General features: G+C 36.2%; 2 pseudogenes; both read left to right on the forward strand.

The window, feature by feature from the left end:
- The first annotated feature begins 18,595 nt into the window (after positions 1-18,595).
- Positions 18,596-37,459, forward strand: LOC127154557 (NACHT, LRR and PYD domains-containing protein 12-like; annotated as a pseudogene).
- Positions 37,460-39,415: 1,956 nt separating this feature from the next.
- Positions 39,416-48,524, forward strand: LOC127154951 (NACHT, LRR and PYD domains-containing protein 3-like; annotated as a pseudogene).
- The last annotated feature ends 4,318 nt before the right edge of the window (positions 48,525-52,842 follow it).

Here is a 52,842-nt window from a genome sequence, read left to right on the forward strand (position 1 = left end):
TATCAACATCCCTCTCTGTCTAAAATGTTTGAATTGATTTGTCATTAAGTGTCTGATTATTTCAAATGTGGCACATCATTATTAACTTAAGTGCTTTTTCTGTTTCTGTAGATTTCCAGCGTCTCTGTGCTTCAGCTTTCAGTGCAGTGTGTAGCATTCACATACACTAAACAATCTCTCTTAGTGTATTGAGATATTTCTGTCTTCCAAACACCTTTGGAAAACTAACAGTTACAATAGTCTAAACTGTAAAGACATTTTCTGTAGATGGTAGAAATGGAAATATTATTCGTACGATCAAAAATAACTTCATTCACTGCATGGAAGTAAAAAAAAAACATTTGTTGGTGTTTTGCATGACTTTACTTGAAATTTTTCACAAGTGCAACATCATCAAGATCACAGACTGTTTATTTTGTATTATTTAATTAGATTTTATTTAAGGGTCATTGTTGCAGTACTTGTACTGTTGATGAGTATTGCCTGTGATCAGAATGAGAGTATGGTAAATATTGACCTGATTTTACTAATTGTATTGATTGTTTTTAGCTGTGTAGTTGGTACTGAATTTACTTGTATTTCTGTGTGCAGTTATATCTAATTATTTGTCTAGTACGACGAATGTTTCATTACACATGAAGGTGTCAGACAGTGTGGTTGATCTTTTCTCAAGAACCGAATGATTGGTCTGCTCATCTATAGTTACTGTTTTGCGACATATTCGTAAGAAACAGAAATACCCTTTACATACATGCTAATTACATTTTTCTCTTAGAGTTTCAGAAAAGTCTCAAATTGCGCTCAAATTCTTCAGATACCAAAGTTTTTAATCAAAAGTCAAAGATTTCAATATGAATTTTGAGTCCATATATTACTGACAAAGAAGTATCTGTATTTCATCAAAGAGATTTTTAGAGACAGTTCTTAAATAAAAGCATTTCTTTGCAGTAAATATGGTTTTTAGATGCACACCTGATACAGTTTTCATTTTCATGTGTCTTATACAGAATAATATATGTGGGTTGTCTCGGAGGAGAATGTTTTGCGCAGCAGATGCAGTGTAAGATTGTATGATTATCAGGTTGTAAATTGTTGAGTTGTGGTTGGTTATTCATTCAATGTCCCTCTGACCTGCTATGGATGAAATTCAGTAGTTTAGTTTGACCTCTGATCACTTCATTATGGTATTCTAATGTAAATTCACATTTCTATCACACCATTAAAGTCCTGGAACAAAACGCTAAAACAAAACTGATATTTTGTTGGTTCTGTGAACCATAACTGTGTGAAAATGTCAAGACCAATGATGATCAATAAAATGTTTCTTAAAGTTAAGCTTTGTCAGTCTTCTGTCAGTTACTCTCTCTAATGTCAATACATTCATTCAGCTAAGAAATGACCAACAGATTAATGAAGTGGGACATTCACATTGACTCCATTGTGAAAAAAGCCCAACAGAGGTTGTACTTCCTTCGTCAACTGAAAAAGTTGAATCTACCACAAGCACTGATGACACAGTATTACTGAGCTGTCATTGAGTCAGTTCTGTGCTCTTCTATAACTGTCTGGTTTGGGGCAGCCAGCAAATCAGATATAAGAAGACTGCAATGGACTGTTAGGACAGCAGAAAGGATCATTGGTGTGCACCTGACCAACCTTCAGGACTTGTACATTTCCAGAGTAATGAAACGGGCAGGAAACATCATCAAAGACCCCTTTCACCCCGGACACAACCTGTTTGCACTTCTCCCCTCAGGCAGACACTACAGATCCCTGAGCACTAGAACATCTACACTGTAAAAAAAAAAAAACACAATTTGTTGAGTCAGCTTAAAATAATTTGTTACCCTGCTGCCTTAAAATTTTAAGTTCAGTCAACTAAAATAAGTTTAGTCAACTTGAAATGTTAAGTTGTACTAAGTAACAACTTAGATATTTGTGTTTGCTGAACTGCAACTTTGCAGATGGGTAAATAACCCAGCTGCCTTAAAATTTTAAGTTGATTCAACTCAAATATCTAAGTTGTCACTTTGAGTCAAATTGAATAAACTTTTTTTTGAGTTGACCGAACTTAAAATTTTAAGGCAACCAGGTTACAAATTATTTTAAGTTGACTCAACAAATTGTTTTTTACAGTGTAGGCATTAAAACAGTTTTTCCCAAATGCCATCTCCAGCTTAAACAGCTAAAACATAAGTCACTCCCTGTGTTCTACAATTCATTTCTGTATTTTTTTCTCCATTTCTAATTATCTCTTTCTGTAGTATCATTATGTAAATACATATGCACATCTCTTTATTTATACAGCTGTATATAGAGTAAATAATGCACAAATCTGTACATAAATCTTCTGTTCCAGATTCATACACATTATTATTTATTTTAAGTTATTTTATTTAGATGTTTTCTCTGTTCTCATGACAGATATGCATGTACCCAGTGTTGGGCAGTAACGCATTACTTTGTAACGCATTACTGTAATTTGATTCATTTTTAGTAACGGAGTAATTTAACACGTCATAATTTCCAAATGAATAATTAGAGTATAGTTGCAAGCATGCGTTACATCATTGCCGACAGAATGTGTTTTATCATTTAGATTGCAGAAAGGGTATTGGCTAGCACACGTGACGTCCTGTACCTGAGACCTACTTTGACTGGAAAGCGCCTGTGAGGAGGATTCAACCAATGAAAACAAAGTCAGCATGGAGAGAGGAAAGTACGCGTTCTGTACATACAATCATTATTTTGAGTTTATTTCTGTCAAAGGCAAGAACATTATCGTGCGTTGTCAATTAGAAGAGAAGAAAACCTTTTCAACCGTGAAAAACTTCTTGAGAACGTACCGGGTGCGGAGGGCAACGCATCAACTTCTATTGTCTTCACGTGAGTCTCTGCCCGCCCACGCCCACACTCGCCCATCAAGTCTTGTCCCGCGCTGCTCTCTGTTGCGTCGGGTCCAGCGGGAGTGCGGGTCTCCAATCCACTGGCACTGGACTCGACGCAACAGAGAGTGGCGCAGGACAAGACTTGATAGGCGAGTGCAGGTGTGGGCGGGCAGCAATAGAAAAAAATATTTTTTTCTATTTATAAAACGTGTTTGCAGCATTAAACAATGTTGATTTCTGAAATGCAGTGGACAATCAGAAAATCCACTCACCGCTCGAAATGCCGTGCATTCTGCAACCACACGCAGCAGCCTAATAGCAGTGGTTTGTGAATGTTGATACTTTAATAACAAATATTTTATCGGGAGCGTTTATGCTGGGATGTTAGGCAACACACAAACTTAATATTTCACGTAAATTTCCTGGATGTACAGAAAAAAGTAGTGTAACCAGTAATGTAACTAATTACTTTTGAAATAAAGTAATCAGAAGAGTAATTTGATTACTTTTAAAAGGAGTAATCAGTAATTTAATTACATTTTCAGAATAACTTGCCCAACACTGCATGGATCTATGTATGCATGTATGTACCAGGAGCACCTTCAAAAAGCAACAACAAATTCCTTGTGTGTTTGTGCACACCTGGCGAATAAAGCTAATTCTGTTTCTATTAGCTAGTTTTAAAATAATTGTTAATGTCCATATCAATAATTCTGTAGAGAAATGGTACATAGGCTGCATACACGTACTGCATTCATCTGCATTGCGGATGAGGTAGCAGACCAGGAACTCGGTCTGTTGGACAGGACAGGAGAGGGCAGACGAAAGACTAAAACAATAAACAAAGAGGCAGGGAATACTCTGTATCACAACAAATATGAAGACGAACTAGCAACACATCAAAGTAGAACAACAAACTGGCAAAACAAGAGGGAAAGGGAGAACAATATAAAGGAGCGGAGAACACAAGGAACAGGTGAGAACACAGACAAGAGAGCTAAATGAGGGGGCGTGGCAACGGGTAACAAGGAGGCAGGACAAGGGGAGCACATGGCAAACACAAACAAAGACAAAGACGTGCTCAAACACAACACAAACAAGGAAACATTGAACAAAGACAAAACAGACAAGACCGTCAGGGGTGATCCCTGACAACACTAGGATACCACTAGGCTTGTTACTATTTTTGCCACATAACAATATGGTAAAAATAGTGCACAGTTTTCTACGTTAACAAGCCTCGAATCGAGGCTTCATCTGGCATGCCCTTTAACATAAGCTCTGATGTCTCGGTTCAAATGTCATTTCACTAGTTGACAGTCATTCAAGATTTAGCGATCCAAACTTGCTAATGATGTGGGAACACAAATTCGAAAAGCATATGTTGTCCATAAGAACGTAATGACATCTCTCATAAAGGTGTGCATCATTACAAAGTAAACAATGGTCTAAAAACACTTAGCCTCTTTGCTAATTAGCACACAAAATACCATTGGTATACTACATCCGCCACCTCAACGGAAGTTGTGCCCACATTCTTTTTTACAGTAGTGCCCTTGGAAACTTGTGGGTAGGACCAGTGACAACACTCTTTCTGATTTTTCTGTAGGTTACATCATTACAAGAAGTTTGTGTGTGTGCAGGGTCTCTTGATACTCGCTTTTGTTTCGTGCAGGAGCCACATGCAGATTCTGGTGATTTTTGGTTTTGGAAATCACGGTGGGGTGGAGGGTTTTTTTTTTCCTTCATGTGGTTCTGGTTTGTCAGAAGGTGTTTTTGCTCTAAAGCATGGGTTTGAGGGTGGGATGATAGAGATGGTTTCTGACCATTTTGTCTTTTATTGGCATTTGTAAACTTAGTGCCACAGAAAATAACCAAATAATGATTTGGTTCAATGGAAACACATTTGGAGTATTTTTGAATCTAGGTGTTCTGGTTTGTTTGTTTGCTTGGGTGGAGACTTTGGTCAGGCTATATGATTGTCTGGGCGGATCGCTACCTAGACTGGTGGATCGTCTGGCCTTTGTGGTTTGATCTCCTGGTTTGGCTTGGTTGACATTTGGTGGGAGGGGTGTCCTTGTGATTTGCAGTTTGCGTGGTCTAGAGGTGCTGGTTCACTTGGGGTTGACTTCTGGTTTGTGTCATGCACCTTGTCCAGTTGCACCACTGGAATTGGAATCTTGCACTCTCCATCGTCTGATCATGATTCCATTGTTATGGTCTTACGATGGCCCATCTTCTTGCTCTAGAACATATGACTTATTCTGAAGGGTGGAGTTTATTGGAGGATTGGGACATCTGTCGGTCTGTGATGTGTAGGATTATTTTTTTCTTAACAAAGCTAAAGCTGAAGATAACTTTGGTTCTAACTGGGAGCTGTTAAAATATAATATTAGATTAATTTTAGTCAAAGCTGGAACTCAAAAAGCCAAGCAATATACATCAGAGGAACTTAACATTGTTAAAATAATTGTTCTCCTCTCCTGAAAACCTTTTGAGAATTTATCAGTTGACCAGAAATCAAAATTTGTTGATCTTCAGAATTCATTAAATAACTTGATATATACATAAAAAGTAAAAGGTGCTTTTGTTGGCTCAAGGAGGTGGTTGGATCTCGGATTTCCGTACTTGTTTTTGGAGTGACATGTTTGCTGATCTAGTGGGGGGATTTTTGGCTTCTTTGACAAAAAATTCTGTCTAGTGGGGTTGTTGGAGTCTCTCGTAAAGTTGTCCATGGTTGCTGTCCAGTAAATTGTGGGCTTGCTGTGTTTGGTAATGGTGTTTTCCAATATTGTCGAAAGGTGTCTGTATTGAAACTTCTGTATTGACTTAAGGGTTATGTTTTTTGGTTGCTTTTTCTATCTGGACTCTTCTCACTTTAAGTTTACTGCTAATCTGTTGCTGTTTCTTGACATGTTTTGCATTCTTACATGTGGATTATCAAGGAAAACTCCTTTTTTTATTTTTGGTAAAGATTTTGCTATGTATTTAGACTCGTTAAGAAATTCAAAAAATTGTATTGCATGTAAGACTCTTACATGGTGTGATTCTTAGAAGTTATAGTATGCTTTGAATTAATGTATGTAACCCTCATTGTCTTTTGATCTTATTTCTCTTCTGTATTTGTAATTGTTATTCTTTTACTGCATATTAAAATGTTATTAGATTTTTAACAAAAACTTATATTCTGGCTAGCAAATAGCTACCTGATGCTAATTTGAGGTAATTTTTAAATAAAAAGTCCAAATATTTTTATTTAACCAACTAGTTAGAACTCAGCTGATGGAAAAACAAAGGATTTGATGTTCACAACAGAGTAACTGCCCATTGCCCCCTGGGGGCGTTTTACTCCATAACTATGTTTGAGAAAACAATTATGTCATTCTGAAAATATAATAATATTTTTATGAAATAACATATACTCCCCATCTAGAAGCCCTACTTTTCTCATATCATATATAACTCTGATGTTCTACAAAACAACAAACCTTAAAACACTTTTTTTTCTCTTACTGCTGAAAATGAGATAATTTACTGTGAAATCTGTTTTCTCTCTGGCATATCATACCAGTGTAAGCTTCATGGTGAATACTTCTACATCACTTGTTTCAAGAAACATTTATGATTATTATCAATGTTGAAAACAGTTGCGCAGCTTATGAAAAAAGTTCAATCTAGCACAGGCACTGATGACACAGTTTTACTCTGCTGTCATTGAGTCAGTTCTGTGCTCTTCTATAACTGTCTGGTTTGGGGCAGCCAGTAAATCAGATATAAGAAGACTGCAACACACTGTTAGGACAGCAGAAAGGATCATTGGTGTGCACCTGACCAACCTTCAGGACTTATACATCTCCAGAGTGAAGAAACGGGCAGGAAACATCATCCAAGACCCTTCTCACCCCGGACACAACCTGTTTGCACTTCTCCCCTCAGGCAGACGCTACAGATCCCTGAGCACTTAAACATCTAGACATAAAAACAGCGTTTTTCCCAAATGCCATCTCCAGTTTAAACAGATAAAGATTCAAATACAGATACATTTCTGTATTTCTTCTCCATTTCTAATTATTGTCTCTTTTTGTAGTATTATTATGTAAATACTCATGCACATCTCTTATTTATATAGCTGTATATAGAGAAAATAATGCACAAATCTGTACATAAATCATCTGTTCCAGATTCATACATTATTATTTATTTTTAAGTTTTTTATTTTTATTTAAATGTTGTATGTATGTATGTATGTACCAGGAGCACCTTAAAAAACCACAACAAATTCCTCGTGTGTTTGCGCACACTTGGCGAATAAAGCTAATTCTGATTCTGATTCTGATTTGTGTGGAAGTTATGATACATTTGACATCCATGATTCTTTGAATAGAAATAGAAATTTCTATATTTATAGAATTTTAATGTAACAATGTAACAGTCTTTAGTGTCATATGATCAGTTAAACATAATATACTTCATTTTATATAAACAAACATCTCACAAGAAATACAACATATCCTGTCATCAGTTAATAATTTTACTTTAAGTTCATAAATTATTTGCTGACATTTGCCAAAGATTACTCAACAAGTTTTAAAGCTGACATTCTTACTTATTTTCTTACTTATTTACATTGCTTATAGACCTATACATGGATCTTGTTATTTGCAGCCAAATAATAGATTAAAAGACCTACGACTACTCTGTTGGTTTAGCAAAAAATGAGAAGACTTGAACTTTCGAGGATGTCGTGGTGTAACTTGGGTGAAAAAGATCGGTTTCAAAAAGCTTTGAAGAGCGGAACTTTTTCTTTTTATTTGTCATTTAAAAAACTATTTAGTATGCTCTTAATACATTTAACAAACACTGTTTATCCACACAAGGATGCAACAACTACATCAACTAAATAAAATTAAATGAAAATGAAAGGGCAACATAAATACAGGCTATATTCAGTAAATTTTGCAAGTACTGCTCACTGCAGAGCCGAATGGCCTCCAGCTCCTCCTCTCTGGATGTCCAGCTCCACCTCTGTGTGAACTAATTGGTGGAGTTCTGTTTAGGATAGGGTAAGGGCAGAGCCATATAGAGAGAGTTGCGACAACGGAAGTTCAAAACGCTCGATCGTCACGTGATTCGTGTAGACTTCAAATAGTTCCAGGAAGTTCACAGCGGGCAATTGGAATACATGGAGCGTGAAGTGAAGTTATGAAGTGAATTATAAAATTAAATTAAGGGAAGTTCATCTTGTTTAATGTTTTTGATTCTTGTTCACCCCATAATTATTAATATATAGATATTTTCATAGTATATTCAACTTAAAACATTGTTTTTACACATTTAATCATATATTTTATGCATGTTGACTTTTGTTATACACTTATTTACAGCAACTGATTTATTCATTTACAATAAACGGAAAAGCATGTTGTCCTTGTAGTTTGCTGTGCTACATAGGAATGATCCAGAGTCACTCACAGAAAGCAGATTGAATGTACGGTTTTCCTACTGACACGGAGAGGAGAAAAAAGATGCATCAAGTTTTAATTTATTCACATTTATTTGTATAGCACTTTTTATTAAACAAAGTGCTTCAAAGCAGCTTTACAGAAAATTAATGTTTCTACGTTACAAATAAGAGTTCTGTTAACAGGTGTAACTGTCAAAGTAATGTTCATATGGCAGAAATGTTCTAAAATTAGGCTATACAAATCATGCAGTTAGTTAACATCATGCATTCAGCAGAAACAATTAATACATTAAAGTAATGATCACATGATTTGATCATGTTGATTATAATACAAAGAAAATTTGGTAGTTTTTTGTGTTTATTTGGAGGTGGCGTCATCTGAAGTCCTCTCAAGGCTTGGCATCATCTCTTCAGAGGTGTTCTCATTACAGGGAGTCTTCAGGTGGTTCTTGTTTTGAGAGCAAAATAGAGAATGAGAAAAACACAGGAGAAATGGTAAAGTGATGCTCCATCACATATCAGTCCTGTGGCATCGCTGCTCCTCCACACATAGTGCTTCTACAGTAGATAAGAAGTACAGAAGTACAGTAAATATAAAACACAGTAATAAAGTACAGGTTTACTGTGATTACGTTTATTAAAGCTGAAGTCAAAAGTTTACATACACCTTCCAGAATCTGTAAAATTTGAATTAATTTACCAATATTAACACAGTATAAAGAATCAAGTGTATGTAAACTTTTGAACTGGGTCATTTTTATAAATGTAACTATTATTTTCTCTTATGGACAATATGTAAACAACATCTTTTATGTGAAATATCTTATTCAGGTCAGTACTAAATAAACAATGTTTAAACGTATTTATTTTGGTAAAATAAATTATTTTAATTAACATTTTGCAGTATCTGCAAGGTGTATGTAAGCTTTTGACTTCAACTGTATACAGTAGTGGTATTTAATATATTTCTGGTAATTTAGCCTGGTATGATTCTCAAATAAAAATTGCCTGCCTCTTTTTTATTCTCACTTAGGTCCATCAGCATCCTTTGCAATAAATTTAATTCTAATATTAACTTTCCACCAGCAAAAATCACGTTTAAAAGCCTCAATTACACAACGATGAATTAAACTGCATTAAGAGAATGAATAATACCCCCTAAATCTACTAATTTAGTGAGGAATAATCTAATAATAATCTGTTTTAATGCATAAGGTAATTTAATTAGCTGCTCTGATAATATATAGTTTTGTTCTATAAATGTCTTACCTTGTAAAAGTGGATCACATTGGTCTCTTCTGCTGCATCTCTATGGCGCTGATGGTATTAGCGCAAACTTCCGGGAACTATTGCGCGCCTCCACGATCCGCCATTGCTGTAAAAAACGCGGAGGGCAGTCAGACTCTGGCTGGTAGTGGAAATTCGATGCAACATCGCTTTCTCTGTTCCGACATCACGTTAGCAACAAACATTAAGAACATAGATTTTTGAAATTTGTGAATCATTTCGAAACGTTAGAAGATCGAGTTTTACTCCACTTCTACTTTAAACGTTGTTAGTCTTTGCAGACTCCTCCTTCTCCACAGGTAAATGTGAAACTGTTACACCAGGAGCAATTCATGATGGCAGCGGAGGAGAGAAACATATTAGTGAGTAGCTATAACCATACTAAAACGATTGTCTAAAACAAAAAGAAACAAACAAAACAAATGGTTGTTTCTAGTATTTTTACAAGAATGGCATGTTTTTCTGTAATATATGTGTGATCATCAACAGCTCTCAGCAGGTGAGCAAATTGTGCTACTGAACAAATTACAGTTGATACTTGACAAATTCAAAAATACATTTCATTTGTAAAACTAAGAAGACATTAACATTAAGTTACAGTAAGACATACAGTATAATGCTAGTCAGTACCTTGTAGTACCACTTCACACAGTTACGTTGGACATAGTTTTGTGGAGCCAAACTTTTGACTAGAAAGGTACAGATCAGCAGAAATTTGTATTGCCATTTTGGAGATGTGGTGTTGGTTGTGAAAGAACTTTCGTTGACCTAACCGTTTTTATTTTATTAATGAAATTACGTCTTAAAATCACATGACATCATTTTGCAAAAAATTTGCAATTATTAAGAGGAAAGCAGGACACATTTTGTTTATTGTTTTTGTTCACTTGTTTGCTTCAAAAAATGTTTTGCATTAAAATTTTACCTCAAACATCTTTCACACCAATGTTGTCTATACTAGAGTCAAATTTTAACACAAGTCAAGTTAAATTGAAAATTTACAAAGTAATTACAATTTGTAATACCCTGACAGTCATGATAGAATTAAAAAAGGAAATAAATGAATAAAAAAGGGAGAATATAAGCAATTGAGCTACTAATTAAAAAAAAAATATATATATATATATATATATAGCGCTTTTTCAGCTTTATACAACTGGACAGTAGAGCAGTGACAGGAAGCGAAGTGGGAGAGAAAGGGGGGCAGGATTAGGAAAGGTCGCTGAGCCGGGACTTGAACTCGGGACACCCAGAGCACAATGGCACTATACAGGTGCATCTCAATAAATTAGAGTGTCGTGGAAAAGGTCATTTATTTCAGTATTTCATCTCAAATTGTGAAACTCGTATATTAAATAAATTCAGTGCACACAGACTGAAGTAGTTTAAGTCTTTGGTTCTTTTGATAGTGATGATTTTGGCTCACATTTAACAAAAACCCACCAACAAAATAGAATATGGTGACATGCATCAAAGGCATCAAGAGCCACTACACACAGACGCGTCAAGGAATTTGGCTACAGTTGTCGTATTCCTCTTGTTAAGCCACTCCTGAACCACAGACAACGTCAGAGGCGTCTTACCTGGGCTAAGGAGAAGAAGAAATGGTCTGTTGCCCAGTGGTCCAAAGTCCTCTTTTCAGATAAGAGCAAGTTTTGTATTTCATTTGGAAACCAAGGTCCTACAGTCTGGAGGAAGGGTGGAGAAGCTCATAGTTGAGTCCAGTGTTGAGTTTCCACAGTCTGTGATGATTTGGGGTGCAATGTCATCTGCTGGTGTTGGTCCGCTGTGTTTTTTGAAAACCAAAGTCACTGCACCCGTTTACCAAGACATTTTAGAGCACTTGATGCTTCCTTCTGCTGACCAGCTTTTTAAAGATGCTGATTTCATTTCCCAGCAGGATTTGGCACCTGCCCACACTGCCAAAAGCACCAAAAGTTGGTTAAAGGATACATATACAGTAAATGAACATACTTTCCAGAAGGCCAACAATTCACTAAAAATGTTTTTTTTTATTGGTCTTATGAAGTATTCTAATTTGTTGAGATAGTGAATTGGTGGGTTTTTGTTAAATGTGAGCCAAAATCATCACAATTAAAAGAACCAAAGACTAAAACTACTTCAGTCTGTGTGCATTGAATTTAATACACGAGTTTCACAATTTGAGTTGAATTACTGAAATGAACTTTTCCACGACATTATAATTTATTGAGATGCACCTGTATGGGGGCAGTTGTGCACTTGGATGGGTTAAATGCAGAGCACAAATTCCGAGTCCCCGTACTTGGCCACAAGTCACCTCCTTCCTTTCCTTTCCTTTACTTTCCTTTCCTTTTCCTTTTCCTTTCCTTGTGGCTATGCCACAAGGCCACCGGTGCCGACTAATTTAAAAACAATTAGGAGCACAGTCAAAAATTTAAGAGCATCCTCTGATCAATGACAAAAATTAAAGGGGACATCGGATGCAAAATTCACTTTTACATGGTGTTTGCATATAAATGTGTGTTAGCAGTGTGTGGACACAACAACCCTACATTAAAAATCCATTCACAAAAAAAAAAAAAAAAAAAAAAAAAACCTTTAACCTTCATCACACCATCTTTACAGAATCAGATGACCATCATTTTAACTGCTCTTTTTCAGGAAATCACATTTCAAAGCCTGTATGTTGAGTGCATCCGTTTGCCTAGCATGCAAACGATTTCAGAACTGAATTTGCAAGTTTCAGTGTCAGCTCTGGAATTTTCATGTTTACCTCTGTAAATATTTTTCTTTTGCCTAGTAACTCACGAAACACTTGATGGTCTTCCTATAAGATTCTGCAGCTGACTCTGCAATGGACCTTTAAGAATCCAATGGACACTTAATTCTATTCAGATTTGGGGAGGAGATGTGAATGGCAGAGAAGTAACACTGCTGATGCTGTAAGTCACATGATATAGTTGGCAACTTTATTAAACACTTTCCTAATGGTCATGAAGCAAGCAGCATTAACAAATACTGAGACTTGTAGTGCTTCTATTTGAATATTCAGTATGTTTGTTCAGTTTCTTTGCAGATATTAAATCAAAATTTTAAATGGTGCTATGGCCTCCAAAAAGAGCCTCACTACAGAAAGTGAAACAAATACAAGAAAAAGGTGAGACTTTTGTATTTATTTATTTTAATTAGGTTATTTTAATAAGGTCTGTTTTACACAAGAATGAAGATCACCCAAAAATATCAATCTTCAGTCTAATGTCATTCCAAACCATTATGACAGCATGACTTTCATGGAAGAAAAAATCATTTTGAAGAATTATGTTCCATATAGTGTGAGAAGCATAAATATTATTGAGAAATATCTACTTTTGTGAATCACTGAATAACAGCATGTAGGTTTGGTGTGACATGAGGGTGATTCAGTACTGGCAGAATTTTTGGGTGAAACTATACAGCATACCATATGATTTCATCGGGAGAACAGGTCAGACTCACCTGAACATAAAGAATAACACATATTATTCATCCCAGATAGAATTAAATTAAATTGTGGTACACTCTGCTTGTAACAGGATATAAGGCTGGCTTAGGGCTAGATTTACTAACAGCTTGCAGCAGCGCAAACCGTCTTTTGGCATTAAAATAGTACTGTCAGGATTTACTAAAGGCGCACAGTGAAGAATTAGCGCTGAAAAGGCGTGGGCACAGTTATTTTTGTGCCTGACCTTATTAAATATGCATTTGTAGGACGCAAAATTTAGAGTATTAAAATATAGAGTATTTAAATGCTTTACTAACTTTTGCGCTCGTCAAATTACTGCTATTATTTAGTGGTAATTTGCACTGCTCTTGGTAGCTTGCACTGGTCATTTTGGAAATAAGATATTGCGTCTGTGTTCTTTAATGTGCGCATTGTCAGTAAATCACATGCAGAATTTTCCCATCTGCGCTTTTTTAGAAATTGCACTCTAACGCTAATTTGCCTTGTTAAGTAAATCTGACCCTTACTGACAAGCCTAAGCTCAGGAACTTTCACAAGAAAAGACACCATGCAATAAAACAATAAATTGACAATGCTGGAAAAGAGATCATAATACAAGGGCACATCCTTGCCTAACCTCTGCTCACAAACCTTTGAGCTTGCCTCCTCCTCTGCACCTCCACCTGGCTTAAGTCACTAAATGTTCACGCAAAGCACCAAAAGTTCACTAAGAATGCTTATACACTGATCAACCACAACATTAAAAGCATTGGCCATCGCAATTTGGCCACTCAGATCTTTTCACTTTCCCATTTTCCCACCTCCATCAAATGAAATGTAAGAATTGACTGGTTACTTGCTGCCTAAAATTTCAGTGTTTCAACGATCAATGTTATTTACTTCACCTGTCAGTGGTTTTAATGTTGTGGCTGATCAGTCTACAAGATGTCATGTGTTTTGCGAATCCATTTTCTTTTCCTTGTCATGTTTAGTATCATTTTAAATGTGTTTGAGCAATTGGCTTCAATTTTACAGCAGCAAAATAGTTTATAGTGATAATTTTAAACTCAGGAGAGCGTTCTTCTGTTGTGAGGTGTGTCTTCCTCAGAGTCTCTGGTAAGAATACATTTCTTCCCAAAGATAAGGTGTGACCCTTGTTCTTGAGATCCACCCCTTATCAAAGACACCTGATAAATCTAGCCAAAGTCTTCAGATTTCTCAGTTAAATCACAGGCAAGTGTGTTTGATTATAAGTAGATCTAAACTCAGTGGCTCTTGAGGGCCATTTGAGGGTTTTTTAATACTTAACACTAAAATTCATGAACTGATGCTTTCCTATTTCTTTTAAAGTGTATTTAATACTTCCTCTGGCAGGTTTGCCAGTCTCAGATTCTGTGGTATTGCTAGCTTTCTGGATGTAAATGATTCTGGAAATGTTCTGTTGATTCCTTTGCCAATTCCTGAATTATACTAAATCTGAAACTAAGATATATTACAATGAAGTAGACAAATCTCCATTAAATAAAAAGCAAACTGCAATTAATAAAATCATTACTGAAACAGAATAGTCTGAATAGTCTGATTTTTAAAGGCAAACTAGACAATAATCTTGTTAAGCACTTTAAGTAATTGAGAAGCATAAATAATAACAGTATGTACTGCATTGTAATTTCTGCATGAGTGTTTGTAATTTCTGTTATGCTTCAGTTTGAATCCAGGAGAATATCCTGAAGCCAGCTGTGTGTCCATGAAGAGCGACTGGTCGATGGATAAACCAATGAACTTCAGATCAGGAGACTCTTCTGCTGATGTGAGGTTAGGATGGGTATGGTTTATAGGGGATGAGTCCTGTCCTTTCCACCACCAATATCTGATTTGCTTCTCTGTTGCCCGTCATTAAACATCACTCTGTTGGACTTTGGGATTACATAAAGTTTAAAAGTTACTGTATATTTTAGTGCTTATCAGTGTCAAAATGTTTGAGATGACCAATCAAATCAAAGACGACTTTACTTTAAATGAGTCCATATTCCAAGACAGTGCTTCTCAATTTTTGTTTGGGATGTTTTGAATTGATAATATATGCTATCAAAAGGGGCTTTTGCAATGGAGGAACCATGAAGAGTTACTAGTACTATTGGTGGAAGTACCTGCTTTTTGGTGTTTTCACACCACAGGAACTAAAAATCTATTTAGTTCTAGGAATTCTGCTTTAATAAGCTCCTACTTCAGAGTAGGGTCTGAAACAGTTCTATAGGAACTATCATTGGCGTAAGTGTACGCTAAATGGCCAGACGCATACGATACATCGGTTAGCTGCTTTTTTAAAAGCTGTGTAAAAATATTTACTCCACAGTGATGGAAAACAGCGATAATAATTGCATTTAGCTACCTGTTGTCTGCGGCCATCATGTAATATCTGAGAGACATGTTGTAATATGACAATATGACAGCTTAAAGTGTTATCTGAGCTAATGAAAAAAAGACAAACTAAAATATTTTGAATTATTATTTGAATTATTTAATATTTAAAATTATTTATTTTAAAGGGGTCATCGGATGCAAAACTCACTTTTACATGTTGTTTGAACATAAATGAACATAAAACACAACCACCCTATTATGATAAAAATCTACCCAGTCGTATTTTTGTAATCTGTATAAGAAATATTCCCTTTTTTTAAATCAAGCCGTTCTCAGCTTCTTTTTTGTGTGACGTCACACCGACAAAGGCCGCTCCCGTGATAGTTGATTGACACGGCCGTCTTACCTTAGACCCGCCATGATTGAGTTCGACTCCGAACGGCATAGTTTCGACTCCGGTGCAGGGGAAGACAAGATTGAGCGATTGAGGTGTTCTGTTGTTGAATGTAATAATGAACATAGCAGTCATCATTTACTACGACATCTGAGCCGCTGAAGACATTTTAGAAGGAAATGCGCCCGGCGATCTACATAAATGTGTCTGTGTTCATGCGAAACATTTGTGATGCAGCTTCACCTACTATAACAACTATAACATTTTATTTAGTTTCAGGTTCTGGTTCTGTTCATATCAAAATTTTGTTAGTTTCCAGTATCCGTATTCGTTCCTTGAACCCATTTAGAGCCCTGCTTACAAGCTCTTTTGAGTGCTTTTCATTGGTTAAATAGTTTTAAAAACCCACAAACAGACGTAACGATGACCAGTAGCACTGATTTAAAATAATATTAACTAAATAAAATAGAGATAAGATGGTTTTGATCATTTTCAACTGTCATGGCACACTAGTGTTGCAGTGGTTGGGAAACACTGGTGAATGGCATCAGTATTGTCTCTCTTAAGAGTTTCTCCTCCTAATCCTGCTATAAAATATAGCATTCTGTGTAAAGAGTTGGTACACAGTTGGTACAGAGTAAGCAAACAGTCCAAACCACTAGGCAGAGGCAAAAACAGGTAAGTGCTTTGTACCAGTGAATTTCCAACAGAAGTGATGGAATAAGACTTCAGAAAGGTGTAGCTGAGGACCAAGGCTATATACACACAGGCTGACAAATGATGAATGCGGAACAGGAGGGAACCAGATATTAGAATTCAGGTGATGAATCCATTGTCTGGTAGGCAGAAGGAGTAGCATTTCTAAATAGTTTATTTCTATTATATTTCAGTTTGAATCCGAGAGAACCTCCCGAAGCCAGCTGTCTGTCCATGAAGAGCAACTGGTCGATGGATAAACCAGTGAACTTGGATGGACATGGTTTACAGCTGGAGGAAAATTCTTCAAAGACAAAGTATTAAACTCATGCTTTCTTATTTTTTTTAAGGGTATTTTAAAGTTCCTCTAGCACTTTAAGTTCAAAATTCATGTCATGGGCTGTCATATAAACAGCTCTTTTTTTATTGTAGTATTATTTAAGAAGCATATAGTACATGATGGTAGAGACAGAAGTGAGAAGAATGTGCTGTATTTAATTTGAACAACTGAAAAGCATGTGTTTTTCCTGTTATGTTTTAGTTTAAATCCGGGAGAATCCTCTGATGCCAGCTGTGTGTCCATAAAGAGTGACTGGTCGATAGATAAACCAGTGAACTTCAGTTTAGGTCACTCCTCTGCTGATGTGAGGTAAAGACAGTCTTACGGTTTATAGCTGGAGAAATCTGTAGTACTGGAGAGAGAATAGAAGATGTAATGTGAGGATATAAAATATTCTGTTTGCAATATTGACAAATACTTATGTCCATTTTTTGTTAATTAAATAAAATGAAATGCTTGACTACAGTTTATATTTACCTAAAATATGAATGTTCACAGCATACACAATACAGTAAACAATGTCACTGGAAAGCATTTGGACTGCATTTTTGAGGTAGGAATGTTAATTATCTTTCTATAACTACACTGCTAAAGTATGTCTTGAGCACATTGCAGTTCCATAACACTACAGGCCTTTCTGATCAAGGACCTTGGCAGTCAGGACTAACCTTTTAACCTTGGTAACTTTCTAATTTGTTAAAACATCTCCTACAAATTTACCTGTCATTAGTTTAAAAAAAAAAACAGTAATACTAACTTTAATCAGAGATGATCACTAGAATGTTTCAGAGTTTGTATGGTCATAGAAGTCCTCTGATTGTGAAATGTCATGGAAAAACAAGTTAATAAATAACATTTAAAACCAAAAACAATGCTCCTGTCATTGAACATATGAGTACAATCCCAAAAAGAAATCTACAAAAATTAGCATTTTATGAATTCTTTGAATTACAGGATGTCGATAATTGAATAAAATATTACATAAACATTTACACTTTTACCCTGTGAGATATACAGTTTATCCACATCAATATTCTTTTTTTTTCCCTCTGTTTTGCACATATTTACACTTATCATATTAACATTTTGTCAACACATTTGACAACTACATCTTGTTTTCTTTGCATCAGCTACCTGTTTATTATATTAAAGGGCTGTAAAGGGTTTTATTAAGGTAAAATAAATAGTTACAAAGTACCTTTTTGAGTGAGAACAAATATGTCAATATTAATCAATAGAACTTCGCAGGAAAATACAAAGGTTGAGCTTGATGCAAACCTGCAAATACAAATACATTATTTTAATTCAATCCCTTTAACTTTAAAACTTTTTTAGTTTTCTTCTTTTTATTAGCGGCCAGTGTCTAAAAGGATGAAGAACCTGTTGCATATGTACCGTACATATGTACGTTTTAATTCTTATATAATTACATATTTTAAGCGATCACGTGTCCCACTTGGAAGTTTCCAGAGGACACCCAGTGGACCCCAGACACTGGCTGAGAAACACTGCACTTAATTCATTATGGTATTCTAAGTTTCCCATGTTGGCCATTTTGAATTAAAATGCTATTGTTTACAAATGCATTGGCATATATTTATGAAACCTGGTTTGTGTCATCGCCACTCTGACCTGCAGGAGCTTGAGGAGTTTGGCACCTAGGGCTTAAAATATGTAAATATATGGTTTAGGGCTGCCCTCGACTAAAGATTTGTCTGGTCGACTAGTAGTCGTTCATTTTAAGCATTAGTCGACTACTAGTCACATGTTTATTAATAAACCATATAAATCATAATTATAAGCCTTTAATTACCTGCATAGCCCAATAAGCTCTCAAGTGCATGCAAAAAAAGGTTGCCACAGCACTCCGGCAAATATAATAATTAGGAATGTGTCTGGGAGAAATAATTTATTGATAAACTAGTGCTTTCTTTGTTTTCGGCTTAAGAGATGAAGTCGGTGACACTGACTCATTATCTCTGCAGTAGTGATGTGCCTGTATGCACGTTTCATATATTACATAATCTGTAAATATTTGTTTTCTATTTGAATTGGTTCATTTGAAAGTAGATATTTTACGCTCTATAGATATATTTTTCATGTCTGTAAGGCAAGTATACACAGAGTTCAGAAGTTTTGCCCTCAAGTTCACAGAGACCAAGACACATCCTGTTTGCTTTAATTATTTTACAAAAGCACAATGTTTCCTTGTTATTCTGAGTACACACAAATAAATGTAGAGTTAAAAGATGTATTACTCTTTCAGTGGTCTTTTAGTTTGCAGGCTGTTCAGTAAATGTGTATATAAATGTTAATTTTCACTTTATCTGACACTGATTGAATATCCACTGATTTCAGACACTTGAGCAAAAAATCATCTCTGTGATGAAGAAAGAGCTAAAGAGGTTCAAGGAACTGCTGAGTTCATATTTTCCAGATTACTGTGAAAGAAAGGATGATGAAGATCAGTGGAAAGTAAGAGATGGGTTTCTGAAGATCACACTGCACATCTTGAGGAAGATGAATGAGACAGATCTCGCTAACAAACTACAGAACAGTAAGAGCCTTCAGTCATGGGATCATTACATCACTTTATAGGGATAGTTAAAATAACCTTTGATAGAATCTTTAGGTAACCTTTAAGTTAATCTAAACCTATATAACTTACTTTCTTGTGTGAAACACAAAAGAGCTATCTGGCAAAATGCCCAGGCATATAATGAAAATTGATGGGGAGCAGGGGCAGCCGTAGTCACTATTTACTTCTTTTATATGATATGTACAGATGGTACTCAGCCTGATGTTTTTTATTTTTATTTTTTTTTTTTTTTGTTACCGCAGTTACTGCCTCCGTTTACAATGTTCATTTGGTGCTTTTGAAATCATACCATAGACATCTACAAGTTACAGGTGATTTATATAAAACAATAACATAATGTAGAACGTCTAGAAGAGTAAAGTTTGCAAACAAACTTTGAAGTTGGCTTGAAAAAGCCTTGACTGAAACGTACTGACTAAAGATGCTGACTAATTTTTGGCAAGAATAGGAAGAAGCAACTGAAAAAACAGATCAGTAAGGTGGATTTTTCAAGCCAACTTAATTATTTATATATTTATTTCAAAACCCATACAATGAGTTAATAAGTAAGCCAGTAAGCCTGCTTAGTGTTCAGTGTAAGTAAGCCTTATTTGATGCCCATGACTTTTATGGCTTATGGTAGTGTTTCTTAAGAAGGGCATTCAGAGAGCATCGGGGGTGCTGGAAGCAAGTAACTAGTTACATGTAACGGAATCACGTAATTTAATTACAAAATAAATGTAATTGTAATTAGTTACAGTACTGAGAAGAAATGTGTAATTAAACTACAGTGAAAATGTTAATGATTAAAAAGGGGGTTACATCTGAATTTTTTCACACACCACATACAGATTTAAACTTGCCACTTGTTAACAACTGATTTCTTTATGGAAGCTTTGTGTTCAAATATTTCAACTCAGATCAGTATTTTCGTGTCTAATTATTTACTTTTGTGGCAAGCATCTGTGTAATAAGTGGGATAATGTACATCCAGTCAGTTGTTATCGCAAAATAAAGATGTATATTATCCCTTACTTATTATAATTTTAATTCAAGTGATGAAGGATTATGACAGTAATCAGTGTTGAGTGCTACTGTAAGGTTAACTCTGCCTAGTTTAAATGTTTCAAAATGATTAACAGTTTAACATATTAGATATTTAGAAAAGTAATCAAATAATAAAGTAACTGAAATTTTACACTACTTATTACATTTTAAATAGAGTAACTTGTAATCTGCAACCTATTATGATAGTCCATGACAGTAAGTGGGGGGAGAGCAGGGGGGTTCCTCCTGAAGTCCACTGTCATCTCTACTGTTTTGAGCGTGTTGAGCTCCAGATTGTTGTGTCTGCACCAGAAAGACAGCTCTTTAACCTCCTTGTCTGTAAGCAGACTCATCTCATTGTCATTGATGAGGCCGATGAGTGTGGTGTCGTCCGCAAACTTCACGAGCTTGACAGAGGGGTCTTTCAGATGTGCAGTCATTGGTGTACAGGGAGAAGAGCAGTGGAGAGAGGATACAACCCTGAGGAGCACCTGTGCTGGTCGTGCGGCTGTGGGATGTAATTTTACCCAGTCTCACTAACTGTTGCCTATCTGTCAGAAAGCTGGAGATCCACTGACAGATAGAGCTAGGGACAGAGAGCTGGGCTAGTTTGGACTGGAGGAGTGTTGGAATGATGGTGTTGAAGGCCGAACTGAAGTCCACAAACAAGATCCTCACATAATTCCCTGTTTTGTCTAGATGTTGCAGGATGAAGTGCAGTCCCATGTTTACTGCATCATCCACAGGGGGGTTGTTGAAGGTTGTGAAAAGAGATGGTCAGAACAGGTGTGGAGGGTTTCAAACCTACAACAAAACTCATTCAGTTCTTCAGCAAGTCGTTGATTCACCTCAGTACTGGGGGATGATGTCTTGTAGTTTGTAACAAGAACAGAGTCTTGAAACAGAGTCATTTGAAGAGAACTGATCTTCCAATCTTTTAGCGTAGTTCTTTTTAGCCGCTCTAATCTCCTTATTCAGTGTGTTTCTGGCCTGATTATACAAGACTCTGTCCCCATTCCTGTAGGAATCCTCTTTAGCCTGGCGAAGCTGTCTGAGTTTTTTAGTGAACCATGGTTTATCGTTGTTATATATTAAATAGGTCCTGCTAGGAATACATATATCTTCACAGAAACTGATATTTGAAGTTACAGTCTCTCTGACTTCGTGCAGATCAGTCATAGCAGCTTCAAAAAAAACTCCAATCAGTCCATTCGAAACAGGCCTGTAAAACCCGCTTTGTTTCGTTGGTCCATCTCCTTACAGTCTTTACTACAGGTTTAGCAGATTTCAGTTTCTGCCTGTAGGTTGGTATAAGATGAACCAAACAGTGATCAGAGAGTCCCAAAGCTGCCTGTGGGACAGAGTGATACGCATTCCTTAATGTGGTGTAATAGTGATCCAATATATTACTGTCTCTGGTGGGACATGTAACATGCTGACTGTATTTGGGCAGTTCACGGGAGAGTTTTGCTTTGTTAAAATCCCCAAGGACGATTAAAACAGAGTCTGGGTGTTGTTGTTCTATCTCTGTGATCTGATCAGCGAGTTTTTGTAACAACAGGCTCACGTGAGCTTGCGGAGAAATGTGAACACTCACTAGAATAAACGAGTGAATCTCTCGTGGTGAATAGAATGGCTTACAGTAGTGCTGCACGATTAATTGTATCGCAGTCGCAATCGCGACGTCAGCCTGTGCGATTATATGACGGCAAAATGTTGCGATTATATTAAATAAGTGTGGACTTGAGAACACCTACTTTCTGAGACAGTTTGCTGATTTTCTGTACCGCTAACAACACAAACAAACAAACAAACAAACAAAAAAGATTAAAACAAAAAATCTGACAGTCTCTCAGTATAGGCAGTGCACGTGTGGCGTGCGCGTGTGCATGCGTGTTCACTTGTGTGCGCAGCGTGGATGGATGCCGAGGAGATCGACACTGATCTGGTAGCCAAAAAAAAAAAAAAAAAAAAAGGCGATATTTTGGATTTGAGATTACTGACATTGACCAGAGAGAGGTACTGTGCAAGAATTAGAGGCCCTGTTTCACCTGGTATTAACATGCGTTTTCTAATGCGTCGATCTGATCACAAGTGGACAATGCTAAGTACAGGTGTAAATAGGGGTGTAAAACGTTTTCAGCTTGTCCACTTTTGACCACATCCACTTTTCAAAATCCCGTTTGTGTTTCCCTCACTTTCAAATTCGTTTGTTAAATTAATGTCTCGTATTGTAGAAAGCACGCTCAGCGCAGCTGAGAATTCGCACGATCCTTAAAAAGAAACCGAAAGTAAAACGCGCACGCGCCTTCAAAAGCAATTTTAATACGCGCTTTTAGAGAGCGTTTCCACAGTGCGCGCAAATTAGGCTACGTAACATATATATGTTGTTGTTTGTAGGTATCCTATAATAGGTTGTGTAGTTGTCTATAGCTCTGTATCATGCTTGAAAAAATTGGTCTCTATTTGCACTTTGAATATTGAGAGAAGTAGCCTAGCCTACTTTGATTATGGCTGCACTATTGTTTGCACTTCATACAGCTATTTTTTTTAGACTATTTTTATTTATACTGTTTTTATTTATATTTGTAAAAAAGATCTTCAGTTAGGAGGTCAAACGTTCTAGAAGCTCATAATTCATGTACAGTTCTAATGTCTGAAGAGGATCACATAAATTCATACAGGAGAGACACCAGTCAGTTGAGTTTGTAATGTATGTAAATGCAGGAATGTGATCAGAAGTGGTCGAAAGTGGACAGAAGAGATGGATTAAAACGCCAGGTGTAAACGACTGTGTCTCCATTGTCCACTTGTGATCCGACCAAAAACATATCCAGTTTCCTTTTCAAAAGAGTTTACACAGAGTATATTTTACATTCTTCATAAATGTCCGTTTGTTTGGGCAAAATCTTTAAAATATCTTATTTTTGTGAAAATGTGTATGTTTTTATTTTATTTAATTTAGCTATACTTTTGAGAAAATAAGTTTACATTAATGCAAATGCTATTTCATTTGGTAAAAATAATTTATTTTGAAACCATTTCTAGTGTTACAAATACACATTTACGCATTATCACTAATCTGTGTGTGCATTTTCAACCCATCAAGTTGACTCACAATACCATTTATTATAATCGCAATCGCGTATCGCAATATTGACCTCAATAATCGCAATATGAAAATTTTCCCAAATCGTGCAGCCCTAGCTTACAGTTAATGAAAAGCGCTTCTAGATCGGAACAGCACATTTTCTTTAACACTGTTACATCTGTACACCACTTCTCACTAATGTAAAAGCACGTCCCACCGCCACGCAATTTCCCCGTTGATTCTGCGTTGCGATCCGCTCTAAACAGCTGATAGCCTGGCAGATGTAGCGTGCTGTCCAGTATCACGTCATTCAGCCAGGTTTCCGTGAAACACAGAGCAGCAGAGTTTGAAAAAATCCTTATTTGTCCGGGAGAGCAGAAGAAGTTTGTCAGTTTTGTTGGGTAGAGAGCGGAAATTCGCCAGATGTATGCTAGGCAGCGCTGTTCGAAATCCGCACTAAGTTTAACGAGCGTGCCAGCTCGCTTCCCCCGTCTGCCCTTCCTAAAGCATTTGATCAGCGCTACTGCTCCACCAACTACAGTGTTCAACAAAATGTCTGAATAGTCGAAAACCAGTAGAAGACTTTGTGGTGTGTTCTGCCGAATTTTCAGCAGTTCATCCCTGGTAAAACTGATCGTGTTTGACAAACAAAAAACTGGAAAAACTAACAAAAACACTAAAACAACTGGAGAGCGAAACACCGTGGCTACCATGTGTGGTGCCGTAATGACCACAAACATTTAAATAATACTGTAAATACAACAATAGTCCTCATTATAAACACAAATTAATAATCAACTTTAATATTCAGCGACGATTAGACTACATTTTGTTTGATGTGGGGGGTAAAGGACCTTTATAATTGGTTGAGAACCATATTATGGCATTGTGCTTTTGCTGCTTCAAAGCTGTGACAGCTTCTTGGATAAGCTGTCTTACAGATTTGACCATTGTGATTAATCTTGAATACAATAACATCATGACAGTGTAGTTTTAATAACTTGTATGAACTACGCACTACACCACCCCACACCATCCACTGCACAATGAGCTCCAACTACTGATTTACAAGAGAAAAACAAAAAGTAGATAGATAAATCAATAGAAAGATAGATAGACAGACAGACAGATATAGATAAATAGATAGATAGATACAAATTTTCACTTTAATCTAAAACACAGGATAGTACTGTGGAGAAAAAAGTAAGCCCCCTTCAAACACTGCCGTCATCGGAATATTTCACTGTAACGAGAGTCAAATAGCTGGAATTAAAAAGTCTGCTTTAGGCCAATCTCAAAGTCCTGATGGAGACAGTGTTTTTGTGTGCTCCTTTTTGTTTATTTATTTGTATGTACTATTATTTTTGTAATGATGTGTTAACCAGTATAAAGACAGAAAGCCATTTGATAGTCTGAATAGCAGGTATGCTGTATACTGGAGAAGTCAGTTTAATGGTCAGCTGAGCATTGCTGCAAATTGTGCCTTTGTGCCACCTGGCAATGATTTTGTGAATGAGTTTCACATGTGACTGGGTTGTATTTAGTGCAACAGCCTAGTGGCAACAGTACACACCAGTAATGGGTCTTTTGGTTGACTGCTTACTGTATGTATTGTATTTATTATTTGTAAATAACACGAATTGCAAACTTCATACTTCCCATCTTCCTCTACTCCTCAGAACATGCCCCTATCTGTCTCCAAAAGCACAAACTTGGAATAAAGGAAAAATTTCAGAGAATTAATGAAGGAATATCAAACCAAAGGAGTTTAAAACTTCTGAATGAGATATATACAGAGCTGTACATCACAGAGGGAGGGAGTGGAGAGGTCAATAATCAACATGAGGTAAGACACATTGAGACAACACCCTGGAGACCAGAGACACCAGAAGCACCAATCAGATGCAATGACATATTTAAAGCCTTACCTGGACAAGACAAACCCATCAGAACCGTGCTGACTAAAGGAATTGCTGGAATTGGAAAAACTGTTTCTGTGCAGAAGTTCATTCTGAACTGGGCCGAAGGACAAGCTAATCAGGATTTCCACTTCATATTTCCACTTCCTTTCAGAGAGCTCAATTTGATGAAGCAGAAATGTATCAGTCTGATGGAACTTCTTCATTAGTTTTTCAATGATATAAAAGACTTGAAAACAACAGATGTTGATGAATTCAAAGTCCTGTTTATATTTGATGGTCTGGATGAGTGTCGACTTCCTCTAGATTTCCAGAACAATGATATTTTGTGTGATGTAACACATTCAGCTTCAGTGGATGTCCTCTTGACGAACCTCATCACAGGGAATTTGCTCCCTTCTGCTCTTCTTTGGATAACCTCTCGACCAGCAGCAGCCAGTCAGATCCCTCCTGAGTATGTTGACCAGGTCACAGAGGTCCGGGGGTTTAATGATCCACAGAAGGATGAGTATTTCAAGAAGAGAATAAATGATAAGAGTCTGTCCAGTAGAATCATCACACATGTCAAATCATCAAGGAGCCTCTACATCATGTGTCACATCCCAGTCTTCTGCTGGATTTCAGCAAATGTTTTAGAGAGGATGTTGAATGAAGCAGAGAGTGCAGAAATCCCAAAGACTCTTACTCAAATGTTTACACATTTCCTGATCTATCAGATTAAACTGAAGACCCAAAAATATGATGGTAAATATGAAGCAGGTCTTCATGAAGCTGAAAAGAGCATTCGGTCATTGGGAAAACTGGCTTTTCGACAACTGGAAAAAGGGAACCTGATCTTCTATGAGGAAGATCTGAGAGACTGTGGCATTGATGTCAGAGAAGCTTCAGTGTACTCAGGAGTTTGTACCCAGATTTTCAAAGAAGAGTTTGGACTGTACCTGGGGAAGGTGTACAGTTTTGTTCATCTGAGCATTCAGGAGTTTCTTGCAGCATTATTCATGTTTCTTATCTTTGTTCAAAATACAGAAACAAAAAGTATAACTGATTTACTGAAGGGGGAAGTGGACGTGGCCTTACAAAGTGAAAATGGACACTTGGACCTTTACCTGCGCTTCCTTTTGGGTCTCTCACTGGAGTCCAATCAGACTCTGTTGCGAAGACTTCTGACACAAGCAGGATACAGTTCTGACAGCAAACATGAAATAGTTGAGTACATTAAGATGAAGATCAGGGAGAATCCCTCCCCAGAGAAATCAATCAATCTGTTCCACTGTCTAAATGAACTGAATGATCAATCTCTGGTGCAGGAAGTTCAAACATACCTGAACAGAGCAGGTCTCAGGTCTCTCTGGGGTTATTCTGTCTCCTGCTCAATGGTCGGCTCTGGTGTTCGTGTTGTTGAACTCAGAACAGCAGTTGGATGAGTTTAAACTGAGAAACTATGAACCATCTGAAGAAGGTCTTCTGAGGCTGCTGCCAGTCATCAAAGCTTCTAGAAAATCTGAGTGAGTATATTACTTCAGAAATGCAATAAAATATGGTGCCTCATTGTTAATATTATATTTTTAATCCCGGTCCTGGCAGCCCCCCCCACACACACACACACACACACACACACACACACACTCCACTGTGCATTTATGTATGTCTCTGTAACGCACAATTCCTATCTTCAGCTTGTTAGGAGAATGCTCCATAAAAAGGTGTGTTGGGATATGGAATATGATTAACTTAATGAGCAATGTTAAATTTATTATGCTGTTCCATGCAAAACTCATGTGCTGTTTTTGTATACTCAGCTGTTTTGATTTATTGGATAGATAGTAATTGGGTAGAAATATGGAGAATCCAATGAAGTGTTGGTGTAGTCTGGGAATCTTTGTACCAACTACAATTCAAATTTTGCAACATATCATATTCTGTGTTATTGCTTATGCCTGGAATTTTAAACCAGAGAAATTAATTATTGTCAAAAGTATTCTTTAACATTTGAGATGATATGTAACATCATTTAGAGCAGGGGAGGGGAACGTTGATCCTGGAGGGCCAGTGTCCTGGAAGCGTTTACTTCCAACCCTGGGAAAAAAAAAATACCAACTTGTATCCTGAAGACCTAGATTAGCTTGTTCAGGTGTGTTTGATTAGGGTTGGAGCTAACCTCTGCAGGGACACCGGCCCTCCAGCATCAACATCCCCCACCCCTGATTTAGAGGTTGACAGATAGTTCAGCTCAGACTGTGCTGGCCTATAACTATTTAATCAACAGATAAATGGATATTAAAATGCATACTAAATGAAAACAAACATAACACTCCAAACAAAAGAGTGTTATATTTTATTACAAAGTTTTAAAAAGTACCAAACTATGAAAATGTAGTGTACTTTTTAAATATTTTTTATTAATTTATTAACATTTACTAATGTTATGATAGACTCCTATCATAAAGTGTGTATCGTAAAAATAACATTCCATATAAATCCAAACAGTCATGGCCATATTTAAATATCTACACAAAGGCCATAGCATTGAAATTACACAGATTGTTTGAGGAATCTGTTATCAGTGCTAATTAACTAATATAACCACTCAATCAGTAGAACATTAATATCCTTCATAATCATTTTCAAAATGTGCTTTGGGGTTTGATTAACTTTTAATATATGGTTATATTATAATTATTTATTTTACAGTCTGCAGCACTGTAATCTGAAAGAGAGGAGCTGTTCAGCACTGGCCTCAGTTCTCAGCTCAAACTTTTCATGTCTGAGAGATTTGGACATGAGTAACAACAGCCTACAAGATTCAGGAGTGAAGCTACTCTCCGTTGGACTGAAGAATCCACAGTGTAAACTGCAGACACTAAAGTAATAATAATAATATTATAAGTCATACATTATGAATGCAAATCTGTTCATTAAAAAAATGACATTTATAACAAATATTATTTGGTTTACTACTACTATTGAGAGATGACCTTTCAAGAGATGTATTTCTGTTTGTGTTCTCTCAGATTGTGTAACTGCAGTATTCGAGAAGAAGGTTGTTCTGCTCTAGTTTCAGCTCTACTATCAAACCCTTCATGCCTGAGAGAATTGACTCTTAACTATAATTATCCAGGAGATCTAGGAGTGAAGCTACTCTCTGATCTGTTGAAGGGTCCAGAATGTAAACTGGAGAAGTTAGTGTGAGTTCTGTTGTTTTTTCATATATTTGAATGATGGGTAATAAATTCAATTTTCTTTTCTTTTCTTTTCTTTTCTTTTTGTTTTTGTTTTTTACAAGCTTCATCCTTTTCCTGGAGCACCCGTCACCAATGGGGGGGGGGGTCTTTTTTTTAAACATGACAATGTTTTATTTCATATTTCAGCTCATTTTTGAGGGAACATTGCCCCCAACAATGCACATTTTGCATGTCTTCCTAGACTCATTTCAGGTCTTGAAGTCTCTACTAATGAGCTGATGACCTAAATCAGTTGTAAATCATATGAGGGGTCATTTTACCTTATGAAATATCCTTGTGTTTTAAGCTATATGTGTAAGGAGGTTTCTCTTTCTCTCTACAGGCTGTATAATTGCAGTATTGGAGAAGAAGGATGTACTGCTCTGGTTTTGGCTCTGAGATCAAACCCCTCACATCTGAGAGAACTAAATCTAAACTATAACGAACCAGGAGTTTCAGGAGTCAAGCTGCTAGCTGATCTGCTAAAGGATCCAAACTGTAAACTGCAAAATCTAGAGTGTGTGATTATATATTTTATATTATTGATGCACTGATTAGTTACTGATATTATTTTGTACCATTACACAGCTCTTTGTATTACTTGATTCCGATCTGGTTAATCGCAGCATTTTGCAATTTTTAGGAACTTGGTTGGGAACTTTTTCACTGAATTTATGTGTTGAACTGAAATTGTAAAACGTTTTTCTCTTTCTCTCTGTAGACTGTGTGGCTGCAGTATTACTGAGAAGGGCTGTGAAGTTCTAGTTTCATCTCTGAGATCAAATCCCTCACACCTGAGAGAACTCAATCTGAGCTGTAATGAACTAGGAAACCTTGGAGTGAAGCTTCTCTCTGAACTACTGCTGAATAAATTGGAGAAACTGCAGTGAGTAATATTGCCTATGTACAAAAAATTGTTCTTCACATGTGGAAAAAACAGGGCATGAGATTGCTGGCATGTTTGGATTACTGATTCGAGAGGGAAACTCTGTTCTTTTTGGTGGGGTGAAGGCATGACAGTGGAATATTAAAAAATAAAAGGAATGTCTATTTACACTTGGTGCAAATAGCCCAACTTGTTGGCAGAGGTGTGATTGGGGTAGTCAACACTACAAAAGACGATTATTGAATGTCAGCTACAATGGCACAGACAGTAAAGTGTGAGTTGTACTGTTTTTGATGCCATCGACTCGGGTTCAAATCTGCCTTTTGGCAAAGATTTTCTCTCCCTTTTCAAATCTCATATCATATCAGAAAGGCATTTATTTTCAATAAAGTGAAGGAAATAATCTAAAAGTTGAAAATAAAGTATCGGTTAGGGTAGGTGTAGGGAGGAGAGGGCTAATTGTCCCAATAAGGCAGCATCCATTTAACAATTTGAATTAGAACTAAAATTTTACACTCAATATGTTATTATTGCATACTGTTTTATAATGCATTACAATACTAAGGTGCAGATGATTGCCTCTATTTGCAAGAAGTATTATAAATAGCAGAAAATCCTGCTATTTTAACATAGTGTAAAAAGAATCTATCACTATTTTCACATAGTGTAAATAGCATTTAATTGCTATTTACACTTAGTTTAAATATCATCTATTGCCTTTTGCACTTAATGTAAATATCCTCTATTGCTATTTATACTTAAGCAAACAGCCACTGCCTAAAATAAATATTTGTAAATTATTCAGAAAGTTTTTTGGTGTGATAAATAAGTATTATTTAATTATTTACAATTTTCTCTCTTTTGTAAGAAAAGAGCCACAGATGTATGTTACATGTTCAGTGTGTCTTTTTTGACTTTCATTTTGAAGTGTTTCCAATGCTTAGTTTGTAGTCCATTGGTGTTTAAGTTTAACCCTCTGTGTATAGGCAAGGCAAGGCAAGGCAAGTTTATTTATATAACACATTTCATACACAAAGGTAATTCAAAGTGTTTTACGTAAAAGGAAGTAGAATAATCATAAAAACAATAAAAACACTAATCACAAAAAAGGAAGTAGAACAATCATAAAAACAATGATCACAACAATAAAACAAAAAATGTAAAATGTAAAAACTGATTGATTTAATGATTTAAAAATGATTTTAAAATTGATTTAAAATAAATTTAAGACAGTTAAAAACAGAAAATGATTATACATAATGCAATCAGTTCGGACGACGCACAGCGCTCATTCAGTAAATGCACGTCTAAACAGATGAGTTTTGAGTCTAAATTTAAATGTAGCTAATGTTTTAGCACATTTGATCTCTTCTGAAAGCCAGTTCCAACTGCGGGCAGCATAATAGCTAAAAGCGGATTCCCCTTGTTTTGTGCGAACCCTTGGTATTTCTAACTGACTTGATCCTAATGATCTGAGTGGTCTGTTAGGTTTATATTCAGTGAGCATATCTGCAATGTATTTAGGTCCTAGGCCATTGAGTGATTTATAAATTAGGAAAAGTACTTTAAAATCAATTCTAAATATAACTGGAAGCCAGTGTAGGGACCTGAGGACTGGTGTGATATGCTCAGATTTTCTGGTTCTAATTAGAATCCTGGCAGCAGCGTTCTGGACGAGCTGCAGCTGTCTAATGGTTTTCCTGGGGAAGGCCAGTGAGGAGACCATTACAATAATCCACCCTGCTTGTGATAAAGGCATGAACAAGTTTCTCCAAGTCTTGACTGGAAACAAAACATCTAATTCTTGCAATGTTTTTGAGATGATAGTATGCTGATTTAGTTACTGCTTTGACATGACTACTGAAACTAAGGTCTGACTCCAGAATCACACCAAGATTCCTGACTTGGTTTTTAGTTGTTTGATCAAGGTATGCATTCACCTTAAGAACTTCCTCTTTGCTTCCGAATGCAATGACTTCAGTTTTCTCCTTATTTAACTGAAGGAAGTTCTGGCACATCCAACTGTTAATTTCATCAATGCATTGGCAGAGGGAATCAATGGGGCTGTAGTCATTTGGCGATAAGGCTAGGTAAATCTGGGTATCATTAGCATAGCTGTGATAGGCAATTTGGTTCTTTCTCATTAGTGGGAGCATATACAGGCTAAACAAGAGCGGCGCAAGAATTAAGCCTTGAGGGACTCCGCATGTCATGGACGTCCACTTAGACTTATGCTCTCCTATGCTCACATAATAACCTCTCCCTTCTAAGTATGACCTGAACCAATTGAGAGCCATCCCAGAAAGCAGTATATATATACTGCTGTGTTTCCTCTGTTCCTTGATGGAAGCTAATTAGCCCAACTGCTGGATCCATGCTTGGTCAGTCATTCGGTAGTGTGCAGGCAGAGAAGGCAGGCAAAGACATAAATCTAGGTACAGGATATTTAATAAAACCAAAAAAAAAAAAAAAAAAAAAAAGGAAAACAAAACAAGAATACAGAGAGCAGGGGTGCAGATGGCACTGGGGACGGGGGAGACATGACTCCCCCAGACTCACAGTGACCCGATCCGTCCCCCTCACTGTCACTATAAAAGGCGACAAACATCTGTAAAACTGAGGATTAATCAAGGCTTCTGCTATGTACAAAATTAGCCTAAATAGTGGCGGGGCGGTCACCGCTCCTTAGTTATTGCCGCCACTGCTTCAAAATCAGACACAGGCTGACCAGGGCTCTAGACTCATTCTTTCCACAGGTTGCTCATTGCAACTAACTTTCTCAGTTGGCTGCAGGAGCACATAAATTGGTAGTTTTTTTTTTGTATTTGTTTGTTTTGTTTTTTTTACTACAACATCAATCAGTGTATGTGGATTAACTTTTATCATAGTTTATAATTATATGGTAACAAAAGTGGTTAACCCTGCCTGCATTATACACCTTTCACCTTTTAAGACTAAAACAAAAGATAGATTCATTGGTAGCCTATTCTTTATTAAAAGCACAATGACAACAAAACAGGCTACAATGTCAACGTTTATTAACAAAAACTAATAACATAAAGCATGACATACACCACATGCTATATTAGCTTATACCGACTAATGAATTATATAACGTTTAGCAAACACTGAGAAATAAAAAAAAAAAATTAATAAAGCTTCCATAACGTAACGTAAGGTAAATGACAGCTTTTCACATTGAAAACAAAAAGAAAAGTGAAACCAATATGGCTTGCATTGTTTATTTTTCCACAAGAATACAAACATGTTCAACTTCTCTGTTTAAGAAGCGGGTTTTTTTATTTATTTATTTATTTTTTTATAACTTTAGCTTGAAAACTAAATCCCTCAAAATTTGCGTTATTCGTGCTAATGCAGCTAGTTTATAAACCAGGCTCTACATCCGAAGCGAGTAGACGCTTTTTGAGCAGCGCAGACCATGCGCAAATGTGACCACGTAAAATTTTACCTACATAAAACATATTTTGCAGAAGGCATGAAGTTTTGGTGGGCGATTGGCATACTAGACAAATAACAGTTTGATCTTGCATTGCTAGTATTGATCAGGCAGGCTTACCTTTGCTCATTGTTGTTTATCCATGATCCATGAATCCCCAATGGCTTTTCAGTGCAAACCATTAGCCCAAATTATGCGAAGTAACTGAGTTGAAATCATTTGCTGACAGCTTGGTCCCCCTCAGTTAAAAAATCCCATCTGCGCCCCTGACAGAGAGCATGAGGAAACAAGAGCATTACATGAAACAGTGACTGACAAAGGAACAGAGGAAGCACATGGGTATTACTCAGCCCGGAATTAGGGAATTTGTGAGGTAATTTTTTTATGTGGTTCTATGAGCCAGTAAAGCTAACATCCCCTACCAGAAAATATCAGACTTTGTGTTTCATCAAAAAAACTCTTTTGATATGTAACTACAAACTTTTCAAACATAACCTTTTTTTAAAAGTTTGGACACCCCTGACTTAAAGTAGTTCACTTTCAGAACATAAATTTACAGATAATGTACTCACCCCGTTGTCATCCAAGATGTTCATCGGTGTAAAGAATCATAATTTTTCAGTCGTGAAGAAATTATGTTTTGTGAGGAAAACATTTTGAGAATTATCTCCATAAAGCGAACTTCAATGGTGCCCACGAGTTCGAACGTCCAAAATGGAGTTTAAATGCAGCTTCAAAGGGATCTAAATGATCCCAGCTGAGGAATAAGGGTCTTATCTAGCGAAACGATCTGTAATTTTCTAAAAAAAAAAAGTATATAACTCCCATCTCATTTTCTCCTCCAACTTCAAAATCGTCCTAACATTGCTGCAGACGTACCGAATATGCGAAGAAGGTCAAATCACCTTTAGGCCAAATCCCCTTTAAAAAAAAAAAAAACAGCAATGTAAGATGATTTTGAAGTTGAAGGAGAAAATGAGATGGGAGTTTTTTTACCTACCCTAACAGTATTGACCCAGATTACATCGAGTATGTATGCGCATTGCAGAGCTAGACAGGATGAGCACTTGTGGTCAAAAGGTATATCTTTTTGTTTTGTTTTTATTAGAAAATGACAGATCGATTCACTAGGTAAGACCCCTCTTTCTCGGCTGGAATCATTTGGAGCCCTTTGAAGCCGCATTTAAACTACATTTTGGAAGTTCAAACTCGTGGGCACCATTAAAGTCCACTATGTGGAGGCAATTTCTGAAATATTTTCCTCAAAAAACATAATTTCTTTACGACTGAAGAAACAAAGGGATGAACATCTTGGATGACAACGGGGTTAGTACATTATCTGTAAATCTTTGTTCTGGAAATGAACTACTCCTTTACAAACCTTGTAAATATAACTGGCAGTCAGCGGAGAAAAGGCTTGTTTTGCTCCAGGTAAGCTTTCCTGTAAGCGTGTGATGTCACGTGAAAACTATGAATTCATCTGTCTTTTATACTCCTGTTTTTCATCTTAAGTTATAACTGACTTAAGGTATAATTTTCCCAAAATGTCCAAGATCCTTGAACTCCAGTAAATTTAGCCAAAATGGCTGATGTCCTTTCAAGGTTCTGTGAGTAGAACCACAGCTCTTTGTGTCACATGCATATAAACTTATGTGTACTAGCAGTTCAGTTTCAGTTCCTCCTTTTCATGAGTAGACACACACATACATAAACAATTACAGAACATCTCTGATGAAAATAACATTTTAAGCAATGCATTATATTCAATACGTTATTAAAACATGTAAAAGGATCTAAAATAAATAAAAAAGGTAATTTTCTTGGTATTATACAGCAATTTCATGGCATATTTAGAGTCTCCGTCATAAACTACAAATATTAACATTTATGTATTTAGCAAACATTTTCATCTAAAGCAAATTTTGTTCCATTCAGGGTGTATGTTTTATCAGTTTATCTCCTGGGAATCAAAACTTTAAACTTTACCTTGCATCTCCATCAGTTTGAAATTTGCAAGTTGCTTTAAAACCAATCTGAGTGATCAAACATGATCTCTTATCTCATTCTGCTGTTTTTACACAATTATTGATCCAGCAACTGCTATTTTCTTAAATATGATCATACAAATCACACACTCAACTAATTACACATAATGGTAAATTTATGTTTAGTGCTGGAATGTTCTCCTTTTCTCTACAGACTGGAATGCTGCAGTATTGAAGAGGAAGGTTGTGCTGCCCTGGCTTCAGCTCTGAGATCAAACCTCTCAAACTTGAGAGAACTAAATCTGAGCCATAATAATCCAGGAGATTCAGGAATTAAGATGCTCTCTGATCTACTGAAGGATCCACATTGTAAATTGGAGAAATTACAGTGAGTTAGCTATTTATTCTATAAACTTTAAATGTGTTTAAATTCACATAATTTTTGGTCAAATGATCTGAAATTACAAAAGTATTAATATATGAAATAAAACAATATTTTAATCTCTGATACTGCCAGTGACAAGTAAATATTAACATCTGATCTTTCTCTTCAGGGTTTTACAGCATTCAGACTCTCCTATGACAACCTACAAAAGCGACAAATGAGGAACCAAATAAGTGTCTTCTGTCATAAATGCTTACTGCTCCATTCTGGACTTTTACATTTATTCATGTATTTTAGCAGACACTTTAATCCAAATCAACCTACAAATGAGGAATACCACGGTCCATTTATCATAAAGGCCAATAATATTTGCAGTGCATAATGCCAGGAGGAAACTAGATAAGACAACTTAGGAAACTAGAGACGTACACAAGCTAGAGCAGAGGTGGAATGCAGAAAAAAACAGTGTAGAAGGAGATTTTTCTTAAATAGAATTTATTATAGTAAGTGCTCATGGAAGAAATATGTCTTTTTCCATTTGTTAAAGTGTGTGATGGTTTCAGCAGATCAGGTGGAGATGGGCAGCTCCACTTCATAGGAACAAAGAGAGTCAAGCTTCTAGAAAGTGACTTTATACCTCATTGTAAAGGAACCACCAGATCACATCACATGATATGACATCACCAGAAGAGCAGCATTCCCTCCAGTACCTCAGTAGAGCAAGTTTAAAAAGTTATTTATTTTTTAAAGGAGCAATTTTAATAATGAATAGTTCACTACTTTTTGTTTTCCACTGAGAAAAACATACATGGCTCAAAAGAAGTGAGGTTGTGTAGATGATGACAGAACTTTGAGAGTGAGTTCTCAGTGGTTAGAGTAAAAAAAAAAGTTTTTCAACAGATTTCAGACGGCATAAAATAGATGAACAAAAATCTAAATTAAACTATTAAAATTAAATCTGCAAATAGATCCTTCCTCTGCCTCCAGTCCGTTACAGGTGCAGACTGCTGCAAAGTTTATGCTGGGTGGCTTTAGGATGGCCCAAGGCCAAAACAACAAACAAAACAGACTTGCAATCAACAGCAAGTATAAATAACCCAATCAGAAAAAAACAAAGGAAATTAAATAAACAATTCACAATGAAAGTCAAAATATACGCCAGCACACCCTCATACTCGTAACTCATAGTTAAGTGTTTTGTTAAGTGTCATCCCAAGTGAAAGTATGATCCAGTTACAACAATACATTGTTAACAAAAGATTTGGGGTCTGTTGACGGGAGGAGGAATCCGGAGTTCCTTACGCCAAAAGATGGAGAGCAGTATGAGCTCTCCATCTTCCAACAGCACTGGGATAATATAAAATTATCATTATATTACAAAAATATTACATTATTAAAATATATACGGAGATATTACATTATTTAAAAATGAAATAATACGTTACTTTTAAAATATGAAACTAAAACCACCAAGAGGTGGCAGCAAGTCACTGTCTTAATGAGTGAGTCCTTTATTCTACTGATTCAAAATGCTAATCCATTTAACAAAGCAAATGACTATTTATGAATGGGTATCTAATCAGTTTAAATATACTGAACAAACAAAACAAAACAGATGGAGCAAAAACAGACTATGAAAGTGTATTTTACGTGTTTATTGAACTGTTAAAATCAGTGTCACATTTACGGTCGTCAGCAAGTTTTATCTCACAGTTCTGACTATTTTTCACAATTGTTAGATTATATTACACAATTTGGAGAAAAAAGTCAGAATTGTGAGTTTATATGTGAGTTTACAGATTCTGCTTTCAATTGCGAGTTTATATCACACAGTTCTGACTTTATAACTCGCAAGTTTGTATTTCACAATTCTGAGAAAAGTTTGTATCATGCAATTCTGAAAAAAAAGTCAGAATTGTGAGTTTATATCTTGCAATTCTACTTTCAGTTGTGAGTTTTTATCTTGCAATTCTGATTTATAACTCATAATTAGCCCAAAAAGGTGGTAAGGATTTCGTTAAAATAATCCATGTGACGTCATTGGTTAAACTGTAATTTTATGAAGCCACTAGAATACTTTTTGTGTGCAAAGGAAACAAAAATTACTTCATTCAACAATTCTTCTCTTCCATGTCATTCCCTGCAGCCATTCACAGGAGTATCAACACATTTGTTTAGTGCTGCTGATGCAGGGGTCAGCGTTCTGACGTAGAACCAGGATGCACTTGTTTATAAGCAGAAGAATGCACACGCAAGTGTCTTGGTACTCGAGTAAATGGTGGTGGAGAATGACACGGTAGAGAAGAATTGTTAAATAAAGTTGTTATTTTTGTTTTCTTTGTGCACAAAAGTATTCTCGTAGCTTCATAAAATTACGGTTGAACCACTGATGTCACATGGACTATTTTAACAGTGTCCTTACTACCTTTCTGGACCTTTAACGTGGTGTTTGCATTGCTGACTATGGAGGGTCAGAAAGTTCTCGGATTTCATCAATAATATCTTAATTTGCGTTCTGAAGATGAATGAAGGTCTTTTTGTTCTTTCTGCATTTTTTTTTTTGGTTGTTAGATTAGGTTATACACCTGGGTAGCTGTGTGTGTGTGTGTGTTTTATTTTCTTTATTTGGCACCGCTTATGCTCCCCCTTCCCACCTTTTTGTTGTGTCATTGTTCTGTTGTTTTCCCCATTCTTTTATAAATACTGTAAAGACTGTCTCTCCACTTTTGGTGGCTTGCGACACTGCTGAAGATGGGACTGGAAGGATTGGTTGAGTTTATAAAATAGCAGATTGTATTTTGTATTAACTTAATATAATCTTACCACTAGATGTTGTTTACAAGCTCTAGAAGATGTTGCACTTTCCAAAATATGCATTTTCCTCCTCCTGATAGGAAAAAAGTTTAATCAAAACCAAAAGTAGCAAGATTTTTCCACAGGTTTCTCAAAGGAGTCAGCTTGACGACAGCAAATGCCTGTGCATTTTAATTGATTTTTGAATTGATGATAATTTTGTTTTGACTTTATTTTTTAACATATAAAACGAATACAACAAACAGTTGTTTCTGTTATTGTTTTATTGTAACAATCCCATACAAGGGTTGCATTTTATAATTAATGTGACAAACATTTGTATTCTTATGATTTATTGTACTTGCCTATATTATACTGTACTTAGGCCTATATTGTATTTTTCTATGATAATATATCATAATAATACAGTCAGCTAGGTGAATATTATGTAACAGATGTATGTTTATTTAAATGACAAAAATATTACTGCTACAGCTCCAGAGCTCTGTCTGGTGCACAGTATTTACATCAGTGTCCGAATTTGCTCACTCATTTCTGTTCACTCCTTCCCCATTTGCTATATAGGGGAATAGTAATTTTTTAATAATAATTTCAAGAATTTTTTTTTTTTTTATGTGTTCAGAAAAGTTATCATAGCTTTAGTGACAATGACATAAATTGTAAACAAAGTATGCAAAATATCCAGAGGTTTGATGTTATTAGATTTTTGATAAAAATTAAATTTGTACCAAGGGGGCGTTTTACCCCATCTATGGAGCAGAATGCCCCCGTGGGTGGGGTACAATGCATCCCCCCTCCCCCCAAGCCTCCCCACATTGTAGCCGGGGTAAGAGCAGTCTTTGATGATGTTTCCTGCCTGTTTCTTCACTCTGGAGTTGTACAAGTCCTGAAGGTTGGTCAGGTGCACACCAATTGTCCTTTTTGCTTTCCCAAAAGTCCATTAGAGTCTTCTTACATCAGATTTGCTAGTAGACAGTTATAGAAGAGTGCAGAACTGATTCAAAAACACCTGAGTAAAACTGTCATCTGTACCTGTGGCAGGTTGAACTGTTTTAGCTGACGAAGGAATTGCAACCTCTGCTGGGCCTTTTTTTACAATGCAGTCAATGTGAATGTCCCACTTCAGGTCCTGTGAGATGGTGGTACCCAGGAACTTGAATGACTCCACTGCAGCCACAGTGCTGGTCATGGGAAGAGGAGCCCTCTCTGGGCTAGACTTGGGATCTGAGTCCCTCCCTGGTCTAGATGTGGGAACGGCAGCCCTCTCTGGGCTTAATGTGGGAGTAGGATCCCTCTCTGTGCTGGATGTGGGAACAGGAGCCCTCTCTGGGCTAGACTTTGGATCTGAGACTAGGGAAACTACAGCACTCCCTCCTTGACTTGGAATCCGTGGCCCTCCATGGGCCAGGTGTGGGAACAGCAACCCTCTCTGGGTTTGACTTGGAGACAGGAGCCCTCTCTGGGGGGAATGTGGGGACAGGAGCCCTCTCTGGGCTTGACTCTGGTGCTGAGGCCCTCCCTGGGCCAGATGTGGGAACAGCAGCCATCTCTGGGCTTGGCTTGAAAACAGGAGCCCTCTCTGAGTTGGGTTCGTGAACATATGCCCTCTCTGGGCTGATCATCCTTAGCTGTTTCCACTGATCATGCTTTTAGTGGCAGGGACTGGGAGGCTAGTCAGACAACCAGATCCAGAGCACTGTGGACCTCAGACTGGGGCGATGGTTCTTCTTTCGACAGAAAAACGATCATAAGCGCACAGTCAAGCTAACAAAGGAGTGGCGACGGGACAAATCTGTGAACAGCCTTTTTTAAAAATTATTATTATTATTATTTATAAATTTGCAAAGATTTTAGACAAACTTCTTTCACATTGTCATTATGGGGTATTGTTTGTAGAATTTTGAGGAAAATAATGAATTTAATCCATTTTAGAATAAGGTTGTAACATAACAAAATGTGGAAAAAGTGAAGCACTGTGAATACTTTCTGGACACACTGTAATATTTATATTTAAGTTTTATATTTAAGATTTGCATTTGAGATTTACTTTTGAATATTATTTATATTGTTAAGTCTTTATACACAAAAAATTGCATTAAACAGTAGTGACCGTTTAAAAGAGTGCTTATGTAAAACTGGCACAAATGAATAATTTTGGGCCACAACAGATAAATTACACTTTCCACAACAATATTTCATAACACTGAATGCATACTGCATCTTAAAATGTTGTTTGGACTCCTCCTCCTCCAAAGGTGAAAGTAAAACTGTTAAAGCAGGAAGAACTTCATTAGGAGAGTTGAATTACTTGAGAAGAACAACATATTCAGTGAGTATCACAACTTGGGCTTAAACCCTGATTCTAAAAATGTATGAAAAAAGAAAGAAAGATAAATAAATAAAGGTTTGTCAAATTAGTATTCTATGGTATGTTTGTAATATTTGTGTAAATGAGGAATTCTAGACTCCCACTGCTGTTAGTAATTTAGTTTTATTTTTTCATAAAACTCAAAAGAGAACATTAACATTTAAAAAAGATCAGCTACAGTAAGATGTCTAATACTAGTGCTTCATATAGCAGATTTTCTTTTTTTTCTTTGATGTGATTCAATGAGTAAAACAACAGCACCACAAACAAATGTAAAGAGTTTTTTGGCTTTTAGTTTTTTAGAAGATTTTGCAGAGTATTAATGAGTATTATTTGTATTATTAGATTTGATACCCCTGTCCCCATCTTTTAATTTTGCACTGTTTTAATATCCACTGATTTCAGGAGCTTGAGGAGAAAATCATCTCTCTCATGAAGAAAGAACTAAAGAGGTTCAGGAAACTGCTGAGTCCAGATTACCCACAATGCTTTAGCACAGAGGAGGAGCAGGAGAAGGTGGAACAAGAGGAGGATAGTCAGAACGAAGTCAGAGAGGGGACTCTGAAGATTATACTGCACGTCCTGAGGGAGATGAACCAGACAGACCTTGCTAACAAATTACATAGCAGTAAGAACTATGTGACTATTACATTACTTCATAGGAAATAGTATATTGCATTGGTAAATATGGTTTTATAATTCATTAGCATAAATAAACAATGTTAGTTACTTACCTTACTTAACATTTCCATATTAGACCATTTTATTGCCATGTTGATAAAATGTGACTTACTTGTAAATAGTAGAATAAAATAGTTTTGTAAAGAATTTACTCCCCATCTTCCAGCACATGCCCCTTTTTGTATGAAAAAGCATAAATCCAGATTAAAAGAAAAATGTCAGAGAATTAATGAAGGAATGTCAAATCAAGGAAGCTCAAGACTTCTGAATGAGATCTACACAGAGCTGTACATTACAGAAGGATGGAGTGGAGAGGTCAATAATGAACATGAGGTGAGGCAGATTGAGACACAATCCAGGAGACCAGAGACACAGGAAACACCAATCAAATGCAATGACATCTTTAAAGCTTCACATGGACAGAACAAGCCCATCAGAACTGTACTGACTAAAGGAGTCGCAGGAATCGGAAAAACGGTCTCAGTGCACAAGTTCATTCTGGATTGGGCGGAAGAAAAGGCAAATCATGATGTTCATTTCATATTTCCACTTCCTTTCAGAGAGCTCAATTTGATGAAAAAGAGAAATATCAGCCTGTTGGACCTTCTGCGTCAGTTTTATATGGATACAAAAGAACTGAGAACAATAGACATTCGAGACCACAAAGTCCTGTTCATCTTTGATGGTCTGGATGAGTGTCGACTTCCTCTAGATTTCCAGACCAATGATTTTTTGTGTGATATGACAGAATCAGCCTCAGTGGATGTTCTCTTGACGAACCTCATCAAGGGGAATCTGCTTCCGTCTGCCCTTCTCTGGATCACCTCTCGACCAGCAGCAGCCAATCAGATCCCTCCTGAGTGTGTTGACCAGGTCACAGAGGTACGAGGGTTCAATGACACTCAGAAAGATGAGTATTTCAGGAAGAGAATAAATGATCAGAGTCTGGCCAGTAGAATCATCACACATGTCAAATCATCAAGAAGCCTCTACATTATGTGTCACATCCCAGTCTTCTGCTGGATTTCAGCCAATGTTTTAGAGATGATGTTGAGTGAAGCAGAGAGCGCAGAGATCCCCAAGACTCTCACACAAATGTTCATACACTTCCTGATCTTTCAGATCAAACTGAAGACTCAGAAGTATGATGGCAAAAATGAAGAATATCTTCATGAGCTCAGGAGGAGCATCCTGTCACTGACAAAACTGGCTTTTGAACAGCTGAAAAAGGGGAACCTGATCTTCTATGAGGAGGATCTAAGGCAGTGTGGCATTAATGTCACAGAGGCATCTGTGTATTCAGGACTGTGCCCCCAGATCTTCAGAGAGGAGTATGGACTGTACCAGGGGAAGGTGTATTGCTTCGTTCATCTGAGCGTTCAGGAGTTTCTTGCTGCTCTCTTCAAGTTTTTTTTTATTTTTCAAGATAAACAAACAAATTGTAACATCATAGATTTACTGAAGAGTGAAGTGGACAAGGTCTTGCAAAGTGACAATGGACACTGGGACCTTTACCTCCGCTTCCTTCTGGGTCTCTCACTGGAGTCCAATCAAGCTCTCTTCAGGACCTCCTGACACAGATAAGAAGCAGATTTGACAGCAAACCGGAAATAGTTGAGTACATTAAGATGAAGCTCATGGAGGATCCCTCTCCAGAGAAATCCATCAATCTCTTCCACTGTCTAAATGAACTGAATGATCAGTCAATAGTACAGGAAGTCCAAAAATACCTGAGAAGAACAGATGTCCATTGTCTCTCTGGAGTCAAACTCTGTCCTGCTGAGTGGTCAGCTCTGGTGTTTGTGCTGCTAAACTCAGAAAAGGAGCTGGATGAGTTTAAACTGAGTAAATATTATAAATCAGAAGAAAGTCTTCTTAGGCTGATGCCAGTTGTCAAGGCATCTAGAAAGGCTGAGTGAGTACTATTTAATATATTGTGCTTAATTTGTAATATTTATTAATGTTTCATTCCCTAAAAAAGCAAATATTAGATTGAAAGACACATTTTGTAATGATAAAAACTGGAAACAATTGTTAATACATGAATTAGTCATCAAAATGACAATTAAGCATATTCTAAATTTAATAAAAAAAAAATGTAAGTATTAGTATTTTCCTCTATTACCTTTTCTCCAGCCGAGCGCTGATTGACAGTTCAGATGATACAGGAATGCTGACAGATGATCATAATACTTAGAGTGGAGTTTAAATAGGGAATAGCTGATTAAAGGGCGCTATAATACATGTAATCATTTCTCTCTTAGTCTAAGTGACTGTAATCTGACAGAGAAGAGCTGTTCAGCACTGGCCTTAGCTCTCAAATCAAGCTCGTCATGTCTGAGAGAGCTAAACCTGAATTACAACAACCTGCAGGGATCAAGAGTGAAACTGCTCTCTGATGGATTGAAGAATCCACATTGTAAACTGGAAACACTAAGGTAAGCTAGTAAAGTATTTTTTATGCAAGGTTGGATTTATTCTAAAAACATTTGAGGAAAGACAAATAAAGAAATGTAATACTTTAAAAAATAAGTAGATATCCTGATTGTTAGTTAAAAGATTTATAAAAGTTTTCTTTAGTTGTTTAAAATAGATAACTAATAGATAAAATAAATAACAAGTGTAATCGCAAAAGGTTCAATTTTACTGAAGGAATAGTTCACCAAAAAAATAAAAAATAAATAAAAAATCTGTCACGATTTATTCCCTCATATTTTATCCTCACGTTGTTCTAAACATGTGAATAGTTGTAGTTCACCATGTTCACAGTGACCATGTCTATCAAGCTCTAAATGGATGAAAGGTATTGTATAGGAATTTATCTGATTGTTTCTTACTGAAATGATGTTCAGATGATCCACATTATTTTTGGAAAAAAAAAAAACAATGACACTGAGGAACATGCTCACAATGACCTGTCATCTTTTTGTGTTCTAAGGATGAAATGACCAAAACCAATTTGATGTTGAACAACAGGAGTGTGAGTAAAAATGAAAGAAGTTTAATTTTTAAACTATTTCTCTGTAGGTTGTATAACTGTAAAATCACAGAGGAAGGTTGTGCTGCTCTGGCTACAGCTCTAAAATCAGACCCTTCACACCTGAGAGAACTGAATTTAAGCTGGAATAAACTAGAAGACTCAGGAATGAAGCTGTTCTCTGGTCTACTGCAGGATCCACAATGTAAACTGGAGAAACTACAGTGCGTTCTTTTAGCATATAACTATTGTAGTGTTGATTAATTCTTGTTATTATATTGCTAAACAAGTTTTTGGAATACTTTATTCTTATTGGTTAGTTGCAGCACTTAGCAGTCAAATATTTATATATAATGACCATGGTAGTGCTGTATAACTGAGCACTCATCTAAATAACACAATTCCTACACAGCAGTGCTCATCAAAAAATAATACTTTGGACCAGTAAAAAGAAAAATACTTAATTTGTTACAGCCAAATTGATTAGTTTGAAAAAAGAAAAAGAAAAAAGAAAGGAAAAAATAATGGGTATGCTTTTGTTCCACACTGAAAAATTAATGATAATAAATAAATAATAAAATAAAACTGATAATAAATAAAGGTGCAATTTATTATATTCAGACCGATTAGTTTAAAAAAAGAATAGCTATGCTGATGTTCTACACCAAGAAAAAAAAAAAAGAAATAATTTGGACCAACTTTAAGACTTTCAAGAGAATTCTTGATAGACAAACAAAACAAAACATGTTTAATTCGTAATCCGGAAACCATGATTTTCAGTTAGACCAGTGGTTCTCAAACTTTTTATACCAAGTATCACCTCAGAAAATATTTGGCTCTCCAAGTACCACCATAATGACCAACATTAAAATACAGTAGCATAGTAGGCCTATTCAACTATTCCACTACAGCTCTGCACAGTTAAAAAACGAGGCAGTTTTTATTCCTAATAAGAATATTTATTGTTGTCAGCCACTTTAAAATTGTAAATATGCAGTTTGAACATTAACACTGCACTGTGCTTACAAACAGGTGAATAAAAATCTTACATAATAATTAAATTAAAATGTGTTGTACCTAAAAGTTAAATAAAACTGTACTGTATTTAAATGTTAAAAAACAATGTTACTCATATAAAGATTACATGTATTGTTTTAACATTAATTTATATTTAATTTAGTGATTCCTCTGCATACCACTAGAGGGAGCCTGAGTAACCACTGAATTAGACCAATGTAAAAATGCACTTTAAATAAATAAATAAATTGTTTCACATTTTTCAGTCTAGCAAATATACACAAATGACAACTGTTGATTAAAGGTTTATTTGAATAATAATTTATACCTATTTATACCTATTTAATTTACACCTATTTATATTTTAATGGCTGGAAAGTTTAACTTTGTAAGTTTGCCAATGGACAATTAATGTCCAGAATCAGCTGCAGTGGATGAAGAGAGCATTCTTATTACAGTGTGGAAAGATTATTACTGTATATTCTCTGCAGGTTGTCTCACTGCAGTATTGGAAAGGAAGGCTGTGCTGCTCTGGTTTCAGCTCTGAGATCAAACCCCTCACACCTAAGAGAACTAGATCTGAACAATAACACTCTTGAAGATTCAGGGGTGAATCTGCTTTCTAATCTACTGAAGGATCAACATTGTAAACTAGAGAATCTACAGTGAGTTTTTCTATTTTACCAAATCCTTTGATAATGGGGGATGTACAGTAATTGTTAACTAAATCTGAGTAGCAGCTATATATGTATATATATATATATATATATATATGTATATATATGTATATATATATATATATATATATATATATATATATATATATATATATATATATCACTGCCAAAACATTTCCATAAATGACAGTTAACGCAACCTCTGTATATACGTATATATACATACAACACTGACACTCTACTGTATATTGTGTAAAAAGTTTGCTTTTAAGGGATCCTGTCTGTGATGTTCTTGTAATACCAGAAGTTCTGCAGACATTTATGCATTTAGAATACACTTTTATCCCAAAGTCATATTTATTTTCTCTTATTCTACAGACTAGAATTTTGCAGTTTTGGAGAGGAAGGTTGTGCTGCTCTGGTTTCAGCTCTGAGATCAAACCCCTCACACCTGAGAGAACTGAACCTGAGTGAGAATAGACTAGGAGATTCAGGAGCGAAATTGCTATGCAATTTAATGAATGATCCACACTGTAAACTAAAGAAACTACAGTGAGTTTTTACTATTATAAAGCATGGACAATGTTATGCACACTTTTTTATGATTTCTTTTGTCACAAACAGCTTCTTAAGTACTACAGACACGTGACAAGAATTTTCAGTAAAGAGAGACCATAACAGTTTTTTGCACTTGTGTTTGTTGGATTTTTTTTTTCTGACATATATTACTATGGAGAGTTTTTAGTCTGTTCCTCATGTTAAGCTAGTTTATGTTCACAGAATTCTCATTACTGGGTTAATTATCCAGTTAACTAACAGCAGTCTAACTAAAATATCTGTAGTACTTTGATTTTTGTTTTTTTTTAATTCATGTGTTCACCTGAAAGTGTGAGATGTGTTTCTCCTTTCTGTAGGTTGTGTCATTGCAGTATTGGTGAGAAGGGATGTGATGCTCTAATTGCAGCTCTGAGATCAAATCTTTCATACCTGAGAGAACTGAATCTGAGCAGAAACAGTCTAGGAGATTCAGCAGTAAATCTGCTTTCTGGTCTACTGAAGGATCCACACTGTAAGCTGGAGAAACTACAGTGAGTTATATCATGTTTTTCTTCAAAGAAAACTCACATTGCTATTGCAGCAGCTTTTTATTCTGAAATATTCTTGTTCTTCACTTTGTTTTGAATATAATTTTAGTCATAGTTGTTCAAAATATTATTGGTTCTTATAAACTTTTAATTTAATGTAACAAAAAAAAAAGTTTATAATCTGTTTTAGCAGCTGATTCATATTTTAATTCAAACTGAATAAAAATATATATTAAATTATAATTTCCAACACAGAAAAAATGATCATATTTGCATTGTTAGTCCAGAGTTGCCCAATCCTGTTTATGGAGATCTACCTACCTGTAGAGTTAAGTTCCAACCCTGATTAAATATGCTTGTCCTTTAATTATGTAGTGGTCCTGAAGATCTTAATTACCTGGTTCAGTTGTGTTTGTTCAGGGTTGGAGCTGAACTTTGTAGGAAGGTAGATCTTCAGCAATAGGATTGGGCCCCCTGGCAGAGTCAATAAATTCCTGGCCTAGTCCTGGCCCCTTGGATCATTACCAAGTATGTGGAGGTGGCATGGATGGCAATAGGAAGCACTGCTACATGAGGGCGGCACACACACCTAAAAGACGCCTCCATGCTGGATATAATGACAAAAGAATTTTCCTTGAGCAGTCACCTTGTATGTGCTTATCTGTAAGGATATGACTCTCCTAGAGTCCATTCAGCGAAAGCCAAGTAAAAATCATTTGAGCTGTGAAGCTAGAGGAACAAAACAAATTGCAAGAACATTTGTTGCTGAAATATTGTGAAAATCTATCAATAGATTCATAGATTTTCATTTACAGTGACTGCACAAAGAGTGAAGTTATTTCTATTAATGTTCATCTTTTGAGGCCATTTCCATACTAAGCAGTTTAAAGACTTGTGTTAATTATGACAATAAAACAAGTAGGAACAAAGCATGTAGGAAATCTGAACCTGAATCTGTTGTGACTTAATGTGACCTGTAATTAATTTTTAACTAAATTATCTTCGCATATTATGCAGGCTGGAATTGTGCAGTATTGGAGAGGAAGGTTGTGCTGCTCTGGTTTTAGCTCTGAGGTCAAACCCCTCACACCTGAAAGAACTAAATTTGAACTATAATCAAATAGATGATTCTGAAATGAAGTTACTCTCTGATCTACTGATGAATCCACACTATAAACTCGAAAAACTACGGTGAGTTGTTGATTTACTTGAAATATTACTTTCCTTTAATTTACATTATGACGGTCATTTAAAACAAACTGTTTAGAATTACACTATATGATTGTGACATGATTATTTTCTAATATAGTGATCTCTACTGATGCCTCTGAAATGCATATAAATGTCTGATCTTTCTCTTTAATGTTTTCTAGTACTGAATCTCTCCTGGAGCTTTCTCCAAATGACAAATCAAAAGAAAAAAACTGCTATCTGTCATAAACGGGGAGAGCTACTTATACTCCCTACTGGACATTTACAGTACATTTATCATTTTAGCAGTTAATAACTTAATTTAATTCTCATAAATGGCGGTAAGGAACATACACTTGTTGGACTGTCTTAAGGAAGGAATGCATTTCCAGTGTCAGTCCTGAAGGCCACTATCATAAAGAGAAGACACGCTGACATGCTCTGGGACATCTGCAGAGGCTTAATCATGCTAGCTGGAACGTCAACCAACATAACATTTGAGTAGTCCTGATGTAAAATGACAAGGGTTCGGACTAAGAGATTCAAAGTCATATTTAGAGAGTAATCATCAGTTATAAAGTACAAACTTGCATGATGGTTGCAAATTCATCAAACACTACTCCTAATGACTGCTGCTTATATACAATTGTGATGACGACCAATAGGACGCAATGATTAGGCTTCTCCTAAACCTATGTTTTTAACTTCAATTCTTGAGTTCATTTGCCCATTCAGTTTTGGTAATGTTAAACAAATTTGGCTTGCTGTAATTAAATAAAGAAACAGATAAAGAGCTAGAAAGAGATGGAGTGCTTCTGAGGGAGCGGAGGAAGAGATTACTGAGGTAGTTGAAAATAAAAGAGAAAAGGAAATGCTTCTGTGAGAGAGATCGCTAATGTGGTAGTACCGAAAGAAAAGAAAGAATAAAGGTAGATCCATTTTTTATTTTGATAAAAAGTTTGAGCTCAAATTTATGCACACACCTATTGTAAAATCAGTTGTAATAATGTAACTACGTTTAAATGATATATTACAGATCTCATATAATTCATTAGCTGAACCTTAGTTAATGTGTATAGTTGAAATATACAAATATGCAATATGACTCGATAACAAACAGTGATACGAAGGAACTAACTGCAAACAGTGTTACAGTGTTATACTAAAATTGTTACGTGGAGTGAATGACGGGAGACGAGCGGATCCACATGCGAGCTTTTATTGTATGGACGAGACAAAGACATGGTCGTACAGGCAGGGTCGAATAGCATAGCAGATAGGGGTGTCGTAGGCAAAGCACAATCGGAGTCCGTGAATCAGGCGTAAGTCCAAACGGGGGCGAACAACGTCTGTGAAGGGTGATCCGAGAGAAGAGTCAGACAGGCGAGAGATCCGAAAAACACAGGGAAACACAGGGAAACGCTAGGAAACTACTGGGAGACACAGGGAAACTACTACAATAAAAGCCGTGCCGTGCATGGGAAGTCCGGGGCTTTTATAGCGGCACTGATTGGCCACCTGCGTGTGACGCAACCAGTGCAGTGGAGGATGGGAGATGCAGTCCAAGAGATAGTGTAACAGTCTGTGTGAAAAATAAGGAGAGTGTGACCTCTTGTGGTGGGCGGTACGCGGAGCATCAACCAGATCCGTGACAAAAATAGTGTTATGCCAAATAACTTTTTTTCATTGTATTTATTTAATTGTGTCATACATATACAAAACACCATCATGGTGACACACATTTAAAATAATTCAATTAATTAAACATCAAGGCCTGGTTTCACAAAGAGGACCTACACTAAGCCAGGATTAGGCCATAGTTCAATTAAGACAGAGAAAAGAGAAGTCCACTTCCAGAACAAAGATTTACAGATAATGTACTTACCCCCTTCTCATCCAAGATGTTCATGTCTTTCGTTGTAAAGAAATTGTTTTTTGAGGAAAACATTTCAGGATTTTTCTCCATATAATGGACTGCTATGGTGCCCAAGTTTGAACTTCCAAAATGCAGATTAAATGCGGCTTCAAAAGATCCCAAATGCGGTTGTAAACAATCCCAGCCAAGGAAGAAGGTTCTTATCTAGCGAAACGATCGGCTATTTTAATACAAATAAAAATAATATAATTTATATACTTTTTAATCTCAAACGCTCGTCTTATTCTCCCTGGTCTTCATTGCATGTTCATTTTGCATAGACTGGGTCGGTACTTCTGCAGCAATGTAGGATGATTTTGAAATGATTTTTGAAGTTGAGGGAGAAAATACGATATTTGACATAATCTAACTGTCTTTAGCCAGAATACACAGAGTTCAGGCAGAGCAAGACAACATGAAAATAACCAATCATTTCGCTAGATAAGACCCTTCTTCCTCAGCTGGGATCGTTTACAACTACATTTGGGATCCTTTGAAGCCGCATTTAAACTGCATTTTGAAAGTTCAAACTCGGGGCACCATATCAGTCCATTATATGGAGAAAAATGCAGAAATGTTTTCCTCAAAAAACATAATTTCTTTGCGACTGAAGAAAAAAAGACATGAACATCTTGGATGACAAGGAGGTGAGTACATTATCTGTAAATTTTTGTTCTGGAAGTGGACTTCTCCTTTAAATATTTTTTATAAACGTGCCTTAGAAAAAAAACATTACTGGAGTGCATCATGAGACAAAACAGAGGCACTGATATATAAGTTTTTTTCAGTTGAAACATCTCAGACTTGCATTTAATCTGAGATTAGGCTTAAACCTTGTCTGTGAAACCGATGCCAAGAGTTTTAACATAAAACACTAACCCCCGGTTTCACAGACAAAGCTTATGCCTAGTCCCATACTAAAATGTAGGTCTGAGATGTTTCAACTGAAAGAAACTTGCACTGATTGATCCTAAAATATATCAGTGCCTTTTGTTTTGTCTCAAGATGCACTCCAGTAATGTTTTTAAAAATTACTTGAATGTTCTAATTGAACTAGTCTAAGATCGGTCTCTGAAACCAGGCCTAATGTACAGTACGTAACAGCTATGAAAAAAAAAAATACTATTGTAATGAAAAATTGAACTGTTACAAAGACCATTCTGGTAATGTCAATTTGCTTTTTCAAAACTGTAAATGATAAAATGTTATTCTTTCTTCTCCCAAAATTACTGTAAACAAAAATTGCTGTATTTTAATAAAAATAATTACTGTAAAATTACATTAAATGCTTAATTATATCTGTTATAGTTTTTCACTGTAGTATTTCATTGCAAGTGTATGCAACCTTGAACCTATTGCTAAACTGGTGTATCCCCTGATGCTGTAGTGTTCAAGTCAGCTGAATAGCCTTTACTTGGTCCAAAACTTTGTTGACAGCAAATATTTGCAAGTGGAGCATGAGATCATTACTCTAAAAAAAGAGCCATGCATACTATTAGATCTAGCACAAAGCTGAGAAAAAAAATGTGACTGCACCATGTGGCACTATGTTATCCCAGTGAGGTCTTTCATTGTTCAGTGAGACAAAACATGCTAATTGTCATTGTAATTAGTAATTTTGTTTTTATGGTGACTTTAATAAGAATAGAAAATGTTTACGACTTTATTGAAACACATATCTACAGTAAGATCAGCAACAATACCTGGAGGCTGTAGACATACAGGCTGTAGAATCAGCTGAGGTCTGTAGAGGGAGCAGTGTATTATTATTGTTAATACTTTATGCTGCCTTCAGGCCACGTCGTAATTACCTTAATTCCAAGATGACAACACGTGACATTTTACTCACAGCTTTTCATGTCGTCGGACTCTGAGGTAGCGCCTAAGTAGCGCCAAAACAAACCTGACGGCGGTCACGTGGTACATCTGTAACTGGTTTAAGTCCTAATTCTAAAAACATTCAGAGTTTACGAGTTGTAGCAAAGACTATAGAACACCCAAGACTTGTCACTCGTATAGTTTTGAATGGGGAAAGACGTGCGCTTAGTACTGCACATGCGCACTCAGGCCCGTAGCCAGCCTAGCGGAAGAGGGGGGTTCTTTTTTTCCAAAAAGTGGACCTGTTTCAGTTCCCACTCATTTTGTATTTAACTATGAGGTTCAAATACTTCATTTTGTTGACTACTCATGCACCAATTTGTGCTGTATTATCATGTGTGCTTCTTCTGCCCTCGGTTGAGTGTGTGGCTACTCAGCCTATGCAGTGAGCTAAACAGTAAGAGAAGGTAGTTCCAGGAATAACAGGACACAGTTTTCTTCTTAGTGTCTTTACTGAAGACCTCTCTTTTTTGATTGTAAAACTGTGAACATACAAGCAAATATCATTAAAAATACATTATTTAACAAACCAAGACTCATAGCTGTGAATTCAAATACTGGAAGTGATCAAAGTTCAAGATATAAGAATCACAACATTACATCTTTAAATGATACAGTTTGCTACCATGTGGTTGCAGAATATACTGCAGTTAATTGCAGTTTCAGAGCACAGATTCACAGGCAATTCAAAATACTATTCAACATATCAGTAAGAATATAACAGGTCGACTCTTTTCCTCTAGATTCAGTAGAACATGAACTCAGAAAGTCTTA

This window comes from Labeo rohita, chromosome 23, assembly GCF_022985175.1.
Source record: "Labeo rohita strain BAU-BD-2019 chromosome 23, IGBB_LRoh.1.0, whole genome shotgun sequence".
In the NCBI taxonomy this organism is placed as follows: Eukaryota; Metazoa; Chordata; class Actinopteri; order Cypriniformes; family Cyprinidae; genus Labeo; species Labeo rohita.